The sequence below is a fragment of the Lagopus leucura genome, unplaced genomic scaffold, assembly GCF_019238085.1.
Source record: "Lagopus leucura isolate 7727_CA_CO unplaced genomic scaffold, USGS_WTPT01 Super-Scaffold_100159, whole genome shotgun sequence".
Taxonomy (NCBI): Eukaryota; Metazoa; Chordata; class Aves; order Galliformes; family Phasianidae; genus Lagopus; species Lagopus leucura.
The window spans coordinates 6,907,240-6,978,688 of record NW_024962335.1 but is presented as its reverse complement, the minus strand read 5'-3'; the positions used below and the strand labels follow the sequence as shown (position 1 = coordinate 6,978,688).

At 42.0% G+C, this 71,449-nt stretch overlaps 3 protein-coding genes across 4 annotated transcripts in view; 1 reads left to right on the top strand and 2 right to left on the bottom strand.

The window, feature by feature from the left end:
- Positions 1-639, bottom strand: part of MRPL42 (mitochondrial ribosomal protein L42) — a 7,007-nt gene extending 6,368 nt beyond the window's left edge. Inside the window, exon 1 of the mRNA XM_042889684.1 lies at positions 505-639. The gene's annotated coding sequence lies outside the window, so the exon portion shown is untranslated. The remainder of the gene's footprint in view (positions 1-504) is intronic.
- A 10,683-nt stretch (positions 640-11,322) lies between these two features.
- Positions 11,323-29,984, top strand: UBE2N (ubiquitin conjugating enzyme E2 N). Its single transcript, XM_042890108.1, has 4 exons — positions 11,323-11,437; positions 25,078-25,324; positions 25,500-25,640; positions 26,261-29,984. Exons 1-4 carry the CDS (start codon positions 11,408-11,410, stop codon positions 26,299-26,301), a joined length of 459 nt encoding a protein of 152 aa, XP_042746042.1. The 5' UTR covers positions 11,323-11,407; the 3' UTR covers positions 26,302-29,984.
- A 1,095-nt stretch (positions 29,985-31,079) lies between these two features.
- NUDT4 (nudix hydrolase 4) lies at positions 31,080-53,546 on the bottom strand. Of its 2 annotated transcripts, none has more exons than XM_042889674.1 (5): positions 53,376-53,546; positions 42,049-42,159; positions 35,860-35,904; positions 35,218-35,305; positions 31,080-34,550 (listed from the first exon to the last, which is right to left on the bottom strand). In XM_042889674.1, the coding sequence occupies exons 1-5, from the start codon at positions 53,472-53,474 to the stop codon at positions 34,348-34,350; spliced, it is 546 nt and encodes a 181-aa protein (XP_042745608.1). In that variant the 5' UTR covers positions 53,475-53,546; the 3' UTR covers positions 31,080-34,347. The 2 variants fall into 2 exon arrangements, with proteins under 2 accessions (XP_042745608.1, XP_042745609.1); XM_042889675.1 differs by having other exon boundaries at positions 35,218-35,302.
- Between the last annotated feature and the right edge of the window lie 17,903 nt (positions 53,547-71,449).

The following is a 71,449-nucleotide window of genomic DNA, read 5'->3' as shown; positions in this document are numbered from 1 at the left end:
CTATCAAATAACATCATTGAAACCGTTGTAGTTTCCACAGAAAAAGGTTAGGAAGCATTACGTTCAGTGTGACTCTGAAGTAACCCTTGGAGTTAACAAACTGCCTAGATGCAAAACATAACTGGGGACAGCAAAACGACATGCTCGTTAACAGAAAAATATATATATAAATAAACAAACAAACAAAAAAATCATTCAGCGCTTCAGAACGCCTCCACAGCGTGCGGTCGGCAGCCCCTACCCGCTTCCCACCCGTTTACCCGCCAGGAGTGCCGCTGCCGCAAAGCCCCATGCACCGCTCGTGCCCCGCTCTGGCCGCTACCGGGGAAGAGGCGAGACGCTGCTAGAGGGCCCCGCGCACACAGCCCGAGACAAAGAACGTCTATCTACAGATATAACGTGCTTATCTACAGAAAGTATTAATCTGAAAGAAAATCAGTCCCTAATCCATCACGGCAAACAAGAGTGCCCGTTGTAAAAGCCGACCTGCAGAGCACTACATACCAACGGAACGCCTTCATCCCTCAGTACGCAGCTCCGGCCGCAAAGACAAGCACTGCACCAATACGAACCCCCTTCTCCTTCAGCACTGACAGCAGCGCCCTTCCGCTTCCGGCGCCCCTCTGCTTCCGGTGTCCTTACACTTCCGGTGTGCCCTCCCGCTTCCGGTGTACTTCCTCTTCCGGTGCACGCCCCGCGGCCCGCTGGGAGGTGTAGTCCGGTTGTTCCCTGGTGCTTTCGTGTCTCTGGCTACGGTGTACAAGTTTCACGTAGCAACCAGTGGAAGCCTCCCAGTTTCAGCAGCATCTCGCTATGTCCTGCAGTTGTGGAGCAGGTGGTGACACTGACAGCTTTCCGGAGTCCAGCAGGAGCAGAGCCAAGAGCTGAGCATTCCCACCGATCGGTCCCATTAGCAGTGACAAACGTTCACTTTCAGATGTTTTCCATGTCAGTTTCCCCTCTGCTCAGCTCTTGTGAGGCCCCGTCTGCAGTACTGTGTCCAGGCCTGGGGCCTCCCCTACAGGAAGGACGTGGAGCTCTTGGAGTGGGTCCAGAGGAGGGCACTAAGATGATCAGACGGCTGGAGCATCTCTCCTAAGAGGAAAGGTTGAGGGAACTGGGATTGTTTAGCTTGGAGAAGAGAAGGCTCCAGGGAGACCTCATTGTGGCCTTCCAGTACTTGAAGGGAGTGTATAAACAGGAGGGGGAACGGCTGTTTACGAGAGTGGATAGTGATAGAAGAAGGAGGAATGGTTTTAAACTGAGACAGGGGAGGTTTAGGTTAGATATTAGGAGGAAGTTTTTCACACAGAGGGTGGTGACACACTGGAACAGGTTGCCCAAGGAGGTTGTGGATGCCCCATTCCTGGAGGCATTCAAGGCCAGGCTGGATGTGGCTCTGGGCAGCCTGGTCTGGTGGTTGGCGACCCTGCACATAGCAGGGGGTTGAAACTAGATGATCGTTGTGGTCCTTATCAACCCAGGCCATTCTGTGTTTCTATTATTCTAAAATGGAAATCATCCATTGTGGGCCTTCATGGAGCACTGCAGTCAGTGAGCTGCAGAGGTGGCAGAAGGGTGACTTAGAATCACAGAGGTTGCAGAAGGCCTCTAAGATCATCCAGTCCAACCATCCCCACCATGCCCACTGGCCATGTCCCTCAGTGCCACATCTACGCATTTCTTGAAAGCCTCCAGGGACGTGACTCCACCACCTCCCTGGGCAGCCTGTGCCAATGCAGCACCATACTTTATGTACTACTCAGAGATGCAATCAAGAAGAAAGCTGCATTTCCACTGCAAGGCTCCTGCATGCTCTGCTCATCACTCCCATCAAGCTTCTGTGCACAGCTTCTGTTCTGCACTCAAGCACTGAACAGAAGCAGTGCAGCTCAGTGTATCTCCTGTGCCAACTCGTTGTTCCCACAAGGAAGTCGTTGTGCTGGGATGAGGTCAGCTTTCAGATGAAGAACAATCTTTTGGGCTTAGTACAAGCAAGAGAGTGGTTGCACTGACAGACAAAGAAAACATGTTGAGAATTTTAAGCTCAAGGATGGTGCTGACAAAAATAAATGATTATGAACTGCCTGAAACAAATGTGATCTGGAAATGAAAAGAAATAATTTAAACTGTTTAAGAAATAACTTACGGAAAACCTTGTCTGTAGGTGTAGTGGAGACAAACTGGTTTACTTCAAACTGCATCTTGCCAAGTTTATGACCAGGTTGTGACCAGGGGCGACAACTCAGGATTCTTACTAGGATTTTGCAGGTGGTGCAGCCTGCCCCCACAGTTGGCTAATTCCATCCATCGTTTAGAAGTACATCACTTCTTACAGCAACAAAGCTGTCACTTTCTTGCCACCTTCATCTGACTGGCAGACTGTCCCATTTCAGCAAACATCAACTGGCCAAGTTGATGTTTTTAGCTGGCCAAGTTACCCTTGCCTTTATCCTGAACTGCATCACTGTGATACAGCACCAAGAAAATGCATCCTATGAGGCCCCTCAATGCAGAATATGATTAGGTGTGTGGTTCTGTGTGAAATTCTGACGTAAGCACAGGAGGCCTTGTTCTAGTTTCCTGGAGAATATTCAGTAAAATTAAGTTATCTCTGACTTATCTTGAAGATGTTCATGACTTAGTTGTCATAACTTCTTTAAAAATTTGCTGAATTCAATAATCACAGAATCACAGAATCACAGAATTGTAGGGGTTGGAAGGGACCTCCAGAGATCATCGAGTCCAACCCCCTGCCAAAGCAGGTTCCCTACACCAGGTAGCACAGGTAGGCATCCAGGCAGGTCTTGAACATCTCCAGAGAAGGAGACCCCACCACCTCCCTGGGCAGCCTGTTCCAGTGCTCCGTCACCCTCACTGTAAAGAAGTTCTTGCGCATGTTTGTGCGGAATAATGATGACACCTGAGGTGGCTGACACCTCAGACATTCAGATTCCTTCTCAAAGGATACTGTTCATTCATGCTGCAGATAAAATCCTTCTGTAGGCCAGTCTGAGACTGAAATAAACTCCCTTCACAGTTGGACACCACTGCAAATCTCACTGTTTTTTTTTCCCCCACTGTTAGACTTTTATTAATTATCTCCTCTTTATTGAGTAGTATCTGACTAATAAAAATTGTTAAGACATTCTCAGTAGCTCCTTAGAAATTTACCTTATCCATAAAAAATACTAGGTCTTAGTATTCTCAATATACTTATTTATATTAGTAATCATCATATGTGCTGTCTGCTATCTAACAGATAGCATCATTGCTATCAGTTACATAGTACTAGCACATCTGCAGTCCTGTCACATCACTACAATGGCATATCACTTACAGGGTTAATTAGAAACTGGCAGCAATCTTCTGTGCTTTGTATAAACTCACTGGGAATACTTGGCAGTCCTGTTGAATTTTGATTCACCAAATAGCCTCCAATAGGTTGGAGATTCCCTTATTTTATAACCTCATAGCATAATTAGTTTTAAATAAGAGGCAATCAGTAGGTATTTCTTATTCTGGAAACGTGTCCCTTTAAAAGATCAGTTCTAAAAGGTTGCAGTGGAAGACACTGCAAAATGTTATTTTTATTTTTACAAACTAAACCACGTTCCCTGATAAGTTTCCAGACTATTTTTAGATGGCTTCTGTTAAAAGATTTTAGGAGACAGTATATGAGGTCTGCCCCCTCTCTGACACTTCATGTTCTGAGAGTTTATTCTTGGAAGCATGTTCTGACAGATTACAGCTTTCTGGTAGCAAGACAGGAATTGCTTAAGGACACTCAGAAGCATGACTACACACTTCTCAAGTATGTCTGGAGATGGGGCTATTAATAACTGCCAACTGCCTTGCTTGCTTCAGCATATTGTGAATAACAAAATTGCTCACTCCATATTGGCTAAACAGAAAGTAGGTTTTTTTGTCCATTAACTACAGAGATACTGAGAAGGCACTAATGGTAATTCCATGAGCCGCGGATCTCTGGGCCTCTGTGTTTCTGAAAACCTGGAAAGTGTAGTTTCTAAGTTGCTCTCTTGCTGAAGATAAAGCATCACCTGATCTCACCCAAGCAGTCACTTATGAATTTCTGATTGAACAACTGACTTACAGTTATGTAACAAATGGGATGTGGTAATGAGGGCAGGAACGTGCCTGTTGGCTTTGCCAACAAATTCATAAATCAAAGCTGGTATCTGGATTTTTGTGGGGTTGTTGTTGTTGAAGCTGTATTTTCCCTCTCTCCCCCATCATCTTATGAGAAACAGAAAATTAGGCATTGGCTATTCTAGCTCTCTTGCATACTTATTCCTGAACATGCATATGACACATTTAGGAAATTGTTTCTTAGTAAATTAATTCAGGCGCCTTATTAGCAAAAATGAATACAGTAAGTATTTTTTTTTTTTTTTTTTTCTCTCCATAGAAATCAATGCTTCAGAGTCCTCCAGGAATGAGCATTTGGTTTGCATGGGCTTGTTGTATTGCAAGGTGGCAGACAAGCCTTACTCCTGAAATAAAGCGTCTTAGTCTTTGTGAGGTTATTCTCCAAATTTAGAGCACAGCAGTTGAGTGGAGGTGTTAATTCTCAAATCTTCTCAAGTTGCACTGTAGCCATGGGTGTTTCTATATTTTAAGTCATTCTGTAAACACACAGAATAAACTCCAACACTCATGTCAATAGACTATTTCATTCGTTAGTAAATTCCACGCCATCCTATCACTTGTTCATTGGGTTACCATTAAAGATTCAAGCTGCATCTTAATTGCCTGTAAGGTCCTATACAACCTAAATAATTTGTGCTGATGTTGATTATTGATTTTCAAGTAGGTAACATTATGCCTATATTCAAGCAGTTACTTAAATAAATAATAACAATCAAAAGCATTTCCTACAGTTTTGGCTTCTACTTACAGCATCCCATTCTGATGTCTTATGCAGGTAAAGCATCCAAGTGGTGGCTCTTCTTGGTACGGTTTCAGCCAGTGGTGCCTGTTAGAATCATTCTGAATTTGCTCCATGACTGCTCTGACTACTGCTAAGTGCAAAACTGTACTTCTTTACCTCAGTTTCCCCATTTGTGTGTAAGAACAACAATAGTTCTTTTGAAGTACCCTGGGCTTTACGGATAAACATTTCCAATGTAAAATCTAGATGTTACTGTGGGAATCCAATCAGTGCATATATATCTTTTTCCTAAGTATCCAGTTGAACAGACGCTGCAAGATGTAATAAAAATATCAAAATGTTCTTATGTAAAATAAAGAATCCAGGTTTTGAAAGTTTTGTAATTGCAGTAAGACCTATTATAAGATTGCAAAGAGAGTAGGAGGAGGAAGTAAGATTAATCAGCCACAGGCTTGGATGGTCTAGATCCACCCAGTGAGTAACTAGATGACAGCAAAAGCTGTCACAGGAAGATGGTAAGCAGCTGTGTTGCCTTGTCCTGGGACTATTAATTGTATGTATGACTGCAATCCTTTGCTAACGTTTTCTATCTGCAGTAACACCCCAGTTACACTTATTTAACCTTATTGTTAAATAAGGCGGTTGCTTAATTTTGTTCTCAGAACTGCTATAATCCTAGAGGTGGTGTGACATGACTGTTATGGATCTGTGCACGAAAAATATGCTTCCCATCCTGGTTTTCATATAGGTGCAGTGGGACATGAGAGGCTAAGTCAACAGAATGGGTCACTGCTGCTGGAAGGTTTAATCTTACATTCACCACATCTTACTCTGTTTACTATTGTTTCTCTTGTGCCAGCTTAGATTTCCCAGTGAGCTGGTCAGAAGGGTAAACAAACCAAGAAAAACCCCTTGCTCCTCCCATTTCCTAAGCAGATAAGCAGCTATGGAAAGGGAGGGAGGTTCAGAAATAGATGGCAGAATGCAGGCAAAGGAAGTAGGAGTTTGGTGTTGCCTGCAGCTTCTCAAAAATGGTAAGAGACCAATGGTGGATTTGGTGTCTCTAACGAACACTAACAGTGAAAACTTTACTCTTATTCCTGTCGTGTACCCTTGGTTGTCTCTGGTGTGTGCTAGATCCTACTGTAAGCCAAATCAATTCACCCTTCCAAAAGAAAGCTGGAATACATGGCTGTGTTTCTGCCAAATTAGTGAACAGAATCTGTAAGAAGACTGTAGAATCTGGCAGGCCATAGAAGTGAACTGCAGGGGAAAAGCTGTGGATGAAAAAAGGGTAGGAGGAGTGAGGTGGGAAGAGGAAATAAGATCTCCTTTTGACAAGCTGACTCAGCTCTGTGATGTCATTTGAGCCCAAAGCACAGTTTCACCCAATTCAGCCAACTACAGGCTGTTACCTTCTCATACCCTGAGGTGTTCCTGCCCCCTTTCTTGTGCCAGATCTACACAGATGCATGACTGCAAGTCATGTAAGCCCACTGATCACCCAGGAACTATTCACGAGCCCTCTGCGAGATCAGTGAGTTGAAGGAGCAGCAGCTTGTGGCAGAGGAAGGAGAGCAAGATTCTTCTCATCAGCAATGCAAATGCAAAGTAGTGTAACTCTGACAGGAAACAACACCCTAAATAACCACTGTTAAGGCAGGCCTTGGTAGAGTTGTGGTGTAGGAATGAACTCTGATTTGAATGGGGACCAGAGATGACAACAGTCTTAACAAACACTGCACTTGAATTTGCTTTGAAATGCCTGCGTTTATAGCCCTTGATAAAAGCTGATCAACAGCAACAGTAGCTAGGCAAGATTGCTTTTCAAGAGTGAACCTTCAGCTTCAAGCAGCCTGAATTCTGCAGCAAGGTAGCAGAAGCAGCACTGTTTCCTGCGGGCAGGTGAACGGGGAACTGAGGGCACTCCAGTGTGACCCCTCCAGTGGGAGGCAGTCCTACTGCTCCCAAAGCAGGTGAGCAGGGCAGTCTGGTTACCACAGCAGGCCCTATCAGTCATCCAGGGTTGATCTGTCCTGGCCTGAGGTCACTCCAGGAAATCCACCATCAGCTCAGGAGCAGGGGACAGGTCGGCAAGCTAGGGTGTAGCTCAGGAAGGGACTCAGTGTCCTGGTCCCCAGAGGATGAGGGTGGAGGCCCCAGCTGAAACCCCAACACAGCAATTAAGGCTTACTTGTGCACCCGGGGCCTTGACAGTAAGCTGTGGAGTGAAAATACCATTTACCCAAAGTCTTCACTGATCTAAGGGCAGTACAGTCATCACATTCTACCTATGTGGGGTTTATTTCAAGGATATTAGGAAAGCAAACAGTTAGCAATTGCTAAGAGATTATCAGACAGAACTCCAGGCAATGGTTCTAATGAAAAGTTTCAATCTAATTTAAACAAAAGTATAAATCTAAATGTCTGCCTAACACATAACTTCTTTATCTTTCAATCTACCAAAAGAAAAAATGCCAGGCTGAGACAGGGAAGGCAACTGTCTAAATGAAGATGCATGACTTCATTAACTATACTATTTGGGGTGAAAACAGAACTTTTGTTTTCCCTTGAACAAACTTTGATTTAACAAAAAAGAAAAAAAAAAAACCAACAAAAAAGGATTACTGAAACACTTTGCAGGTTTTTGACAAATTACATGTGTAGTGTTATGGAAACCTAGCTTTCCAGATCTACTTTTCCTTCTCTGTTTCTTCTCCCTGCTCCCCCTCGCATGCCCTTTAGAAACTTGTACATTTGTCCAGGTTGTTTTAATGATATTGCTATATAGTACTTTGAAAAAGGAATCTCTGAGCCATATTGCTCAAAATAAGAAGAGAATAAGAAAAATAAACACATTTTAGTGGCAACCTTGAACTGGGAGTAGGAGTCCTAAAGAACTATTTGACCAATGGAAATGGAAAGCAGGACCATACTGGGCCAGTTCACCAGTGGCTCTTCTCAAAAAAGCCTTACAAGAGATACGCCAAAGTGAGGGTGAGCACACACTGCTATGTAGGCTGTAGTCTAGAACTCAGCTACAGTGGCACTAATTTCAGAATGCAAAATTCTAAAGTATTTTCCTTCCAGAGTGGATGCTGGAAGGTCATTGGGGGTGGGACAGCACCCAGAAATTGCCAGAACACCCATAGGGTGGGGCTAGCTGAGAAGACAGAGCTCCCTTGGCACTTAATTGTCTTGTTCCAGGTCTGATTCAGAGGATTAAGTTGCATTCTTTGGGAATTTTAGAATGCATAAAAGAACATTTTTCTCTATAGCTTCTACTGGAAGACATCCCTTGTACAGATGCAGTTCAAGGAAGCAAACTATAAAGCTAAGATCCTAGAGTAGCCAGCATGAATGGCTTTCCCAGCACTCATATGGATGCTTAGGGATCTCAGCAGTCGTCCTTCTAAGAGGTAGCACGATTTAGAGGAACGACCTAAATCTCTGTAGGTTGAGAACAGAAAACAATGTTTTTGTTCACCGCCCCTTGTGGAACAAGTGGACTACAAAAGCCTCTTCCCAGAAGAAGCCAGAAAGGGAGGCACTGTGAAAAATGCAGTTTTCACAGGATGTAGCAAGCCACTTGCTGAGCAATAAAAACAATTAAAATTTAACAGCTTGCCATACTGACTTGCTGCAACCCTAGACAGAAGAAGGATTCTGTCTAGAACACTTGTAAGAACACTAAACACAGCATTCATCAGCACTGAGTCAATCACACACTGCTGTTGTGCATCTAGCACATATGGGGCAAGGTTCACAGAGCAGAAGTTCCAGTGCTTTCAAGAAATTGTGGCCTCTTAATCACAATGAGCCTACAACATTCTTGGCTCATAGTTTCCTTCACTTAGATCAGTCCTTCAATGGTCAGGATTTCAGAAGAAGGGTAAAGAAAAACAAATAAACAAAGGAGAAGGCAGAAACAAGGAAAAAGAAGTAAGCAGTGCATAAAAGGAGAATTTTGTTATAATTACTTAGAAGATAGGGACCACTGAAAATAATTCTTTGATACTAGTTAATGCAGAAGTCATGGAGTCTTCCTCTCACTACCAACACTTCTCTATCTTTCATCTGTTTTTGTTTGTTTGTTTGTTTTTGTTTTTTGGTTAAAATTCATAAGGAATTGATGTCTTTAACCCCTCCTGCTACATCTTGACATTTGTTTGATGCTGGCAAATGCTTACAGGGGTTACTGGCAGAGGACAGAAGAGTGATATGGGACCATTTGCTCCCTTAGCTATCTATCATATCATGTGAAATTTACACAACATGGAAAGAAGAACGTTACAAACAACAGAAACCTATGCATTCTGCATACTTGCTAATTCAGAATGAAGACTCCTAGTTATTACTGGGTATCATAGCAACATGATTACAAATACGTGCAGTTATTCATGAAGCTGCAAGATTATATGAATACTAATGCTCTCTTTTCACTAACCTGTCCTTGGTTTTCTCTCCTGACTCCCTAAGCAAAGTTTGCTAAATCCCATTCATCAAAAGCAAATAAATGCTCTAACCCATTTTCTGGAGGTTTTCAAGAAAAGGGTAGATGTCATACTGAGTGACGTGGGTTAGAGGGCATGATGGAGATGGATTGATGATTAGATGATCTTAGTTGTCTTTTGCAATCTTAGTGATTTTATGATTCTATGCCGCTCAGTGGTAAGCATTTAGTTATATACAGATCAGCCATACATAGCATTCACCACCTAATTGCGTTAATTCATTTACACCAAAACCATTGTTCCCCCAAGTGACAAAACAAACAAACGAGCAAACAAACAAAAATCAAAACCAACATCAGTAAGGTACTGTGTATACAAAAGCATATAGTTGGTCCCGTTTAGCATTAACAAGTTGTAATAATGAAGTAAAAAGGAAAATCCATGATTACAGAATAGGTGTAGGTCTAACTAGTATGACCAGGTTTTGCTGAAGGACCACATCTAAGCACAGTGATTTCACAAGCTCAATAATGAATGCAAATGAACTCATCCTTCACCGAGGCAAGATGAGGGAATGTTATCGATGAACCCTTTATGATCCAATTCTGCAAATGTTGTTTGATGCATTTTTCTTGCCACATGTCAATACACTGATTTAATCGACTTCCACAGAAAGTTACATCCATAATGTTAGGAGAACAATTTAGTGCTTAAAGGGCCAAACGTATACGAGAATGCACAGAGATGGTGCTTTTCATGAATTTATATGAAAAGTTTGGAATTGCTGGTGTATTCAATAGCTAAGGAGATCAAGTAGTGTAGAACAATTATATGCCTTTTAGTAGCCTTCTCAAGAGATGGAGAAGGAAAATTTGGTAAGTTTTTGGGAAGTACTGTGTGGAGGCTGAGGGGAGGCCTGATGGAGCTGCAGCTCCTCACAAGGAGCAGAGGGGCAGCGCTGAGCTCTGCTCTATGGGTACCCGAGTGACAGGGCCCGAGGAACGGTGTGGAGCCATGTCAGGGTAGGGTCCAGTTGGGGGTTAGGAAGTTCTTCAAGAGTGCGGTGGGCACTGGCACAAGAACATTTGGACTGTATTTTCAGGCACAGGGCTTGAATTTTGGGTGGTCTTGTGTGGAGCCAGCAGTTGATAATCCTTGTGTGTCCCTTTTGACTCAGAATATTCTGTTTCCTTGATGATAAGGAGGGAGACATACCACTTCTGACATGCCTTCATGTTATTGTAGCCACCATGTGTTGACATGAATTTTTATATTTTAGGACACAAAACAAGCTTGTAGAATTTATGACAGGAGCGTGTCAGCAATTACACAGTCCAGATTTACCAGTTTCAGAACTTTCCATTCTACCAGTGTACAAAAATGGTGCAGCTGACCTAAAAGTCCTGTTTCTGAATCGGGAGGAAGCACTTGATGGGGAATTGCTCATGCAGGGTCTTGCTCCTGGCAGTGCTCTGGCAAACTGCTTCATCTTTCTGTGCTTTCATTTCCAATCTGTGCAGCAACAGTGCCGATGCAGAGGGCTGGATGCTACTGTCGCTACGTAGCTGCAGCAGGGAGCCATAGGATGCGGCAGAGATAACGATATCTATGTAAACGAGCTCATCATCTACAACATTTCTCTTCCTGCCAAGAAGGCAGAGAACCGACCGACGAGACTTTAGCGGCACAAAGGTGAGATGTGCCGAGACGTCTCACTGACCGTTCGCCAACACACGTCGTACCATCGTGGTGTGTCAGACACGTTGATGAAACCAGAGCTCTGACAGCGCAGAGCGCTGCCCTCACGCCGGTATTCGGGCAGGCCTCGCCCCCGCACGCAGCGGTCGCGCACGGCGGCAACTCGGCGCGCTGCCGCCCAGCAGCGGGAGGAGCGCGGAGGCCGGAGGGGCGGGCGCGGCCTACATTGCCCGACGTACCGCGCCGAGGGCGGCACCACCGGAAGCGCGGAGCGGGCGACTTCCGGTTGTGCGCGAGCCCCGAGCGGAGGCGAGCCCGCGATCCTGCACCCCGACGAGACAAGATGGCCGGGCTGCCCCGCAGGATCATCAAGGTACCGACGCGCCGCGCCCCGCGGGGACGGGGTTGCGCCGGCCCGCGCCCGGTTCTCGCGGCGGGCAGGGCCGGGCCGGCGCCGCTTCCGGTGCGCGGGACGCGGGGCCTCGCGGGGCAGGGCCGCTCCCGGGCCTCCCTCATCCCTCGGCTGGCGCGGAGCCGCCGCCGGGCACGGCCGCCGGGGGGTTGAATGAGAGCGGGGCGCTGGGCCGGGCCCGGCCTTTCCCGCCGCTCCCTCCTTGGGCCGGCGGCCCGTGCGGGCGAAGGGGAAGCGACCGGGGCCTCCCGGTGGGCCGTGGGCGGCCGGCGAGAGCGAGGCCGCTCCCGTCGCGGTCCCCGCCCGGGCGGCGTCCCGCGGCCATTCCCGTTTCGGGGCTCGGGCCGCGCCGGGCGCAGCCCCCTTCCACCGTGCTGCCGGCTCCTCGCAGGAACGGCCTGCTGGGCCCGCTGGAAAGACACGCGGTGTCCTGCCTGTGCGGGCTGCGCCAGTCCGAGGCTGCTACGTGCGCCCCGAGCTGCCGGCTCGCGTGGCCTCGGTGTGCCGATGCTGGCGGCTCCGCGATGCGCTTCGAGTTCTGTCTGCCAAGCTCTGCTTTTGGCTTCGAGTGCTTCCAGCTACACCTCGGAGGGAATTGAAGCCAGGCTCGAACGCGTGGAGTCACTCGGCACAGGCGCAGGGAGCTGTGTTGCAATGCAGTTCGTCTTGGTGATGGTTTGGTCCTGTAGCTGGTGTGGATGCTTCCTGGGGTGGCATCCTCTCTTCTGCTCAGTTTGCAGTGATATGACTTGCAATCTCACAATCTCAAATCCATGGTCACTGACTGCTTTTGTGAAAGTTACTAAACGATATTCATAAGGTTCATTGGTAGTTATGTGGTAGCACTTGTTTCGTTTCCACCTGAGTGCATGTCACTATTTCTGATAATGCTGCGAAGCTCCTCTTGGTTGAGCATACAGAGTTGGCAACCATTGTAAACACAAAACCACAGAATGTTAAATAGTTGATTCAAAAAATAAATCTGGATTTTTTTTTTTTTTGTAAGTCAGTACGTATCTATAACAGGTGATAGAGGAGATGGGGTGAAAATTCAGGATTAGCGTTTTTTTTTTGTGTATGAAAACAGCTGAACTATGATTGATGCTCTGAAATACAGGCAGTCAAAATAATGTGTAAATCTTACAGAAGTGAGTTTGCTCACCCTGTTGCCTTGGTGCAAAACATACAGTAGTGAATATATTTCAGGTCTGAGGAAATCTCATGATGTAGCAGAACTGGTATTTGTTGCAGAGATGTGGTGAGAGCTCAGTTGTGAAACTGATGTCCGTGTTAGATTTTGCTGTAGATTTTCTCAGTTCTCCTGAGAGCAGCCAAGAAGTGCACCCACTTATAAGCTAGTACATAAATTTCCTTCTTAGCACCCTTGTTTTTCTTTCTTAGCTTCTTTTAGGGAAAACATATAGCAGTTCACATAGCTTATTTCCAAGGTAGGGGATGGTATGAGAATGTTTTTTCTTGTCTCTGGGGATAGATAGATGGATACCCCAACTAGAGTCCTAGAAGCTCTAGATTTTCTCCAGAGGAGTTTTGCTTGGAATATTTCAGAGTGCTGTCTGTTACAGGGTGGTTTATATTGTGGGTTGTCTACTTTCAGGTATGCACTGTGGGCTGTCTACAGACAGTTTAGAGCATTTGAGTTCTTGAACTGGTTGCACCGAATGACCGTTTCTGTAGCTCCTGTGCTGTGCGTGCATCAGGTCATCAGCAGTATGTATGGTCTAAGACTTGAATTTGACTAGTATTACAATCTTGAATGTGGAAGGTAGTATTTGAAAGTATCCCAGCTGCAGAGTTGCAGATGCAGGAGTGAGTGCTTCAGTCTTCAGGAGTCTTGAACGAGGGTTGTTTTGATGCTTGCTATTCAACTGATCTTAATGTTGGAGTTAAGTATCCTATTGCTGCTTCCCTTAATTGGAGGGGAGTAAGTGAACTCTCTTGCTAGTGAGAATTTGAAAGATGAGGAAATAGAAGAGAGAAAGATACATCGGATGACAGAAAAGAGCTGTAGAAGGATGAAATAATTCTAGTAACAAGGCTCAAATTTGATAAATAAGTGTTTTAGGCTGCTGCCTGGAGAAGACCTTTTCCCTTTGATCCACGTGTGGCCTTTGTGTGGTCATCTGAGGGAAGCACAGCAATAGTTGTTCGGGTATAGCAGCATACGGTGCATACGCCGTAATGAAATACAGAATCTAGCTAAGGGCTCAAAATGCAGTTGGCGTTCCTCATCTTGATGGACTGCTGGCAGATGGCCTGGCTCTCAGGTTGACTAGCAGCCTGTGCTCTCCAGCTTGCTTCTTAGCTCTGTGCAAACTGTCATCCAGCCCAGCACGAGAGCTCTGACTTTCCTTGTCTCAGCAGAGAGCTCTATTTGTATTTTCAGTGCTTCTCCACACTCATTTAAAAGGTGTCAGTATAGATGTTGCAAAGCATTTTTTACAGGAGATAAAGGATTACTCCTGGCTCACCGTCCTCAGATTACTTCGAAGGACAGGCTTTAAGCAAGTGGGGTGAATGATCTGTAAGCTCAGGATATGACTCGCTTTAGAAGTATGGCTTATGGTGTTAGCACATCACAGATGTTGAGTAGGAAATGTTATAGCTGTGAATCCTTAAATCAAATGTATAATTGGAATTGGAGACATTTTTATCTCTGAATAGAGAGAAGGTGTTTTTATTCAGTAGCCTAACACCAGTGGTCCTCTGAGAGGCACTTTGTCAAGAAAATCTCTCAATGTAAGAAAATAAGAAGGCAGTATGGTGCACTTGCATAGATTTGTGGTTTTGATACTGTGAACTCTTTTGCTACTGCACATATTTAAAAAGAGAATCTTCACAATGTACACAGTAAACCCAGAGACTTTTATTTTCAAACGTTTGTTAAACCAATTATTTCCTGTGTTGCAAAGTCACGTAGCTCCAGGAGAGTAGGGAGTTGAATTGTATCTTTTTTTTTTTTCCTTTCCTTTGGCTGACATTCAAAACCACCTCATTGCTGTGTCAAATGCAGTGAATGTATCTGAATCGGGTAGGCAATGTTGCCTTGTGTCATCCTTTAGAGTTTGGTTTTTTTTTTTCAGTTTTCATTGCTGCAGTGATCTCATCATTCATGGTTTGGTGTCCAGGTCTGTGTGTCAACTGTGTGACTCGTTGTTAATGGCACTTTTGTTATAATTGCTGCAGCTGCTCATCTCGTGAAACAAAACATCTGAAGCAGTGTATGAGATTCTTCAAACTTTTTGTGAATGAATTTATCAGTGTGAAGATATTAAGGCTCTGATTTCTGTAGTCGTTTGTACAGTCTTTTCTATTAAAGGCTTTTTCTAGTATTTTTGGCTTTCTTTGAATGATGGTGAGGTGTAGAAGCTTTTGGTTTTGGTCAGTGCAGTTCCTTGGCGTCGGTCAAAGGAACTGCATGTTTGGACTTTGTAATGTGGTGTTGTCCCATGTGTGCTGTTTGAATCTTGTGGATAGCTTCAGATTTGACAGAAGAACCAAAATTTCTGATTTTCTGTTATTTTTTGTGTGTGTGTGTGTGTGTGTGTGTGTGTTTGCTTTTTTTGCCCCTCCCCAAAAATGTGGAAATATGGTGAATTTCAGTGCTTTGTGACCTTCTTAGTTCCATCTTGTCAGTCCTCGAGTATAACCTGTGTTGGCTGTGGCCAGCAATACCATGGGTGTAGGGGCAGTGCTGGAAGCCCTGAGTTTGGCAGGATGGGTGGATTTTGTGGAGTTGATGGAAGGAGGTTGAGGAGACTCTGGCACAGAGGGTAAGAAGCCTGTAGAATTAGACCAAGGAGCCAGTCTTGGAAGAAAGGCATGCAGTCTTAATGAAAGATCTTAGAGGACACTGATGGCTTTCCATGGCCTCTTGCAGTAGACACCAGAATATAGAATTGGAGAAAGAAGAGCAAAATAGTCCAATAAGAGGCAAACGTTTTGTTTGGAGTACCTTCTTATGTAATACTTGTGCACCACTGAAATCTGAACTTTCTTAATATCAATGTATGACTTTGCACACAGTTGTTTTATATGCACTTGTCTGGTAGTGAAAGCCAGGAGAAACATCACCAATATATTTTTGTTGTTATATGTGACTGGGAGGGTTAGTAATGACAGTGAGTGGTAAATCTTGCTGCAAATGGCATTTAGACAAGAGCTCTACATTAATTATTTGCTTTAATCACGCTTTGATAGTTGACTCTACAGTAGGTATTAACACAAGGCTCTAATGCAAACATGCTCCCTAATGTAACTGCAGGAATGGTTTATGCTGTTAGCTTACTGAATTTAGTCATGCCTCACTTTTTATGGTGCATCTCCAGCTCTAATAAAGCTTGATCTGTGCTAGTACATAGATTATCCTCTAGGAATTTGCATAACATCTCAGCTTCACAGCTTCAAAATCCTGTAATCTGCTATGGAAAATCTGAGAATGTGGTCATTCGCAGGGCAGAGCGATGCTGCCTTAAAAACGCCCTCTTCATGTTGCTGCTGTTTGGTAACAAAGTCATCCTCCAAGTCTGTTTTCCTCTGTAAAAGCACTGTTACCTGGAGCGCGCTCGTCTTCATCTTGCTGTCAGTACTCTGCTGTTGTTGGAATTTATAGTGTGGTGATGGGAGCTGGAGAGCTTGGAGTGCACAGGGGAGAACTGTGATGGATGCAGAATTCACTGTGCCCGTTCAGCAGAGCTCCAGATTGCTGGGTGTTTGTTCACAGATTGAAGTACTGTTGAATAGTTTCTACATCACCTGTACTGCTGATACGCTCTACAGGAGGTGCATTTGGCATGCTGATATGCTGAATGTTGTTCTGCTTTGGTTCTTTGGATTGGTGCAGTCAGGTTGATGAGGTGTAGAAAGCTGCAGGCAGGAGGACTGCTGGAAGCCATTAATTAGCCCAGTAAGGATCCCAGGAAACAGGGGCATGCAGAATGCTCACACTCAGGGATTATATGGCAAGGAATCGAGGAATTGATGAGGCTGGCTACTGGAAACCACAAGTACAGCCTTCTGCTTATGATGTTTGACCTCTGTGTTAAAATTTAATGGACTTTATCGGTAATTCTTTTTTTCCCTCAAAGAAGATAGTATTTTGTGAAGACTTTCTCCAGTGTAGTCATTTTACAGTGATAAAGTTTTAATCCAAGCATTTTGAGATCTCACTGGCAAGACAACGTTTGCTTGAGTAACGTTTATTTTCAGTAATGCTGATTCTAGTCAGATATTTTCTTTGTTGCAGCTAATGAAATGATAGGATCTGTGTCCTGGAAGAATCTGTGCTGGGATGTGGTATGCCATTATAGAAAGTTACTGGATGAAGTCTTTGTGGTTTTCTGATGCTGCTTTATCCATATATGAAGAAAAAGGTCTTGAATGTGCTTCAGTTTCTCCTACCGCCTTCCTCTCAGAAATCAAAGCAAAAACACGCTTGCAGTTTACCTTCTTGTGTCTTGACGTATCAGTACTGAAAGTGTGATCTTCTTCCTTATCCCGACCTGACAGATGATGAAAGAATTGCCATTCACCAAGTAATTACAACTTGTCTGTGTGCCAGTATGCTGCTGAGTTCAGTCCTATGCAGCTAAAAAAGTTAGTTTCATTTCATATTAAAAAAAAAAAATAATCCAAACTGCTCACAGTAGTTGGAACATATTGGTGCTGGTAGTTGGTGAGGATTTTCTATGATCAGAATAAAAATATGAAACAAACATATACTGTATGTGCTCCAAATCAACATGCTGAAGGTGTAGTTATAGTTCTACAGTTTCTGTAGATTACTGGCACCAGGTGGAGAAGTTGCCCCCTAGTTAAGTTGGATGAACCAGAGTTTGTCAAGGTGGCTAGCCACTGGTTCATGCTGGCCAGCCTTACTGCGTAAACTGTTACAGCCTGGGCTGTGCTGGCACAGAGGACTTTATGCTACTACAGTGAGCTTGGTCTGAGGGACTGGTTTGGCTCAGAACTCTGCAGTGAAGGTTATTTCTTAAGCCAGATCAGTTGTGATCTCACTTATTGTTGGACATTGTGGACACGATGAATGGGGTGCGTGGAACTGTACAAATTAGCACTGCTACTGAGAAGCTGCAGTTTCCCTCGTGGACAAACCCTTGTATGTTGTGAGGTGGGCATGCAGTTGTAGACATGAGTTGAGTTGATCAAGGACTAGAAGTCAGGCTGAAATAGTGGGGAGGTGGGCAGTTTGACTGCATTCTGAAGTCAGCATTTGGAGCTGATGAAAAATGAGATGAAGGATTTGCACTGATTTCTAGTAATTAGAGCGAGACATAGGTCTAAATTTGAGAGGAGGAAAAACACACAAAACAAACTTGGCTTTTTGATATTCAATTTTCATTTGCTTTAGAAACCTTTCTGTGGAACTTGACAGCAAAGGTGCAGTCTTCTGTGAAGCAAATACTGAAAATGACTGATCAGCAATCGTTTGAACTGAAAGTTATATTTTCTTCATCATGTTGTCTTCTACATGATGTCTACCTGTTACGTGTAGTGCCCTCCAACTGCTATCTCAGCTGTACCAGAAATGCAGCTAGTGGTTTTTTTTCCCTTTTTTTTTTTTCCACAGAATCACCAGGGTTGGAAAAGACCCACAGGATCACCCAGTCCAACCATCCACCCATCACCAATAGTTCTCACTAAATCATGTCCCTCATCACAAGGTCCAAACATTCCTTGAACACCTCCAGGGTTGGTGACTCCACCACCTCCCTGGGCAGCCCATTCCACTGCCTGACCACTCTTTCAGAGAAGTAGTATTTCCTAATGGCCAGCCTAAATCTCCCCTGGCACAGCTTGAAGCCATTCCCTCTAGTTCTATCTTTCTATCTTTCTTTTTTTTTTTTTTTTTTCCTTGAAGAACTCAAATCCTACAGACGAGGCTGCAAGTTAAAATTCTGTCTCATATCCTCTCTAAAAATGCTTTTGGATGTCGAGGTTTAAGCAGGTTGCAGATCAGTAGTTGCTCTGTGACTTGTGTTGGATGTCTGCTGTGCTCTCCAGAGCTGCATGGGGATGTCTCTTCCTCCTCTGACCTTGGCATTTGCGGTGGTTTTGCTCATGCTTTTTTTCCCTTGCCCTTGCTGTTATCTTTATGTGGTGTTTTTTGTTTCCTAAATTGTCTTTCCCAGAGGGGCCCCCACCTTGGATGCAGGGCTGTTGGAACTTGGAGGAACCAGCCATGTCTGGCATGGGGCAGACCTGGCCTCACCTTGTGGGGGCTAAATACAAATTCTGTGTCCCAGAGAAGGGGAGGAGGCTGATATGCTTCTGTTTCATTCTGTGTGCCTCTCTTGTTTATCAGTAACTTTCTTTGAAGCTAGTTTGGGGTTGTTCATGCAGTATTGCATGCCATTGGTCCTGCTGTACATGGCCAGTACTATGGAGGAAGTTTGTCAGCTATCTGGAGATTTTTGCTGGTAGAGGGCATATGGAGAGGCAGTCCATTAAGAGATGAGTGTAATGTCTGTACTTCATGCTGGTGGGAGATTTATCTGCAGCCCCTAGTGCCAGCTGCTTGCTGGGGATTGCTGTCTTCTGCTAGAGGGCAGCAGAGTTTGTGTTGCCTAAAATTGGGGCTTAGAAATGTAGTTGAGAGAGCCCAGCTAAAATTTCCGGGATTGAGTTAGGCATGCTGGCAGGATTTCCTCCTGGGTGGGTTGGAGTGATGGCTGCCTCTGGCAAGGGGACAGCATTGGGCACTGGGAGTGAAAGGGGGCTGTGACAGGTGGCCTTTTGCTGTGACAGATAGTGATCCATCCCTGCTCTCTGATCTGATGAAGCCATTTTGGCTAGTTGAACTTACAGCTAAAGGTGGATATGAGCTAAAATACTTCACTGTCTGAAGCAGATGAGGGCTCTTTTAGCTTCCCTTGGCCTGAAAAGTTTTTAGGGATGAAACCTCCATTGTAGCTGCTGATGGTAGAGGTAAATTGCCTCACTGCTTTTGAGAGAGTTGTGTAGCAGTGATGACAGAGAGCTGATGACAGTATAGGAAAGAATAATTAATCTGAGACTTGGTGTCAGGGTGTGATATTATAGCATTGTAAAAGCTTGAGTGTTTAATAACTTTACTAATTACAGTGCTTTTTTTCTTTGGCTAAGAGAGGCCTTGTTAATGCTTTCAGTTCTGAAGTTTCAGTGTAACTTTATCACAGCTATGCTGAATCTGAGAGCTTAACCATAGGTGCCAGCATAAAGCTGCTGGCCCTAAGGATTCTTTTTCTGTAGCAATCTCTGGTAGCGCAGTTGCTAGATAACTGTTTATAACAAGTAAGAAGATGCAGAGTCTTCATCCATCTATGAAGCCTTAAATACCAAATACTTTAATTTAGCAATTCACCATCTGTTACTGAAATTAGCAGTCCTGGTAGTTAAGGCTCTTCCTTTGGAATGAGGAGGAAGCCTCTGCGCTTCCTTTTTAGGCTGCTTGCAGAGGGTGATCTGTTACGCTCGCATCTTGCTGTGATGCTTGCCACAGCCTGAGCCCATAAAACAGCCCTTCTGTCAGAGCGGCTCTGTTCTCCCAGCACTCTGACAGCATGTTTGCCCTCTCCTTTTTGTCGGCACAGCTGTTTGCATGGGCATGTGGTGGGCTGGATCAAGGACTGTTTCACTGTGAGGTCAAAAGATCAGCACGCAGGCAGAAGTGCTGGTGCTGAAGTGGAAGGCCCCGCAGCCTTTCTTCCTTCCTTCCCCTCCTGGCCTCTCACTTATCAACTGGTTCAGGCTCTTCAAAGCGTTGGGATTTCTCAAAATTCCCTTTGTTCTAATGCACTTTATGGATTTCACAGTTGATATTAGAGGACTGTGTAGAGGAAGAACTGTGGTAGATTGTGTCCAATGTGCATTCCTTCAGTTATAACTGCTGAAGTTGCAGCTTCAAGACTAGAGTGTTTAGCTTGTGTGCTTGTTTTGGTTGGTGAGGTGAGCTGTGTAGCAGTAATAGTGGATGTGAAATAAGAAGAAGGAAAGCAAATTTGGCTGAAAGCACAGGGTTTGGATTTCTTCATAGTATCATAGAATCGTTCAGGCTGGAAAAGACCTTAAAGGTCATCGAGTCCAACCATGGCCTAACCACTCTGTCCTAACTCTGACAACCCTCTGCTAAATCTCATCCCTGAGCACCACATCCCAATGGATTTCAAATACATCCAGGGATGGTGACTCAACCAGCTCCCTGGGGAGCCCGTTCCAGTGCTTAACCATCCTTTATGTAAAGAAGTTTTTCCTGATAACCAGCCTAAACTTACCCTGGAGCAGCTTGAGGCCATTTCCCCTCCTCCTGTCACCAGTGAGAAGAGACCAACCCTGCTGTCATTGAGCTAGTTTGCTTGGCAAGTCAGCACAAACATTTTTTTTTTTTTTTTTTTTTTTTTTTTTTTACATTCTAGAAGTCTTCATACAACAGCCTTAAAGATTACAAAGAAAGTTTAAAAATTGTGTAATCCCATGCAGTCATTTCTTCCTTCATTGCTGGTATGGTCTTTATCAGACAAGTGGAGCTTTAAAGGTTTCAATTCAACTGCAGTGGCTGTGCTTTGTAATGAGTATTTTTTTCCCAAATGCCTGCATATGTGAACCTTCTGGTTATAATTATTTTCCAGTGTGCCATTGTTTGATATTGCCATAGTGTTGATAGCAAGTAAGGCTTCTGAAGTCTATTACAGTAGCTTTTGTTTTATGGAGTGGTGGAACATATTCTGTAGTAGTTGCTGTTTTGACTGAGGTGTTGGCAACTTGAGGCTTTTATAAAGACTATTGGAAGACTAGAACTGATTAAAATAAAGGTATATTTCTAGTGGACTCCTTCTTTATATTGCTGTGTCCACGTATCTCCACATGCTCTAACAATTGATTTTTCATGCCTGTCTGTATGGAAGCATCCTCTCTTGTTCATTTTGCTTCCCTAAAGAAGATCTCTATCATACACGCAGAGCAAGAAGAAGTATCCTGGTGACTGTGTTTCAATATTTATTTTTTCTTCCTCTGAAAGCAGCATAATAAAGCCAAGTGCTCAAAGACTGAAACACACCCCACTGGTGATTGATATTTTGCTTGTGAGACTTCTCTGCCTCGGCAGCCTGAACCATCCTTGCTCCCACCTCCTCTGCTGACCTCCTCTAAACATCACAGACTTTGTCCTAGGCTGCCTTGGCCTCACAGGTTGCCATATTAACAGCTTGAAGGTTTTTCCCCCACAGGTAAAATTCATCTTCAGTGAAATGTCCTCATAAAAGAGTAGCTACAGAGAATGTCAGCTGTGCCATATGTCCCTTCTGTATCATCTGTCACTCTACTTCAGGCCACCTGTATTACTAAGAAAAGCTTTGGCTCATCAAAAAACATTCAATGCTTCTGTATTTCTTGTAACCACTTAATTAAAAACAAGAAAGGAAACAGTAGAGAGGTGGAACAAATTCTGAATGATAGCAGTGTGTTTCGGTGTTTTTTTTTTATTCCTTGAAGTATTGGCTGGCATGTATCTTCATTTGCTATCTAATCATTTTCATTAATTCATGAAAGCTGTGAAATTAGCTTGAAATTGAGGAAAAGTGAAGTCAAATGAGAAGGAAAAGAGTTCTCATTTTCTAAACTTGACGTGTGACAAATAGAAATAAAGTGCCTGTGGATGCAAAGGATGTAGCTCACTAAATGCTTAGAGCTCAAAGTATGTCCTGAAGTGTTTCCTGTGAAACTCAGTTCAGTATGATAGAGTAGAGCTAGTAAGAAACACCATGAAGTGTTTTTTTCTGGTACAGGTTAGATTGAAATTAGTATTCCTGTGCAGACAAAATTAATTACTGTGTAGTAAAGTGAAGTATTGCGTATGCTTGAGCTTCTTGAGTCATCTAATTAAATCTAGCAAGTTAAATTTAATTGGAAGGGATTTTCTTTGGTATCTTTTTCACTGGATAACTGTCCTCTGGGGAAGGTAATAGATAATTAGATTCACATACGAAAGGAAATTAAACGCTTCCTTTTTGTAGATTGAGTGCACATCTACAGACTTCTTTTGTAGGTGCCTGTATTGGAGGGGATGGGAAGGGGGAACGGGTGCAACATATTTTTAAAAATTCTTACAGCAGGCTCAGCGTCGTGAGCTGGTGCTGTGTTGTCCTGTGTACCAACAGCTGCTCGTCTCAAATGGAGCTTATTGCTCTGAGCCTCACAACAGGTGGAATGGATTTCAGGATCAGTGTGTCTTTAGCTGGCTGGCTGACTTTGTAGTGTGGAAGCTGAGTTTCCGATTCTGCCTTGGTACTTACTGGCCTACGTATGTTTAAGCATCTTGATATGCTGTGGCCTTAAAACACAACTTCTTGATTCGTTTTCCCTTTCCTACTCCTTTTCATAGAATCACAGAATGGTTTGGGTTGGAAGGGACCATTAAGATCATGTAGTTCCGACCCTCCTGCTATTGACAGGGGCACCTCCCACTAGACCAGGGTTTTCTATCATGCTGAACTTGCTCAATGCCCCCTCCAGCCTGGCCTTGAATGCTTCCAGGGAGGGAGGGCGCATCCACAGCCACGCTGGGTGACTGTTCCAGTGTCTCATCATCCTTGCACTCCATAGACGTGTAGGTGTCCTGCCCGGGTTCTGAGGAGCCTGAGAAGCAATGCAACCGTATGTAACATTATATGCTCTTTTTGGCTCTCATCTCTTTTGTTATTTTATAGCAGGATAAGTGTCTGTATAACATAGGGCATAAAGGTCTATGTGAACATGATGACATTCCAGCAGTGATAAAGCCCTCAATGTGATGATGCTGTACCTTATCAATAGAATGATTTTTCTTGTGTGTAGGCTCGCCCATTGTTTACTGACAAATGGCTTTAGTGGCAGTATGTGCAGCTCCCAGCCTGACACTGCTCCCTTGGATGCACTGGCAGGTGAAAATGCTGATGCTGCTGCCATGGAACTGCTGATTCTGGACTGTTTTAAGCCAGGATTGGCTCTGTGGTATGGGTACAGTCAGCACACCGGCATGGCTAGGGAGGCAGTGTTTGGGTCAGCGGGACAGAGCTGGGGCTGGGAACGGTACAGAAATCCTGAATGTGTTGCAAATTCATTTGTATCCTTTGAAATATATTTGCATGAGTGAGCGTAGGAAGCTTAGAGCAGATTGGATGTCCTTACGGTGTGGCATATAAATGGCACTGGCAGCTAACACCTGTGCAGATAAGTCTGACAAGAAGTTGGGCCACATCAATTTATTGTGGTGTGTTTATGAAGATAACATCAATATTATGAGCTGTAGGAACTTGATGCATTTGATATGAATGGTTGGTTTGGAATGTTAATTACTATGGCTTCAGTGCTTCAAATGTTTCATTCACTTGCTAAAGTGAGATGTTAACTGCATCAAGGCAGTCACTTCAACGCTGTGTGAGTTATTTTAATGAAGTGCATGTATTGTAACAGCCCGCTTATATTTGAAGAACTTTAAGCCATGTGCAACTATTGTGTTTATATTACTGCTATTGTAGACACACAGAGTAAATATGCCATAAAACTAGGGTAATAAATTAATATAACACCCACAGGTTACCACTTGCTGCAGTAGAAATAAAAATTCTCTTTGTGTAAGTCAACACGGGAAGGTGGTGATAAAATTAACTGCAAGCAGTGAAAACAAGCAGGACGAAAAGCAGGAAATTAGGCTAAAATTACCTGAGGAAATGAGGCTTCTGCAGAACTCCTTGTCCCTGCCTAATATCCTTTTTCTAGTGTCAGCCTCTTCTTTTTTTGGGAGTGGAATGGTGCCTACGAGACTTGCGAAGGCCAGCAGTAGAGGAGAGAGAAGTCTGCATGGAGCTCTAGTGGGATGGTGGCCAGAATGGGCAGCTCCTCAGTGTAGCCACCTCATGGTGCCTGGGGCAGGGTTACTGCTGGAGGAAGAGCAACAAATCTGAGTAGAAAAAGCAGGCTTCCCTAATTCTAATGTGTACAGAACAACTTGCTACTCTAAACAGAAGGAGACAAGCTTGAAGTGTACTTATTATGTAAGCTGGATGTGCTTGAGCAAAGGCTATTCACACATACAGATGTTTTATATATTTATACATACAGCAACATCTTTAACTGGGGCTGAGTAGTACTTTCAGTTCTTCAGAGTTGATTCTGATTCCAGGACAGACATTCGTTTCAAAACCAGTGCCCCATGTTAGAGTAAGTCTTCAATGCTTTCTGTGAGTGATCAGTTGTTTCGTTTTTCACTTGTGGACTTCTGTGCTTAAGGTAGAATGGGAAATGCTGATGTTATTACTGTGATACTCTTTAGATTGCTTCTGTTTATACTGAATCAGAAGTAAAGCTATCCCTTACTTTACTTTACTAAATCTCTTAATTGTTAGCCATTACCTTGTGCTGTGGAGGCACATGTTATTATCATAGCAGCTGAGAGATTTGGAAGGAGATCCATACCAGGTCACCACATGGTGTTCTTTGATACTCGTTTGGTATCGTAGTTTCAGTGGGCGTAATCAATTAAAATAGTTTGTGCAGAGCTGCTTATGTTAAACAGTTTGTATTTATTACATTGCCTCTTCTTCTCCTTCCAGGAAACCCAGCGCTTGCTGGCAGAGCCAGTCCCTGGGATAAAAGCAGAACCAGATGAAAGCAACGCACGTTATTTTCACGTGGTCATTGCAGGTCCACAGGATTCCCCCTTTGAGGGTGGGACATTTAAACTTGAACTATTCCTTCCAGAAGAATATCCAATGGCAGCTCCTAAAGTACGTTTCATGACCAAAATTTATCACCCTAATGTAGACAAGCTGGGAAGAATATGTTTAGATATTTTGAAAGGTAAGTGCAACCTTGTTTTCTTATTATCTTACCACATACAGAAGCTTGGAGATTCTCTCTGAAAGAGATTTCTTTATAAGGATATCTTATTTATCCTTTAATCTGGGAGTGGGAAACTTGTTATTTCAGTAGACTGTGAATGTGGTATTTCATGCTTTCATAAATGTCTCTTTAGATAAATGGTCCCCAGCTTTGCAGATTCGTACAGTTCTGCTATCAATCCAGGCTTTGTTAAGTGCTCCCAATCCAGATGATCCACTAGCAAATGATGTAGCTGAGCAGTGGAAGACCAATGAAGCCCAAGCCATAGAAACAGGTGATGTATCTGATGCTTTTCTTCTAGTTTTAGGAAATATGATGAGCTGATGGCTAATTGGTTGGGGAATTGAAATCCCGGCCTCCTATTTTGTGCCTGCAACTTGCAGAAGTAATTACTGCATGCAGTTGTTGTCCAGGTTTCCTGCATATGCCTGCAGTGGTCTACTCAAGTGTGTAAATGCAACCTGCTAGAAAGAAAACTTAGTGGTTTTCTCTTGAGCTTTTACATTCCTAAATCGCAGGGATGTCCAGTGTGGAGACGTGGTAAAATAGAAATGTGCACTTGTGTTTTACCTGTGATGCTTAAGAATGGGTTATTTAGTTTCAGAAGGTATTTCTTCCATAGCTGCTTTTGTTTCAGGTATGGAAAGAATTATTGCATTGTGTCACTTCTGGCCTCACTGTGATTGGGCTGCTTCATCAGATCTCTGTTTTTGTGTATTACGTATTGTGTATTATAGGAGGTCAAAATTGTGCTTGTTTCACAACTGATACATTTTGTGTCTTTGCAGCAGTGTAAAAGTAATGTTTAAAAAACAAAATAACTTGAATAAAGCTTGAGAAATACTTTTTTTTTTTTTTCTTTTTCTTAAATGTGTTGTTTTTTTTCCTTTACAGCCAGAGCATGGACTAGGCTATATGCCATGAATAATATTTAAATGCGCTTTGAACATCAAGTGTGCATCACTTCTCCTGTTCTGCCAAGACCTCTTCCTTTTTTGTTTGCATTTAATGGACACAGTCTTAGAAACATTACAGAATAAAAGCCCAGACATCTTCAGTCTTTTGGTGATTAAATGCACATTAGCAAATCTGTGTCTTGTCCTAATTCACTATTGTAACGCATGAGCAGAGGCTAGAAGTATCATCTGGATTGTTGTGAAACTGTTTAAAAGCAGCAGCACATCTCTGCTTTTAATCCCATCATGGTTTAAGCATAAGCACTGTGAATGAAGGTAGGCAGGGTTAGCTGCGGGGCTTTTCGTTTTAATTTTGTGGGCTCCTCCTCCCTTTTTATGGTGATGCTAATTGCATTGATAAAAGCAGCTAACCAGTTATACTTTAGAATATACCCTCTAGCCCAGTCTAACTTAGATGCTGTAGATGGACAAGCTTCATTGTTTGAACAAAAAAATGGGAACATTAAACATCCATCACCTTCACTAATAATATTGTGATTCTGCTGTCAAGTGTAGAAAAATCCCTCAGAGAAAAAGCTTGTGACCATTTTGTATGGCTTGTCTGGAAAATCTCCTGTAAATCTTATGTTTTAGTAAAATATTTTTTGTTATTCTACTTTGCCTTTGTACAGTTTATTTTGCTGTGTTTTCATTTCTCTAATGTGACAATCGTATTTAAAAAGAAAAAACAAACAAACATGGAAACCAGAATTGACAATTTGTCTGCTAGTCTGACAGATTAAAAGAGTAAAGAGGTGGAATTCACAGGATGTTTTGCTTCTGTACGCTGACTTTTTTCATTAGCTTGTGTTATGTGGGTGACCTTACCTGTCCAATTTAATACAAAGTTACATTTGGAGTGACTGGAGGCGAGAGGGAAAAAAAATCTGTTACAATTATAATCATCATTTGGATAATGCGTTGATATGCATTGTCACGGAGATGGAGTGTAATCAAGTAGGAGGCTGAGAGCAAAGGTAGCAGTAATTGTGAGTATCTGCATAACTTGTCTTTGATTATCATCAGTTGTTACACTTTTCTAACTCAAATTCCTGTCCTCTGTAAACGTGAGACCTACAATGCACAGAAACAGTTGCAGCTAGCTTATATGTCAACGGGTTTGCTAACCAGGTCTAGCTAGCACCTCTTGCCACTGGTTTTATCTACTGGCCTTATGCCTTATTAAGCTGTTTGCTTAAACAACCAGTCTGCGTCAATAGTAGCAATGCTTCTGACTTGGAGGGAAGGGAATTTCGGTGCGATGCTTCCTTCTTGTCCTTGTGTTTGATGCGTGTGTCGTGTCTGGGAATCCAGCAGCTTTTCTGGGAACCCATCTTATTACTTCCTATAACTTCTTGTGTCTCTATTCTCTTCCCATGTTAGCTGCAACCTCCCAAATACAGTTGTAAAAGCTTTTGGTGAGGCTGACCTGAAGTTTATGAGTGACAAGTAGCTGTGGTTGCAGTGGGGAGTGCTGTTGTGCAATTTGGATTATGATCATATAGGCTACTGGTGTTCTCCCTCCTCTTTTTACCTCTTACTCTAGTATCAGCTGAAATCTCTATAGAATGTGGTCTATTTACTGTGCTCCTAAGGGAGATTAAGAGTATCTATTAAAACTGCTTTTTTTCCAGACAGAATGCTTTCAGTGATTGGTAACTGGTCTTCTCCCTTGGAGTACTCCAAGCGTGATTGAAGCTTGGCTCAGAATTCAACTTCATGATACGAAACAAACAAAACCCCTTAAAAGTAGTTTCTGTGTTGAACACGAGCCAAAGTTGCATTCAGGGCTTGTAACAGGTTGCTCTTAGAATGGAAGTGCTGCTGACCCTACCTTCATGTTACAAATGAGCATGTGCTTGGCTTCGGCTGCTGTGTGTCCCCTATATGCTATTAACACGGGCAGCTTTTGTGGCAGGCAGCTGAGAATGCGTGAGCTGTGTGTGCAGTAGGCTCTGCATTACCTTCACCTACCTCTTAAAGCTTGATATGGGCACTCCCCACTGGATAAGGCTTGCCTCAGCTCTCTGATGTAAGGAAGCACAGAGCTGCCGGGCGGTCAGAGCCCTGAGCATCCCCTGTGAATGTGGCTTTCTCCTCCTTTGGCAGAGAAGCAGGTTCTGAAGTGGTGTTTCACAGCATGTGGCTTAAAACTAGGTGGGCTGAATCCAGGGCATTGGGCAGACGGTTGGTGCTTGTAAGTGCATGGCTTAAACCTGGCTGGAGCTGGCTGTTGAGATGAGAATGTAATTAAAGCTGTGAGTAAGTTCTTGATGGAATATTGTTAATATATAAATAGAAATCCTCTGCCCCCATTTGTTAGTAACCAAATTAAGTGCATTATAGTCCAGTTTGAATACACAGTAGCTGGTATGTGTCTGGGTTATTTATTTTTTTCTCTCTTTTACTGTTATTTTTAGTATCTCAACAAATTGGAGAATTACAGCAGTCCATACTGTCAGTTTGAATTTGTGAGTCAGTAGTAGTGGTGTATCTAATGGTATAAAAGGACAAGCCAGATACTGTATTTCAAAACTGTTTTGGATATTCTCAAGTGATGGTTGTGATGAAAGGAAACTTTAAACAGGCTTCCTAAAAACCGAAATTCCTGTTTGTTGTGGGATCTATTCAGGTATGTTTTAATCCTTCAAAATTTGGCATTTTATGTATGCGTGTATATATATATATGTAATATAAACCTGATTTAAGAGCTGTGTATAAAGTCAACCTGGAAATTTTATTCTATGTTGTGTTGAGGAATGTGAGTTTTAGACTAAATTAGAATCGTAGAATCGCAGAATGGTTTGAGTTGGAAGGGACCCTTGGAGGTCGTCTAGCCCAACTCCCTGCAACAAACAGGGATTCTCTGAAGCCAGGTAGATGGGGCTTTGTCTTTTTCCCCTCAGCTTAGCAGGTGTGTATATTTACAGGCATTATCTGAACTTGAGGTTACTTCTGTCACGTGTACCTTTACAGCTGGTTAGCAAATGCTGCTCTCTCTTAGGGAGTGTTCGTTCTAGCTCCATTTCTAGTGGCCATTGGGTAAACTTACAGCAAATGTACAATAAGTGGGCTTCCTCTGCCATTACTGGTGCTATGTGTCGTGTCCTGGAATCCTCAGTGAGAGCACTGACATTGCATCTGGTCAGTTTCTGGATAGCGACTGCTTCTGTTGAGCCTGGATTATCAAATGGACTCTAAAACCATGCATACAGAACACGGCTGTGGCAATTTCCTTTAGCTCAAGAGGGAAAGGAGGCTTTGGGAGGCTTTTGTCTTTGCATAAACGTTCGGTGGTTGTCTCAACATTTGGCCGCGTGCTTTCATGGGTATGAAGTGTTTCATCACTGGGATCTGGCGTTTGTGCGGTAGCTGACTTTAGTTTAAAACCGGTGAAATGTTGCTTCTGTAGCTTTCGAGAAAGTGTATTTCCAACATGGAGAATATTGTGAAACATCTTACTGGGTTAGTAACATACGGAATTGTGACATCTCAATTTATGTACATTCTGTGGGGTTTTTTTTTCCTTTTGTTTCTTTTTTGGTTTTGTTTTCTTTTTTTGAGGGTTACATTTAAAGTAAAATGTCTGGTAGGTTTTGTCAATAACATGTCTTGACTGTAATGTAATATGACACTGAAATAAAAGGAAGAGTGATTATTCATTACATAGACACTGAGCTTCATTTAACTGCAGCAGGCTGCCACCGCTGTGCAGTGCAACTTAACAGTACTCATCATCTCTTAAAATAAGGAAACCTTAACTTCTCTCATCAGTCACTTGTAATTGATTGTGTTTTTTTCTCATTTCTATGGGGAGGAAAGCTGTGGTGCACAAGCTCAGAGCTTTGCCTGCCTCTATCTGCCTTTTTTAGCCCAAGACTTTTACTGTAACACTGCACAATTTGGATACTACAGTGCAGTATAATTGGCAGGTCTATTAAGTGTTGCTAAGCCATGTTACAGCACTAGCATAGCTCATAATTACGTCTGCTGTAAGGGAGTTCATTGCCACGTATCAGCACCTTTCCTGTCAAAGCCTGCAGGAACAGCATGGGGCATATATCTGATGGCAGTGGAAACAGCTTGAACGCTCCCCCTAGGATGAAGGGTGGCTGTAGTCTTACATTCCATGCAGTAAAGGCAGGTTCATCTTAAAGAACACGATACAGTGAACTGACCCTAGTAGTACTTTTCAGTTGTTTGGTAATTTGCTGTGTTCAAAGATGAGTTTTGCTCAGGGCAGACCCAGAATGCGGGCACAGAATCTTCAGAATTCAGATGAATGGCAGCTAAAAAGACCTTGGTAGGAAGCCTTTGTAGCTGTAGCAGAGGCCAGGCTACAGTGAGAGGGATGAGGTGCTATCTGTGCTTCGTAATACCGTCCACTAGAATGAACCATAACAGATACTTAGGGAAAGTTAATGGGAACCAGTGCTGACACTGAAAGCAGGGCAGTTGAGCATGGGCGATCAGGTAGAGAGCAGCTGACCATGTACCAGTCTCAGTAGCCTCTGCTCCTCCTCAACTAGCTGCAAAGGGCAGAAGAATACCTAGTGTCTTGTTTGAGACAGGGCTCAGCTCTGCCCCCCTCCATGCCACAGGCAGGGACATGGCAGCTGTTGCTGCACTTCCAAGTTGTGTTGTTTCAAAGCATGAAAAAAAAAATGAGCCCCCCATTATGTGCATTTGAAAGGAGATGCAAGACTCTTGCACAGAGAGTGCGGATGCAGCATTTGAGATTGAATGACCACATCATCCACAGGACTAATTTAGATTTTATTTTGGTATTTCTCAAATATAAAAAGTCAAAATTCTTACATCAATCTTTAAAGAAAATCCATGCAAGCAGGTCAAAATGTTTACAACTTATTTTGCACCCCCCCCCCCCCAGTTTTCACTTCACAAACCATGGTGGTAAGTAAACCAAGAGTTTGCCTTCTCTTGTTTTTTGTTTTTTTACAGCACATTGTTAGCAGACTACTGACAGGTCAACGCAGGGTGCAGTAAGCACCAAAATAAGATATTCCACTTCAGCAGCCTCTGTGCAGTCCTTCACTATTTCTTCTGTGTGCTTTTAAACTTTAAGGCAATTTCTCTTTGCTACCACTGTAATGACAGAACTTAATGCAGGAAGCAGTGGCATGAACTCAGCTTTCTGACAGTAGCAGCTGACACACTTCTCTCTCCTCAGCAGAACCAAATCTGGGTACGTCTTACAGAATTCATGGCATGAGGGCAGTCCCACGTCCATTCCCTATACAGCAGATTTGGACCATCTAAATAGAGATGTGCAGAAAATAAGAAGGCTTTACATTTTAATGGATAGGTACTAGAAAAACACCTGTAGCTTTCCAACTGATTTTTAAACAGACCCTTTCTGTTAAGCTTAGGGTCACATTTCATTACAGCTGAAGCCAGACCACTGCTCCTTTACTAAAATGGTTTTCTTTCAGCACAACTGAAGTGCTTTCAATTTACCTGCAGTCAGGTTTGTCCAATTCACAGAACATTCATCTCTGAGAGGAAGTCAAACTAAGCATCACAGCGTTTCCTTCTGAAGGCTGCACAGAGACTGAAGAGGTTTATACAATGAATGCTGCTTCAAAATCCATCCGGCATTGCTGAACAGCTCAAATGTGTGTGACCAAAAAAAAAAACCAAAATATTTATAGGCAATCAACTCTGAGTTTGTTAGTAACAGCAATACTGTACATTTTTACATTATTATCAAATACATAATTCGAGAGTTACAAAATAAGATCATGCATTACCACTAAATCTCATACAAGCTTGGATTGGTTTCATTCCAAGAACTGGAAACTGAGACAGAAGCAGTCTTAGAAATAAGGACTTGAACTCTGGATTCTTGTTTTAGCTCTCACATCTTCTATAGAATCTTGTTACAAGAAAGCCTGTACAAGTTTGCTCAATTTAAAGTATTCAAATGACTACTGAACAAAAAAAGTGAGCAAAAGGTAAGTGCCCAAAAAGCTGAATCTGTCACTCTTTTGAAGGTAACTGCAGAGCCAGAGGTACTTTCACACAACAGGGGGGCGCAGCTTTAACACACACTGAACGTACTAGAAAATGCTCAATTCCACCCTTTGCTATTTAGCTTTTGAAACCACCAAGTTCAGCCCTTCACCTTGTAACTGAAGGCAAGGATCAGCTGTCTGCAGTACCTTCTATGCTAAGACACCTAACAGTTGTGCTCTTTCCCATTCTGGAAGTGATCTGGAATAGGACATACAGGGATGGACAGCCCGACCCAACATTTCACAAGTCTTCAGCTTTGTGGCTCACACCTCTTGTCAGTAGTATTTATGCCTCTTCAAAGAGAGCAGCATTAAGAGATCAGAACATCTGTCTCCCTAGTTCCACTGCATTTACATATGGCACAAGGTTGGTTTTCTAAGAAGTAACTTGTGGCAACATTTTTTTTTTCCTAAAAAAGTGTAACAGCACAAAAAAGTTTAATTTATAGCAGCATTTTACACAATTTGTGTTAAAAAAGTAGAAGTTAACCATTTGTGTATTGAGTAACAAAAGGTTTAAATTACATTTATTTTCCATTTTACACTCACTATTTACTATTTGGACTATTTACAAAGGTTCAAATGCTGTGTAGAGAATGAGCTATACCCAGAATAAACTTCACACGTGAGGTAATGCTTTACCTCAGCCTCTGCTCTGACTGGCGGAGAGGACAGTTGGGTTTAGATCCTAGAAGAAATTCAGAATTAAGGTGTTCATATGAACTGGATTGTGTTCCTGTAAAAGAAAGCCACGTACACACATACACAGAAAGAGTAATCCTATGGTTGAAACATATTAAGACCTACAGTGGGTTTAGGTTTCATCTTGGCTGAAGAAGAGGAGAAAACAACAAAGCAGAGGGGAGTTTTGAGCGGTACCTCATTTATTCCAGGTGAGTTTCACCACGAGGCCAGCTGTTTATTACAAGATGCTAGAGCAACTGATGTTAAAACAGTGAAACTCAAGTACTAAAGAGCTAACTTTAATACAGGGCTTTCAGCATGCCTTCTGAATAAGACAGAGGAATATTATTCCTCCACCAGCATATCAACCTACCTGTCTCCAAGGCCCAAGAAGTACCACAACCAACTCCCACTGGGCACAACACTTGAGCACGTGCTTGCTAATGAACACTGCTTTACCTTAAAGTCCCATTTTCCTCCAAGCATTTTTAAATAACAGACTGCATGAACACGATATAAGATGCTTGTCACTGGAGGTTAGCAGGCTTTGGATCCTGCCATTATAATTGCACTATGAACAAAATGTGCACCAAAATGCTGAAAGGAAAAAAAAAAAAAAAAAAAAAAGGATGAGGGAGGGAACTACAACAACCTTCACATACATTTTCTGATGGTTGACCGAGTAACACAAGTATAGCAAATGGGTTTGGTAATTGCAAAACAGAAGTTACTGTCCCTGCTCTAGTCCTACATTACGTGAAGGTTGCATAGGACAAGACAACCTTTTGGATGCCTGAGGCAAACAGTGCTTAGTGTTGGTATCCTTAGCTCTCAACAGCTCAACACGGGTCAGTGTGCTTCACTGTCACATATCTGCCTTCACCTCCCCAAACAGTGCAGTCTTCAGTTCTTAGCACTTCACCTGCAGATACCCAATAAGAGTTTAGTATAAGACAAGCTGCTCACGCTTTTCTCTAAGCAAGTACTCTTGCAGAACTACTGACAAGTCTTAAATAAGCCGAACACCACTTAGATGCATACTTTATTTTAGCAGATATGGAAATTTATATACTCAAGTTTCCTCTCTTAAAAAATGGCCTACTAAGGCATCTTAAAAAAATCCATATATGGCTTTGGTTTGCTGAAATACTATTTTACATTGTTAAAAAGGAAAAATCATTCAAATAAACTCGACATGATGACACTTTCACATATTTCACTTAGAACTGACAGTTATACGGGTGCCTGCGTGTAATCAAAGATGTCTCCCCTTGCGATGGCGTGAATAAAAAGGTAATCCAAACGTTTATCTCACAGTAGAGGGCAACCCAGAAGTCTGTGCAGAAGTGACATACAGGGAGTTATTATCTGGGAGAGGGGGAACCACAGAGTTTCCATTCGTAGGGGAGCAGCTCAGTTTCAGTTTTTCCAAGTACTCTGCGTGAACAGGCTTGTGGCACTGAAGGACCTTGATTGCGTCTTCTACTTTAAACCATTCTCTTTTCCTTCCTGAAGGAGTACAGTACACAGAGAAAAAGTTAGATGTTTAACAGCACCGTCGGTTGCTATCTGATCAATCACATCCCAGTTACTTCGGGAAGTTCAAGTCATCAGACAGCACACTAAGAAGACATGAAGAGAATGGATGAGCACGAGAGATTCACTTAAGCCAGCTGAAGCAGTTCATAATAAAGCAGATAGTGGGCAGGAGCTCACAGGACTGTTCATGTAGGCCTTACAGGAAGGGGTTGGTATTTAAGTGACTCAATACTGCCCTCTTACACTGTCAACCCTGGCAGTGCTCTGAAGAGCAGTGGATGGTTCCTGGGCTGAGCAGGAATGGAGCAGCACTGCCTTCATGATCCCTGCACACTTTGACCTTGAGTAGCAGCAAAACCACCCCCATATCGATCCTCTGAAGTAACAATCAGTGTTGCTCTACAGGGAAGCTGGCACGCAATATATCTGCTCTACCTAAACAAACTGAGCACAGTTTTCAAGATACAGCTGTGTGCCACTCAGTGACATAGAGATGTTGTGAGTATATGGATGTTAACATCACTTAAAGCACCATCACCTGAAAAAGGGCAAAGCATCAAAGAATCGTTTCAGAAAGTGAAATTATTTGCTAACTACAACATTTTAAGTGGAGCATATGAGGAGAGAATGCACTTACCTATATTTACAGAATCCTCCCAGTCTTCCAGTATTTCTGTGACAGTAAGAACATAAACGTACGTCCTATGCTTCCGATCCTGGTTCTGCTTGAATGTTAGAAGCAGAGGTTTTAATTCACAGCAAAAAAAAAAAAAAAAAAAAAAAAGTTGTCCACATCACAGACATTCCACAACTGTAACATTCAAAGTTACTTACCCTAGGAAATACTTGCCAGCAAAACTGGCTCTTATTCTCACTGATAACAGTACGTACTCACGTATGGGAACCTGGCATTTGTTCTACTGGACTTAAAAAGATAGGCAGGTTTGAAGACTGTCAGTGCATGCAGTTTCACTTCCACTTTCTAGAAAGGCTCTAAGCCTCTCCTTACTCAAGCCTGCACACATCATGTGGCAGTTAAAGAACAACATCAGTCTCCTGTGTCTTCCAGCAGCAATTAAAGCTGCACTGCTACATTACAGACAAGTACAACAAGTCTGACTCTGTCATGTGGAAGTTGCTTTCTGCAGGTTATCAACTCAAAAAAAAAAAAACAAAAAAAAAACCCACACAAACCAACAAACCCAACACCAACAAAAAACAAATAGTGGAACCAAGCCCAAACAAAAGCTGTCTTTGCAAATTGAAAGAAATAGCTCACCTCAAATATCCCGAGCAGTCTGCCTAGCTTTCCCTTTACGCCAGCCTACAAAACAGGCAGGAAAAGAAGCATTAACATGTGCTTTATAGTTTAAAAAGTCAAAATACTGTAACAATCAGGATAAATGATTTACTCTTTCTTATTAGGATTATTTAAGCAATTATGTAACATAGGTTTTAATTACAGTGCTGCATCTACAACCAATGATGAAAAAATAAGCATGAAAGTAAACAGGCCAAGAGAAAAATTCAAGTATACAGGTCAATCTAGAGACAGAATCATTAGAACTCCATTACTATTTCTTATAGAAACTGAGGACTCCAAGTCCTCATACTTCAGCGATGAACTGAAGTACAGGTAACCACGTGGCTCTTAGAGCACAATCGATTTTCACTCATTTTCACAGGAAATGGTTTGGGGCATGTAACCTTTAACCTTACAACCAAATTTATATTCCCCAAACTCCACAGCATTACTAACTTCTACTTTCAGTATTGTTCCAAGACCTTAAATAAGCCCTTTGGGCAGTTTTTTTTTTGTGTAGTGAAGGCAGTCATTATATCCCTGTGATGCTCCAGGCTTGGTTTCCACAGAAGTAATACACAATGCTTCCTCCAAGCCGTTATTTATGATCATCCACTCATACCAAACAAATCCGAGCGCGTTCCTCTGAGACATGAACATGCACAGCCTACTGGTAGATAAAGCCATATGTAGATGTTGCCTCCTTGTGTAACTGATATTATATAACACTGGGCTTCTTAGTGCTAAGATGACATTTTCTAGCCTTCAGTCTTGGTTTCCAGCTTTAACCAAAGTTACCAATGCCTTTATGTAAAAGGGCCATATGGATCTTATTTACATTCTGGTGTGCAGCTCTGACAGGCAACTGGGCAGGCTTCAGCACTAAGCCTAATCAGCATCTCACAAGTGAATGCTCTGTGTCTTTCTTTTTAAAGGAAGCAGATGGCTAATGTTATTTATTAGGTAGTTTTGATTAAAGTCTGCTCTCTGCCTCTGCATCTCAGTCTTCTGCACATCTAGAGCAAGAACTAGACCTGAAGTTAGTGCACAGTTGTATACAACCTTAGAGCTTTCTTCACATGTTGTTCAATTTCTCCCCATTTCTTAGTACCCCAGATTCAGTCTGAATTTGCCATCTATTTCACTACAGCCACGTGGAATCTGCTTGATTTTAACAGCTTCTCTGTTCTGCCTCCACTCAAATCAGTGGTTTAAACAGATACTCGAGTAATTCGGAATGAAACAATGAAAGCTTTTGTGCAACCAGACGTCACCAGATGTGATTTCTCTCCCCAGTTCCAAATCACTCTCTAGGCAAAGAGATGTGCTTCCAAAATGGGGCATCATTTCTGCAGACAGGAGCAGCTTTCAAAACTTTTACTTCTAAAGTATAGGCAGTGGCTGAAGTCTTGTGGTTTTCCTCTAAAAGTAAGATACTCTCACCTCAGCTGAAAACAGCAGCCATTATTTAAGAAGTGCCATTAAGTGAAGACTACTTGAAAACTCAAGCGCTTTCCTTAACCAAAACATTTTCTCCAGGTTCTTAACATGGTACCTTCAAAATCTGTCAGAACTGAGACCTAGAGGAACTAGAAAAGGTCCAGCTTTTTCCTGCAATGTCCAATAAAGTTCTCACATTGCAAATTTTGAGCTCATAACCCATTGCAATAATAAGTTTTAGGGCGTAAACAATTTTGTCTTTCTTCTTTGGCCATTATGAGCCCAGAGCAGTTAAAACACAGCTGTTTAATAATCCAACAAAATCCAACAGCTGAGTGAGACGCTCAACTTTAAGAGAAAACCTTAAGGTGTATTTCTTTTAGCTGACAAGCTGTTGTCAGTCCATGAGCACTACACAGTAACTTCTCACATCTGAACTTTAGACATGCTGTAATGCTAGTCTAAGTGCAGCCACAGGGAAGAATACAAACTACTTCATCCCATAACCCTCCCGGCCTGGAGGACTCATTGTTGGCCGATCCCAATCTTGCACTGCATCAGAGGTGCAATCAGGCTTGCCTTGTATTTCCTGTAGATGGAGCAAGAGTCCTGCTGGAACTTTCAAACTAACATAGAAAGCTGCTTAAAATCCACATCATTTAAGAGTCATTTCAACTGTGGGATCTGTTGGATGGTACTTGGATGGCCACAGTGTAAGGCTATTCCTGCTCTTTCTTGCACACTTTTAGAACTTAAAAGGGTTTCATTGTACCACTGTACAATCTCATTTAAGAGGGTTTTTTTGGTTTTATTTTTAAATAAATCAACATAGTATTAGCTACTAGCTGGAGCAGATCCTTTTGTTTCTTGTGAGAGGTCTTAGATAACATTACTGGCACTTCTATGGTCACTGCACATTATCCAGAATCAGCCTCCTCTTCGCAGAGAGCTGTATTTCCACAGATCAGGGGGGAAACTGGATGTATTTTGGCTGACACCTCAATACACTAACCAGAAACAGAGCAAGAGTCTTTCTTTTTTGTGTGTGACAGAAGAAAAGGCAGTGGGAGGGTACTCCTTCCTTTTGAGAGGCCAGCTGACCATCTCATCCCCTTCAGTGTCAGATTTCCCTTTGAACACTGCATGTGCAAGCCCTTCCCATTTCCAGCCATCACGCCACCCGATTAAAGACTGAGCTCCAACTTGAGCAACAAAGCAGCTCTGCATTTAAGCAAGGTGTAGTACCCTTATGGGACTGCTTGGCACTGTAACTTCATATTGATATTCTATTTCAGGTTTGTAAAAGTTTGTATCTAAAGAATTGACAAGTGACTAACTACTGTAACCCACAAAATGACAGTTCCATTTATACCATGTAACCACAATACTGGATCAGAAAGAAAGAATAATTCATACTAAAATTTATTTACTGGAGGAAAAAAAAAAAGCAACATCAGCATGAACAGAACTCAAAGACAAAAACAAACCCAACAGGAACGACTCAGTCTCACTATGGAAGAACTGCAGGGCACGTAGCTTTGACTGCATTTGTCCTTTGGGTCTTAAAAACAAAGAGTTTTTAAATACACCACTTTTTGTGGGAAACCAAGGGATATACAGAGCCAGTGGGGCAAACACGCTGTGAGCTGTGAACACACTGCTCCCACCACTAAGAATGATCCTTACAACACCTGCTATCAGTGTCTCTTTTAATAAATTAATGGATGCTGACAGTTAGTTTGTGCATGACCCAATACCAAAGGAACACGGTTCAAAGGAGTGCCACAGTGTGCCTGCTTTGAAGTTTATTCATTCACAAAACTCTTAACAGTTCACTTCACTGCACTGTAACCAGCTTGCCAGGTGACATTGACCTCAGTGTAAAAATAGAAAGGACATGCATCTCTAAAATGGTTAATGTGAATTTCCATGGCTCAAGTAAAAACCCTGAAAAACCACAGTGTTCATTAAGAACACTGTTCACTTTACCTTGCAGTCTTACAGCAGCACACAAGATTCAGCCTGTAGCTTAATTGTATTTTGGTTTGGGTCATGAACTTTTAGTGTTCATTATCAAATGGCCATCCAGCATGTGAAGGGAGCCTACAAAAAAAAACTGGGAAGGACTCGTTATGAGGGTATGTAGTCTTTAAACTGGAAGAGAGTAGACTTAGGCCAGATATTAGGAAGAAATTCTTTACTGTGACAGGTGGTGAGACACTGGAACAGGTTGCCCACAGATGCTGTGGATGCCCCTTTCCTGAAGCATTCAAGGCCAGGCTGGATGGGGCTTTGAGCAACCTGATCTGATAGGAGGCGTTCCTACCTATAGCAAGGGGTTGGAACTAGAGATCTTAACGGTCCTTCCAACCCAAATCATTCAATGATTCTACAAAATGCTGAAAATTCTCAAGCTGTTCAACAAGCATCTCCAAATAATTTTTGCTCACTGAAGCCACTGGCTTATGAAAAACCTTGATGTACTTAAAAGCACAGCAAAGAGCCAAATATGGCTAGCAGGTCATGCCTTACTCTGGAATAACATTAAAAAAAGTGTAGCCACTGTCATAAGAATGAATAAAAGCTCATTTGCCTGTGAGCAAGATGCCCACAGCAGCACCTCTCAGGAGCTTTAGCTTCAGAAAGTTACTTTTGTGGTGTATAAACACAGATGATACTGTCCTTTTTTCAGTCACTTATAACACACAGCTTTTCTATCATGAAGGGTCCTGCTGAGCATTTTGACTGCAGGAGTATTTCAGATGAGGATAAGTCAAATTTTATCAGGAACAATTTTTTTTTTAAATTCACATCTGGATCTGTACGTTGCAGATGTGCTCAGCATTCTACACACAGTATCCTGGTTTTTTTTCCCCCTGTGGATTTGCCTAGCAGATTGGAACTTCATTTTTATATGGCTCTCTATCCATTCCACTTTTTCTACTAGGACAAGAATACACAGTGAAGAACCCACAGAACAATCATTTAAGAGTGATACAATTCCTGACCAGGACCACCACCACGGAATCATAAGATTGGAAAAGATCTCTGTGATCACCCAGCCCAACCATCAGCCCATCCCCACTGTGCCCACTGACCACGTCCCCTCAGTGCCACATCCACACAGTTCTTGAACACCTCCAGGGACGGTGACTCCACCACCTCCCTGGGCAGCCTGTGCCAGCGCCCAACCGCTACTTCTGAGAAGAAATTCTTCCCAATATCCAACCTGAACCTCCTCTGGTGCAACTTGAGGCCATACCCTCTTGTCCTGTCAGTTATCTGGGAAAAGAGGACAACCCCCACCACAACCTCCTTTCAAGCTGTTGTACCGAGTGATGTATAGGAAAGTCTTTCTTTGCTCTGACAAAGAAGGGGCAAGGACAAAACTCTGCAATGGAGGGATCACTTCATAGAACAGAGACAGCATTTTTTTTTTTTTTTAAACTATTTGCTCCATTTTTTTTTTCCCCTGCTGATCTGAAAGCAATTCCAGAAGGACACGAGATCAGGAGTAGTCAGATTTTTACTCTCTGTATGAAGCAGCCACAAAGTTTTCCATGTCTGGGCACTGTGTGCAGCCTGACTGGGCCTCAGCCATATTTCACCCCTACTCCTTTGCTATCCCAGCCTCACTCTCCTAAACTTTGCACCTCTTTTGAGGCAGCACTGCAGAAATTTGTGAGCAAGGCCACGACCTGGAGTACTCCTCAAAAATATTCTCAGAGCAGAAGTACGCGTAGCAGAAAACTAAGTATCAGCCTCTGTGTCACAACTCACCACTACACTACTTTGCTATGGCATTAACCTGACAGCTCTATGCCTAGCACTGTCTGCACACAGAAGCCTAAATGCTGGTACTTCTGGTCATGCCCCCAGACAACTTCTATGAGATAGTAAGATACCACGATTTTCCCTAGAGGCTCCTCTACTGCCTCTCCTGCAGAGGAGCCTGGATCTTTGCCCCCCTTCAAGTGGGGCTTGACTGCTTTGAAGCAGCCTCCTTCACTTTTATAAATACAGGAGCGCTTGTTTGAATTCATCTTGGGCAGCTCAAAACTGGCCCCTACAACAAAACTGAATACAGCAAGAAAATCTGGAATAATCTTCAATCAACAAGGCTTATTTATGTTTAAATCCTGCTGCATGAGGGTTGCTAAGAGAACTGAATACCAAATTAGTCTGTTCCCCGCATAAGATGGGAAAAGAGTCAACAAATTAGAGCAAATAGAATTCACCAAAAGACACCAAAAGGCAAGGAAATTTCAGGCAAACTACATTTACATCAAGTTCCCATGCCTCCACAACAAAGCTAAGAGTCTTAAGGGTACGCAAGCTAAAGCACCAGGTAGCACAGCTACTCAGAAAAAGAGAAAAGCACTGAAAAAACGCGTTATGCACGTTGACAATTAGCAACAACATTAATGTGCTGTCATACTGGGATTACAAAGCTGTTCAACATTGGATATTCTGTACTTCATTCCCTTTCTAGCACATACCAGCTCTCTGTAAAACCTTGTACTTCCTGTACAATGCAACAGGTTGCCCAGAGAGACTGCACAAACCCCTCTCCTCAGAGATATCTAAGAGCCATCTGGACATGATCCTGGACAACAGGCTCTAGGTGGCTCTGCTTGAGCAAGGATTGGAGGTGACCTCCGGAGATCCTTTTTCTTTCCTACCTCAGCCATTTTGCAATGAAGTAGTTGGAATTTTTTTTGTTACCTCTTCATACACTTCTCTGACAGCTGCTCCTCCAGGTTCCTCTTCTGGTTCCATTCCTCCCCCTGGAACAATCCACTGATCTGGGTATCGGCTACTGCTTACTAACAGCACCTACAAATAATGCAAAGGACTGTTAAATATAGCTTTTAACTCAGGAATCTTGGTACCATCTACTTTTTCCGTAGCACACTTATTGACTTGGGCATATGGATTATAGACTTCAAAAATGAAACATAAGTAGTAACCAGGAGTTTGTAAGAAGCACTTAAAACCACAATAAAAAACATTAACATCAACTTTTTTGATACAAAGTCAAGACACAGTTGTTTCATAGACACGCTTTCTTCAGATGCTTGGATACAGTATGGAAGGTACATAATACAATGTGCATAAGAATGAAGACGTACAGCAAAACATCTAAATACCAACCCCTAAGATCACTAAACAAGGGGTAAAAATTAAGAGATCATCATATATAAGTTAATTCATATGAAATGGGATATTTTGGCTAAAGAATTGGCCTTCTCAAAATATCTACAATTTTTAGCCTTAAACAAGCTTATTTTCATTAACCAAAGTGTGATATTAGCACGGTAAGCTTTCAATATTGCATAACTAAATTAAAGAGCACTTCATTGGCTCTTATTCAATTTCTAACACTTCTCTAAGAGGAAAAACTGGAACATACTGAATTCTAAATGACTCCTAAGTTTGTTAGCAGATTCTAAGTGACATTAAAATGTATATTTGTGTGCCACCTGGTTGCACCATTGATACATACCAATTTACTAACCACTGCTCAGAGTTGACAGCATGCTCAGGTATCTGCACAACATACTAAGGGTGAGGATGCTTTGCTTCTAGATTAATCTACAGCAGAGAAATACAAAAGTGATATCTTGATTCAAGACTACACAAAAATGAATAGCACTGCTTCTAAGACATACTCCATCATCATCACTGTACCTAGATGAACACTGCACGTTCCAGGCAACACTTTGGCACCACACTGAAGTTATAGGACAAGTGTTCAAGGATCAATACTTGGGACCAGACCAATACTTGGGTCTTGAAAACCTGTGACAAGATTTGCAACAAGAACCTTAGTTGAAATGTTTACCTGTTGCCTGCTGGCAAATGACTCAAAGGACAGCTCTGCCCCCACTAACTGCCTCTGCATTCACCTCCTGTTCAATTCATTAAGAGGAACAACAATTCTGTCACAAGTGCAACAGTAATATGTATGACAGCTATACTGTGTCCCTTCAGCACTCAAGAAATACAGTGTAGGTTCACCTACAAAAACTGGACAGCGTAATTATGACCATCTTTGCAAACATAACATAGGTACACATTGAAGCATACCTAGGTAAGCCCTGTGACAAATATCTGCTGACTGTAATATTAATTGCAAGAGCTGTTCAGCTCTTAAGGATTCCTCTACTGTACCAGTTCCTTTCATTTCTTTCTATGCTAAATCAGGAACACAACAGAGACCATCATTTAGTACAAAAGTCATTCTTAATACCTGATTTATATGCTTGGATTTTCAGTCAACTCAAATATTTTACCTGTTTACCTTATCTAGTAACAATCAGCGAAAGGAACATTGATCTCGATCTTTATCAGGTCTTTGTTGACTAGTATCCTTTGATACTAACAGGTACACAGCTCTGTTGCCTGTAGCTGTAAGCAGGTTCTTAAACACATAGGTGGAACGTTTATATCACTACAAAGAGGATGGTGACATTGCTTAAAGCTCAACTGTAAATGTTGAGTTTGTATACATCTATGGGATGCATACAAGCACTACATGTTATTTTCTGCTCATCAAACTCGCGCTCACTGCAGTCATGTGAAAGCTAGCAACAGTGATGAACAAAAGGATGATTATCTCATATTAAATCATTCCCAGCTTAATAGAATGGTTTTAATCAGCACTCGTTTAGTTTAAGCTAGACATAAAATTCTTAATTACTATTAAGGGATAAATCGGGTTGCTTATCCTGGCAGCACGGCATAAAGCCAGGAATGTTTTATGCCTTTATATGTAGTTGTTGACTACTGCTAACCCAATCAATAGTCTGTGGGCTGGGTTTGTATACCTATTCACTTTGAATTACCCTTTTAAAAAGCAGAAGCAAATGCATCTAGCATGTAATAACGTTAAATACACCACTCTACTTGACAGGCTTCAGAGCTGTACATATACTCAGAAGTGCAACTGCCTAAGAGTACATTTTGGCAAATTCCCAACTCCCTACTAACCTTTCCACCATTGCTTCTGTGCTTCCTGTTGTTCCCACTGCTTTTATGATCTTAATCTAAGGGACCACACTGAATTACATCCCTGAGACTTTCAAACACACAACTTCTCCTTCCCACCAGAAACACCCACCCTGGGGGATGCTAGCAACAACATACTCTGTGGTAGTGAGTTTCTACACAGTGAGAGTTGCTTACTACCAATTTTAAGATTGAATGGTAAGGCTAAAAAGCACTCCATACCTCCTGCACTTACTAGCCTAGTTGGTTTTTGATTCCATATAGGGTTTAATTTTCAGGTATTTCAACCTCTAAGTGGTCAAAGACAGATTCCGCAGTACTGGAAGGACTACACAGATCACTTAACGAATGCACCAGAAAGCTCTGGCTGCTTCAAAATGCACTCACTTGGCAGAAAAGGTGCAAGACTGGCAGCAAATAACCATCAATTAATTTTCCTTCAATGTAAGAGGTGCAAAACAGGGGAACAGATCCAGGTCACCTGAACATCCTGCCTCTTGAGTAGGATAATCTTCAGGCAGACAGCAATACTCTGCTGAAAGTAAGGACTGCACAATCTAACACACCCTTATTTTTTCCTAGCCTGTGAACACCAAATTTTACCTTGTATGTAATACCAAGCAGTTCCTATGCAGAGAAATCTGCGTCCTGTATCTCTGAATACAAAGGAAGGCTCCTGTATCTCAAAGGATCGAGATTACTTTTTATCATATTACTTGCCAGCGATCACAGCCTCTCTCATGTCTCTCAAAGCTTTATTAGACAATTGTTTCTTTTCTTTAAAAGAGCAATGGCATCTGATCTGCTTGCCTGGTTATACCATTAGGGTTACCTTATACCAAAGACTAAGGTAAAACTATTGTTTTTTATCTGCCAAGTCAGGCAGCAGAGCTGCAAAATTCAACGAAGAGAAGAAAAATGAAGGATTCTTCCACTAGGTCTTACTAACTTAAGTTTTTACCTTGTTTTCAAGTCCAGGAATAGCAATGACCTTTGCGCATAGCAAGGAAGAGAAACTGCTTGCCAGCCTACTTGTAATAAGCAGCTATCAGTATGCTTAACCAAGAGATGGTTAACCAAAAAACCAAAGGTAACTACAGAGCATGTGGCATCATGGGACTTGCCCACTATAAATGTTAAACTTCCAGATAAACAATTGAAAGTTTCCAGAAGATGACAAAGTTTTGGCCTGCTTAATGTCCTCAAGTCTGAAGAAACATGTGGAAGAGCCATATATATTCCATAAGATTAAAACAGCCAACTGCCCAGAGTAATACAGATGACAACCCCAAGCTATTTCTCCCTACATTTTTACTAAGTACCATGGCTTTGTGTCTTCTTTGACTGTGGAGCATTATAACTTTCAGAAGTAATTGGATTAAAAATAGCTAACAGTAAAAACAATGAACCAAGGGTGAGGCTGAAGGTTTCTAGACATAACAAGCAAGCTATCACAGCTGGATTCCTTGACTTCAAAGCATGATTTCCGATGACTTGAAGTGATGGAAGAGGAAGTGGCAGAAGATAGTATAAACAGACCAGAAGATGCACATTTTTTGGATTTATTTGTTGCAAGAAAGAACAAACAAGAAACATACTTGCAGATGAAAAGGTTCCAGAGCAGTTGCCATGTCTTTGTGGGCTCTCTCCTTCCAGTCTAACCACATCCGTTCTTCTCTTTCTCACTGCACAACCCATTTTCTCCCATTACTCACACCAAACCTGTATGTCCAACTTGTATTTCAATTGCCTGACAGGAACAGCTATGCTAGCCCCTTATTCATTCTATATGCAATAGAACTGACAGTTTAAAAGGAACAACTTTCAGGAGGGAAAAAACGAGTCAATCCCTTGACTCCAAACACACACTGAGCATGTGCAGCACCAGCCCAAAGCACACAGCTTGGGCACACAGCCACAACCCATGGATAGCATGGATAAGGTAAGGATAAGGCAGACACATAGAAAAGGAACACAGATCATGAAGCTGAGTACACATGAAAAACTGCAGAGGTTTTAAATTGATCAAGTACAGGGAAAAACTGGAAGGACAAGAGGTACCTCTCAGGTACATAACAATTTCAAAATGCTCTTAGAGGAAAGAGAGTAGGTTATGTTCTCAGAACTGCTGGAAATATATTTCTGAAGGAAAAGTTTCCAATTCTATTGTAAGAAAACATCAGGACTCACTTTGTTAGAAATTAACATAATCTAACCTAGCATATGCATCATGGAAAAGTCCAGGCTACGGGGCCATTCTGCCAGCTACAATTACTTGGAAGAGTCAAAGGTGACTGAAGCCAAATACAGCCATAAGGGTCAGCCAAACCCTATCATCTATTTAAATGTGGCCATCACCAGATGCTCAGGGCAGAAACAAACAGGAAATATTTGACTATTTTCCCCCAGAAACCTGACCTCCACTTGTTTTTTCACTCAAGAGCTTCCTCAGAAGTATGAGGGAACGAATTGGAGTGCTCCAACACAAGAATGTTACTGAGAAGCAAGGAAAAGCATCTCTTACATATGCTATCGAACATTAAAATAGACACTTGTATCATACTTACAGGATTCTCCCTGCACGTAGGAAGTACACATTTCAAGTTAGAGAGCACATTTCAACCTGGTATTGTAGTTGGAGACTTCCTTCATCTGATACTTTTTAATTATTTGAAGAATCCTTTCCTCGTTTCAGTAGCTCTGAAATACTTTCTCAGTTCTTCTGAGGCTATGGTATCCTTATGGTAGGCTGCCATAGTATCCTTACCCCAGAATATCTCACTCTGGACTCCAGAAAGTTGAAAAAAATGCAGCGGACCTTTGCAACCTGCTACAGCAATGCCATGCAGATAGCATTTAGTAAGTGATATACTTTTGCCTTCCTGACAACATTCTCCATAGACTGCCTGCTTGTAATTCTCATCTTTACTGCAATCATTCCCCAAATTATTACATAGTAGTGGAAAAAACACTTGTCAGACTTTGTTCTTCCCCCTTTCCCTGGGGCACTGAGTTCAGGAAGCTGACGGCTATGCAACCATACACAGGTCAACACAAACTGGAGCAGGAACATGCATCTCCAGCTACCCCATTTCAGATCAACTGAAATTCAAATACCTCTAATGAATTACTTTCCATAAAACTGAAAAGCAATGTGCTCAATTATGTCTGGTTTAAAAAGATTTAGTTGAAATGAATAAAGTGGCAGAGAAGCAAAGAAATGGCATAATAACTAGCAGTGTATTTACCTAAGGGATGGGGAACTTGAGCATAACATCTTGAAAGCAACCTAGAAAACTGTGTTTTGCCCATACAACGTTGAAGTCTGAAATGACACTCCTAACTTTACGCATGGATCACTGATCAAAGCACTGACGCGATATTAAGGTATCAGTCAGTGCAACTTCCCTGGCACTCAAAAGATGAACAATGAATAAATAATATATGCATACATTTTACAATACTTCAAAGTTATTTCTGTAAGTGATGTTTGAGATCTTACAATTTTAAGATATATGGCAATAGGGAGATCAGCCTTTTTCAGGAAAGGTTTTGCCTTAACTCACAATTCAAATTCCATTATTCCACAAATTATCCTTTACATGAAATTCACATATTTAAGCAACTTCTTGTTATGCTGAATCAGAAGTCCCTTCCTCCAACTATTTCAAGTACTTTGTTCTGTTCTTAGCCTAAAGTGCTCATATCAGGCACGGCAGCCCTGTGCCACTGCAGCACTTCAGCAGTTACACATTTCCTCACATCAACAAGCACTGGTGTCACCTGTAACTCTGCATCTCCTCCTGAGCTTTACTATGTTTCTGCAAAGCACATCTGACAGGACTTAGGTACCATAAAAGGGGTATATCTTGCACCCAGCTGAGTAACAAGGAAATACTCCTGGCCACAGAAAGCCCTGCAAACAATCCAGGAAACCACCCCAAAACACCTATGGAAGTTAATTTCGCTTCTCAGGCTCAGTCAGCTCCCAAACCCTTTTACAGACAGCCTTCCCCTCTTCTACTGTCAATGCAAACTAAGGAAGACAACATGTCACCTGGAAGTGGTAGAATAGCCAGACTTCATCTTGCTGCCCACTGCTTTGTAACTTGAAACTCTGGCCTAATCTGGAGCAGCTGAACTCAGCTTTCCTGGTTACTCAGCAACATAATCCATCTGACCAAGGGATCAGCTTCCAAGCAATTTTCAAGAAGCAGGAGCTCCAAGCCTTTGAGAACCCACTCAGCTGTAGGTTAAGACATGACAAGGTTACTTCTCAACATGCACCAGTTAGCTTTCAGCCTCTGTCATATTTAAGATACTTTGAACTGCCCCTCCCATACAAATACAAAACCATACATCTTTGAGACAAAATTGATTTCAAAATATTTAATTCACAGGAGCAGTTCCAGTGAAGTGCTTTAGCACTAGATCAGGTTGTAGCGTTCCATGAAGTCAGTGCGTGGCCAAGGCCAACATCTTTTTTTCAAGCTGGAATACATGGAGAATGTCACTCCTCATTAAAATAAACTTTGAAAGCATTCTACAATGAGACAAAAAATACATATCATCATTTGTGTCATCAAACTCAAATCTATAAAAAATACTGAAAATATTGCTGAAAATCCCATCAAGAGATGTATGTGTATATAACATCTTTACGGACACACACATAGGTATGCATTAAGTTTCTGAAGATGTCTGCCACTCTATTATTTTGTAGAGAATGGCACCATTGAAATTTGCACACCACAGAACTAACCAAGTTTAGCCAGCAGTGTAAATCCTCAAAGTAAACATTGGATGCTGCAAATAAGCTAAAGAAGATAGTTTCTTGAGTGTCTAAACAACTGTTATTAATTCAGAAATTCAACTTTTAAACATGGCAACACAAACTAGGCTTTGTTCCACTTGTGTCTGGCAGGTACAGCTTTGTTTCCTTCTTCCCTCAACCCATCCACTCGTTAAGCACATTCATTCTGGTGCGGGCAAGTTGCAGTTCAACAGGATGGATGGATCCCAATGTTAAGGCAAAGGGGATGTACACTATGGTTTCAGAAAACTGAAGAGCACTGCACTATAGTTTTAAACACTTGAAGAGTACTATTTAAGTGACAAGACAGCTATCATGAGGACCAAGGCAAATTCAATGCCAGTTTCTTAAATCTTGATGTTCTACAGCCAAAGAAATAAAAGTCTATGAATTGGACCAATAAGGTTATACAATATCAGAACCCAAGTGTTTTCAAATGAAGTTGCAAGGCAATAATTAATAAGTACATCCCCTGACACAGTACAAAAGTAAATCTACATTTCCTGTATGTGACAATACTGTCTCAGAAGTGCAAGGAAACCATTCCCATCTATTTTCATCTCTTATACAATAATGACCAGCAAAACAAGAAAATTGAGAACGGGCCTTTTGTCTTCAATTTTTGCTAACAATACATATGAAGCTACTTTTTAGATCTGACACTAATAACTGCCAGCTGATCACTGAATTAGAGATTTCAGTATTATATTTAATTATGTAAATCACTGCTTGCAGATGCCAAAAATAATTAGAACACACTCAAGTTTTACATTCAAAGTATTTAAAAATAAATGCTCGTTTATTTGTATAACATGCAGTTGATAGAATAAAAATTAACTCATTCTGGTTCTTTAAGTGATTAGGAAAAATACATTTATTACTTGCCATCCTGGTCTCGTTCTCCACTCTAAGAGATGAGTATTTCCTCACCTATCCTCTAGCCCAACCCTAAGCCAGCAGCAGCACTTTGTGCAAAGCCAGCATTCAACAAAGAGGCAATTCCAACTTGGGAAGTCACCAGCCCTTGTGGCACTGCAAGAGACTCTCCTGCTGCTCATCCTGAAGGCACCATCCATATCGTCCATATCACAGACAAACTGCCAGCCCATCCCAGCCCGCTGAATACCAATCAGCCTTAAGCATACACCTACCAGCTTTTTGCTGCGCGAAGATGCCATGCACAGCCCCCACATTTCTCACCTTCAAAGTCTTCTTTCATTTTTCATGGGGTTTCTCCTGCTTCATTTCCAGCATTTTTTTTTTAATTCAAATTGCACAGTGCCTTCAATTACTGTTTCATTTTGATTACAAATGGCAGAAGGACTCAGCGCCTAATCTGATATCCAGCTATCCTGCTCAGCCCAAATGATGGCACTGAAGTAACCAAAACAGGCTTCACTTTAAAGACAGCAGTCTAAGAGACGGTCTTTTAAAACACTTCAAGATCTCCAAAGCAACTGACAACATTTCTTGGCTATTTAGGTTTCCAGGGTGGGTTTTTTTTTTTTTTTTTTTTTTAAAACAAGCAATATCACAGCATGATGTTTACAAAAATCTAAGATAAGCTGGCTATGCCAGCAAACTGACACACGCACAGGGTCCTTTGAAAGATGATGCAAGAATGGAGGATTTTTGCAGTGGTGCAGCTATTTGGACACACATCAGCTACCCTGCAAGCATATACTTCATTCTGCAATGCCAGCTCTACAGACAAAGCAGCAGCATTTGATAGGTTACAGCCCCATTTCCACCCCGTAACACCAAATACAAGTGGCTTTTCTCAAACCTGGCAGCAAGGACTGTTGGTAGCTCTAACAGACAGCGCTGCAGCAGACGCTCAGTGACTGCTCCCAGCTGTGTGCAAGGTTCACCAGACTCACCCTCACCTCACAGCTACCCTAGAGCTCACCTATGTTTTGAATGAAGAAAGAGGAAAGTAATGCATTTCCCCTTCAATTTATTTGTATGTTTATCATTCTTTGTTACCAGACTTTTTTCAACTATTATGTTCCTTTGTTACCCGTAACACTCAGCTGTATTCAGTAAGACTACAAAGACAGCACAAGGTCAGAATAGATAAGGAACACATCAAAAAGCCATGAGCAGACTTAGCAGCAAGACTGATGACATATATTGTTTTATGTAGTAGATGCCTTCATTGAGGACAACCATGAAAAATCTATTACTGAAAATTTCAAGCCTGCTACTTTAAGCCTCCATGAATCAGCAAAGTGCCCCTGTTGATAATCTGAAGTTACACAATTAAAATCGCAATTGGTTAAGAAGAATCTGTTGTGAATCCAGTATGCAGGAATAACTTTTGCTCCAGCAGAAATATAACAAGTAGAAACAACCTGAGTATTTGATATCACTTCTAATCAAGTACACAAAAGTTCTGCAGTCATGATAAAGACAGGATCTATCATATTTTTTTCTGTGGTATGGAGACAGGTATTAGTAGCCATCTGCACAACGCAGTGGGATTCCATTCAAAACAACCCTGTTGCCTACATTCAAGAAATAGTGGTATCAAACTAAAGTAGATGAAAAAAATGGAATAATGGAAAAAAAAGGTGTTAGAAGAGGTGGTTCTAAGACTTCAAAGTCCATCAAAACATTGTTAGGGAACAGCTGCTGTCTACTGAAGAACCAAATCATAGTACTAGAAAGGAGAAATAAAAGTAGGTGAAGAACAGACATAACTGGACATGAAGCAGCCATATACAGAGTCAAGGCAAAAATGAAGGATAATTCTTCGGTTTGTATGAGGAGACAGCAGCAGATCCCAGGTACCACTGCCTTTGTGGCTCCTCTGGAGCAGAAGCTCCCCTACCTGGAGTGGCCTGGAGACTCAGGTCAGGTGAAAACTGATAGCACCATTTCCAGAGAATGGAAAAGGAAGCACAGAAGATGTAGCATTTCAAGCAGACCTACACTGAAGTGTATTTAGAGAACAGTATTCAGGAACATCACAAGCACATCTCACTCATCCAGCTGAGGCACACAGCTGGTGATACAAACAGCAGCCACAATACACTGAGGCACAGGCTCCGCAGCGAGGTGGTAGAACTGGCGCTCGGGAAACATCTGACCCAGGTCAGCACATGACCTCTGCTTTTCAGGAAGCAACACATCACAAGACAACGCTGTTACCACACGTTTGATGTACGCCCTGAACCCACCTTACCCCATCCTGCAACACATCTGCTTGGCAGTGCCAAGCCCAGCCTGCAACAGCTGTACAGGTGCTCCACCCGCAGCACCTCTGTGCTCAGCACTGCCATTCTTACGCAGCACAGCAGGAGTTGGCAAGATCTCTGCCGAGCACTCTTCTCTATTAGAACACCCAGCAGAGCCCGCTCAGCTCGCTCCTGAGGCTGCACCGACAGCACTCACGGGATAACACGAAGCACAGCGCCACTCGGGTTGATTCCCGGAGGCACCGCTCAGCGCTGGGAGATGCGGCCTCTCTCCGCCGGGCGCTGAGGGCCCCGCAACACACGTGCCTCACTGACAGGAGACACGGGGCGAGCGCTCCTCCCAGCCCACGGGGAAAGGAGAACAAACGCAAGCCATAACCGGCGTATTTCATGGCATTAAAAAAGAAAAGAACGAAAGCCAGGACAGGGTGTGCTTCCAGACAGTACGGAGACGCATTGTGCAACGCATCCATCAGCGAAGTTCGCAGATAACGGCCGGTGCCGTTGACCTTGGCTGGGATATAGGGCAGGGCTGTTGCCACCTCCCGATTCTGCCGCAACACCGCACCGCGCTGCCTCCGACGACCGAAAAATAATGATTAAAACCCGCAGAAGCCGACCGCGAGGCGGGACAGCGTTAAGCTCACCCCCCCCCCCCCCCCCCCCCCAGAGGGGGGGGCGCGCCCCCCCCCCCGCGCCCCCCCACGGTCGGGCGCCATGCCCGCAGCCCGCGGTCCCGTCCCGCATCGGGCCGCCATTACGCGGGGCGCCGCCCGGGGCCCGGCGCGCACAAAGGAGGCGCCGCCGCCCCGCGCACGTGGGCCCGCGCCCCACAGCCCCAAGATGGTGGGCGAGAGCCGCGCCCGCCCCGCGCCGACACCGCCACCGCCTCCTCCGGGCGCGGGGACGGCCGTTCGTGGCGGTGACCCCGCGCCGAGACAAAGAGCCGCGGAGCCCCGCCCGGCTCACACTGCCCCGCTCTGCCCGGGTCTCGGCTCCCGCCCCCCTGCCCCACGTGCCGGGCTCACCTCGTCCTCCCGCTCGCTGCGGAAGCAGAGGCACGCCGCCCGTTTCTTGTAGCCCTCCCGGTCGTATGTCCGCGTCTGGTTCGGCTTAAATTTCATCATAGAGGCGGTGACCCGCCGGCAGCCCCCGGCCGCCACGGCTCCTCTCCGACCGCCCCGGGACGCCGCTCTCCGCCGCCGAGGGCCCCGCTAGGCGCCGGGGCGGGAGAAAGGCCGGCCCTCGGCCGCCCGTCACAGCCGCGCCGCACCGCTGCGACCGCCCCAGCGGCCGCGCCGCGCCATGGAGGCCCCGCTCCGCTCGCTCCGGCCCGGCCGAGAGCCGCCGCCCCGCGCCCGAGCGCCGCGGCGGCCGCCCCTGCGCCCACTATTTAACTGGAACGCACATTCCTGCGCCCGCGCGCGCCGCGCCGAACCGCGCAGGCGCAGCGAGGGGAGGGAGTGTGGAGGGGGGGCGGTTCGCGGCGGCGGGCGGGGCGCAGGGGCGGGAGGGAAGGTAGGGGGTCGGTCACGGCGGCCTGCTTAGTCACCCGCGGGGACTGAGGGGAGCGGCGGCGGCCCCGGAGTGGGCGGGGCCAGGGCGAGCCCTGCGCGCCGCGGGCTGGCTGGCTGCGAAGCGGCGGGGTGAGGGGTTCTCCGGTCGGAGCCCCGCTGGGATGTGGGGCTGCCGGGAGGGAGCGGCTCCGCCTCCTCGCATTGAGGTTGTGCTGTATTGGCCCTGCGGGGCGCACCTGCGGGCCGGGACGGCAGGCTTCGTGCATGCGACTGTGTGTATGTATATGTGAAGATAGCGCTTCAGGAGCTGAGGTAGACAGAAGGCCCAGCTTTTTGATCTGCTGCCCGCATGCCTTCTTTACGATCTAGTCTTAGAATCATTAGGACTGGGAAAAGCCACTAATCTTTTTGTCAGCCATCCCCACCGTGCCCGCTGACCGTGTCCCTCAGCGCCGCATCCACGAGTTCATCGGACACCTCCAGGAACAGCTGCCTCCACCCTCTCTCTGCGCAGCCTGTGTCAGTGCAGCTAAACTCTCAGAAATTTTTCCGGATATCCCACCCGCACCTCCACTGAGGCCCTGCTGCTTTCGCTGTGACCATGGGAACCTGCAAAAACCCAGCCCAAAAGCAGAGCGGGGAGAGGAACCTTCCTGCAGTGCCCTGGTGGCGCTGGGTGCAGGCAGCTCTCAGAACTCTCAGCTGCACTGACAGGTGGAAGGCAGCGATTGCTGCTGCTTATGTCAGTCACCCAACCGAGCTGCTCCATGAGTATCTTCCTTAACCTCAATCTTACTTGACATTCAGAATATGCAGAAAAACCTTAGCGCTTGCAGATTGGACCTAAGCCTCAATCCTACCTGCTTTGTTGCCCCAGAATCCAAATGCTTTTTCATCTTAAGGTTTGTTATTTTACGCTCTTTCTGACCTGTGACAGGTGGGACCTGTGTCCATTTTGAGGCATGACTGTACCTCACCACTGCAGTCCCTTCTGGTTGTCATCAACACTTGGATCTTCAGAGCTTAAACTGAATGTGACGGTGCTATGCAATGTCACAGTTGAAAACCATGGAATATAAAGGTGGGAAAACAAAGTTATATTGAATTATTCTATAAGTTATAAGCTGTAAAGTCAAGTGCCCAAAGGTTAAGAAACAACAAATTTAATTTGCTTTTTACACATTATTTTACTTGTATAGATATATTTTATTCTAAAAAGCACCTAGCAATTAGCCTGGAAGGTTAGAGGTTTTCTTTGCCTTCTCATTCAGAGCAGATCCAGGTCTCATGTGTCAGCAGTCACACCTCAGGCCATGTATAGTCTTAGTAATGATTTAATGGTTCTCTAATCAGAATTGTTTATATATTTTTGCAAGGGAAGGACCGATACCCCATTAGTATTGCAAATTAGTAGTTCAAAGGTTACAGGGTTGAAACAGAAACCTCCAAGAACATTAAGGAAAAGACAAAAAGCACGTATGTAATGCTTACATTTGTAGACTTGTCTGTAATGCAGAAAACAGGGTGTGGTACAGTGCAATTAAATTAATGCTGCAGTTAGTCTTTGTGCCACTGTTTCTTAGATTTAACCTTGCCACCTACATCCACATAAATGGCAGAGATATGTATTCACGTAAGTCAGTAAAAATCACATCATTAAAAACACATTTGTCTGCTCTTTATTGTAGACCATTGTAACAAAACTCATCTTAATTTGGGGTGTTCTCTGAGCTGTTGTTTGAGGCTTACCTTTTTTACCTTTTACAACAAACAGGTTTTCAGTCCCTTGTGTGGCTCTTCTTGAGTTACTTTTTTTTTTTTTAAATTTAATATAAATCTGAGAGTCTTTCCCTGCCAGCACAGTTGGAGGAAGGTCAAAAGTAGAATTTATGCATAACGAGAACAGTGTCCAAAGATCAGATGAGCTGAGGCCAGGTTTTCTGCTTTTGTACAGCTTACTTCCCCACCCCCCAAAAACAAACAAAGTGTTGACTGCCAAATCAGAGCACAACATACAAGTCCTCCTTCTGTTGTGAAATGCCGTGGTTCTTCATCATGTATCACAGAGGTAGGAATCAAAGAGAGCTCTGCACAAAGGGCTGGTTAATACAAGATGTCATCTGGCTGCAGTTACCTCTTCTCATCTGTGTATCTTCAAATACAGCGACAGTTCCAGTGTTCCATAATTTTTGGGGGGCTCTCTTTGTTTTTCTAGAAGCACTGACTTCTGCCTAGGTATGATTAGGCTTTTGTTTTACATAGTGGATAAAACCAAGCAAACAAACAAAGAAAAACAACAATACAAAAAAACCCACAACCCTTTGTGAGTAAAAGCAAAGGGAATACATGACTTGAGACTTGAAGTGGTAGGGCATTCTGGTGATGGGGTCTCAGAGGATTGCTTAATGAGTTGCTTTTTTTTTCCCCCCCCCCCTTCATTCTTTTAAAAGGGTTAATTGGGCCCGGGAAATAAATGCCTGAAGTGGTATCTTTTTGGGTTTGTACGATTCCAAAAAAATTAATAGACCTTGATTTTGGAATCTGCAAATGGTGTGAGTCCTCACATTTTTTTGATGTTTTTTAAAGTATTCGGTCTTCTTGTAAGGAAGTCTGTTTAGACACAGGAGACAGCAACAACTATCTGTGAAACAGTTAAACCATCAGTAAATAATTAACATTTACAATGCTGTCACATATTCATATTAGCAGGAGCTCTGTAATAATGCATGGCCTCATACTTAGTTAACGTGCTGTATGAACACTAGGTATCACATTACAGTTATATGGGATGTTACCTAGAGGAACTGCTACAGTGGTGTACCAAAGGTCAGTTTTATTTAGAGATGGCTTCTTATTTATTTATTTTTTCTTTTAAACGTGAAGGGTGTCTCTGGAATTTACAGACCATAATGCTGGGTGTGAAATAACTAATGTTACCTTGAGAACAAGCACAAGCCAAAGCTGAGAAAAAAAACCTTTTTGTGTTCAGACAGAAGTAACTCCCCATTTAGCTGGAGTTACATGTGGAGTGAAGTATGCATAAATGCAAGGGAACAATTTTCTTTTCCTTGAGAAGAAAGAAACAGGTTTAAAAATTTACAGAGTAATTAGATTTTCCAGTTCCCTTGACCTACATTTATCTCCCAGATTAGAAACTGCACTGTTCAATAACTATGTTCTAGCAAGTTTTATGTAACTCTTTTTCCCCACTCTCTTTTATTATGGTTAATAAAGTTGAAGTATTTGCTTTGATAGAACTTTCAGTCCTTTACTTAACATTTAGTCAAAAGAGAAATATATACTTTTTTTTCCCCCTCACCTCTGCAAATAGCACATCAAATTAATGATATTAAGGAAACTAGTGCCCTTGGTTACCATTTCAGATGATCACTTGTTCTGTTGGAGTTATAGCATCTATTTGGTGTACAATTGTTAAGCCAGCACAAAAAACCTGAAGTTCAGGACTGAAAAGTTTATTTAGAGGGTGCCCCTCCAGTGCTGCATTGTGTGGCTTTTTAGAACAGTAAATCCTCATTCAGCAGCACTCTAGCCCAGTGAAAGGATGCCTGCTGCTCTGGGTCCAGGCATCACATCAGTGGAAATTAACAATAACTGCAGCTTTGAGTCTGGCACGGTTACTCTAACAGCCAGACAGATTAGCACCTTTCTGACACCTAGAATAAAATCAGATGTGTATTTGAATATATATAAGGGTTTGGTATAGTATTCACTGCATTAGTTCTCATTTGTGGTGATTCACCTTTAAAGATACAAAGAAGGGAACATTCTTCTGAGCTTTTGTGCCACTCTGTGGTTAGCTATAAGGGAGTGCCAAGATACTTCCTGTAAACAGAAAATATCATCTTTCTAATGATCTAGCTGTTAGGAAGATGCTAGCATTGATCTTAAAACATCTTTGAATGGTAAAAAGCTTGCCCAATCAGATACACGCCTCTTCTAGTAAGTGTTGAGCACAGAGAACTAACTTTCAAATACAAAACACATTTCTAAATCATGCTTCTGCAAAAAGCAGCTTTTAGGCCTCACAGTATGTTTTTCCTTAGAGAGAAGTCTTCTCTTAAATCTGTTTGGAAATGAACCTCAAAGATAATAAAGCATATACTCACTACAGTTAGGATTGCATTCCCTATTCACAGGAGTCTCCTCTTTTCAGGTGAATCTACAGCAGTAACATCACTACAGCTATCAATAAACACCTTCTTTGGTTTGCTCTAGTTGAGCAATTTAGCATAGATTATATCTGTTAACTTAGCTTTATAAGTTCATCATTTATGAAAAAGATTAGCATTGCTTTGATGCCTAGTAGGAGTAAACACCCCCCTCCCCAAGACAGGTGTTTTCATTAAATACTTACCAAAGGGATTGATCAATTAAATACAGCTGTGTTTAATTGAAGGTACCTACCTAAGCATGCTCATTTTTATATATTAAGAGCCCTGAATGTATTTGTGTGCATTTTATGGGTTCAGGAAAAATGAACTGTGGTTGGTCTAAATTTGCTTAAAGTTAAGCTGCTTTTAGTAAAACAGAAGGTGGAGTATTTTGCAGAACTATGAAGTATATTTTGTACTTATATGAGGAAGCCTGATTGACAATACCCTGCTAAAAGTACCTGAAGTGGACTTTTTTTTTTTAACTGTTGTAAATATGTATATTTATCTTTAATAGGGGCACCCTGAAATCCCAAAGTTTCTGCAAAACTTCATGAAATATGGAAGTATGAGTTAAAGTCATTGTTGTGATTTCCTGAGACTGTTAGACTGTAAACTCAAGTTAAAGCTTCTGTCTGTGCGTAGTTGCTACTACGATGTCCTTACGTTTAATAGTGTGTTTGTAAACATTGTTCCTATGCAAATGCATTTTACAATTGGTTCCTCAGTGTTTTCTTCTCTTTGTTATTGATTTATTGCTGTGATGATCTTGTTATTCCCATTTTGAGTTCAATCTGGTAGTAGACTATTTTCGTTCTGAGCAGTTGTGAGTTGTGCAGTTGTGAGGACTCTCTGAACTACTGGATTTATTCTGTAGTAAAATTGCGCCCTAGAGTGATTGTAGTGGAATCTTGCCTTATCTGAAGATACTTAGTCTGTGCCAGACATCAGCTGCTCCAGAGCCTGGATTTAGGATACAGAAGTCAGGCTGTGAATTGGGTTGCTGAGAGATGGTCACAAGTTCCATTTGGTTAGATCTACTGTGAAGTGTCACCTTCAGCAGTGGGATGAGTTAAAGAGTTGGTAGTAGGATTGCCTCAGAATCATGTAGTTCCTTCTGATTCAGCCTGTATGTTGGAGACCAGGTTTATTACAAAATAGCATATTCTATTGTTAGCAGCTGCGTCAAAATGGATGGATAGACCTCTGTATAGGGAATCTTCCTAATCTAACAGGAATCTCCTTGGCTAGACTTGCTACTGAGAGCAGGTTATTTATTTATTATGTTTACTTAGGTATGTTTGTGTAGCCTAGATACTGACTGTTTGAGTCTACTTTTGATATGGCACTCTAGTAAATCCAGAGTAGTTTCTAGTATGATAATGCACATCTTTTTCTGTCTGTAAAAGATAAAAGTAGCCATTTGTGGCAGAAAAAAATACTGGAGGCTTGGCTAAACTATGTCGTATGAGGAGTGTTCTAAACAGGAGGGAAGCTGTTTTGTGTAGTTATGAGTTTAAGACATCACTGAGGTGAATCCACTGACACTTAGTATTGAGATAGGCTTGTATATTGTGTAACAGAATTTTTGTTGTACAATAATTCCCTCTTTTCTTTATTTTCCCCCATCTTGCTGCCTGTATCTGGCTGCACCACAGAAATGCAGTGGTCTCTAAGGACAATGCTGTCATTATTTAACAGGGAATGCTATCTCCTTGTGAGAAGTAAACAGTGATTAAATTTTATTTTTGTATATCTAGGTGAATTTGAAAGGTAAATATTAGTAGTAGAGCATACTAATTTCTCAGATGGTTGAATGATGCTTTGAGTGCTTTTATGTTGCAGGCTCCAACAAAGCTGTTGGAAAAAGTGATTAATGCAAAGATGTGGTGGTAGTGAAATCAATAAAAAACCTGAGTGTCACTCTCTGCTGTTTTCATCTTAAAGATCATTCTAGAATGTTGACTTTTGACCCTGATGTGTTTGGCGAGACTTAACCTTTCTCTTATGAAGCAGCCTTTCAAAAAGTTCTGGTCTACAGGTCGCTGTGGGTGGAGAAGGATTGTAATAAACACTCCACCAAGTTTTTTTAATCATTGTTAGTCATTATCGTAAAGATGATAATGATTGTTTATTTTATGGGCTTACTGAAGACATTCAGACTTTCAAGCTAATTGTCTAGTACATAAGCTGTGCATAGAGGCTCTGCTGGGATCAAAGCAGAGACACGCTTTCCTTTTGCGTGTCGAAAATTATGCAAGTCTTGTTTGTGGGTAATCAGAAGACTTGCATGTGAACTCGTATGTTGATGGCAAGAGGAGCCTTTATGGTGGCTTTAGATTTTAGCCTAGCGATTTCCATATGGTTGGAGTTCTTGATGCTCAGCTTCTGTGCAGATGGAGTATATTTTCCCTGTATGGTTACCATAAATGGACATTGATTCAGAGGATGGTGTCTAACAAAAATTTACTGGAGCTAGTTAGGTGTAAGGAAACTTTTTATTGAGGATTGTAAATGACCAATGAAAAACACTTTCTGACTTCTGCAAATCCAGTCACGCTTTTACTCCTCTTGTGGGCATGGTGTGACTACACCTATTTTGACAGACTGTATCTGGGGAACTTTTCAGGTCCTCTGAGACAGATTTTGTACTTGAGGAAGATCATCAGACTGGATGGAATGTTAGAGTATTGAGACCCAGTGAAGCTCCTAATCAGTATGATTTGGAATGCTTGTGGGACAGCGCTCTGAATGAGTTGCTATTCTTTATGGTGTAGTCCATATCTATTATTTATACTGCTTGTTTTGAGAGGTGTCTGTAGAAAGGTGTTTATTTTTTTTCTTCCCCTCCTATGACTAGTGTGAGTGGAATCCAGTACATGAATGCAAAGACATATACAGTCTTTGGAGTGCATTTACTAGTGCAGAAACTTTCATGATAGAAATTTAAAATGTCTCTATAAAGTTTTAGGAACATAAGTGGAAAAAAAACTATGACTATAGAGAGTAAAACCAAGCTTTCCTCCCACAGGTAATAAGTTGGGCGTTAGTTATTGCATTATTACAACTGCTACTCATTTCCGATAGAGGCTGAATAAACGGTTATTGGACTATGTCCTGGGAGACAACAAATGTGGGCAATTCCAGCTCAAAGCCTAGGGGTGTTTGATTCTGAAATACAACTCCTTATTGAGAGGTGTTAACTGCTTCATTTCTTTCTGTTTAGTGGGATTCTGGTTCTACTATTTTTATGATGACAACTGTGAAAATGTTGATGGGAGTGGCGTTGACTGTCAGTGTGCTCTAAATTAATACCTTTTGCATTGTTGCTGCTTGTGGAGCTGAATCACAGTAAGAGTTGGTTTGTTGTGTTGTTTTACTGAAGTTTGCCATTTTCTGAGTTTGGGAACAAGCCCAATAATTTCAGATTCCTTCATAGAGGGGGAGAAAAATCCATTATGGTGATTAAGTCTTTGGGGATAGGAAAGTTTTATTGATTTAGGATCTGATCTCTGTGATTCATTGTTTATTGCACCTCCCTTCTGCCTTAGCAGTGAGAACTTAAGGAGAGATTTAGGATTTAATGGATTAAACATGCACATGTAGATATTTCTAATACTAGCAGGAATATATAAAAAAAGGCCTACTCAGGCAGCATTTCACTACAGGTTTCATCATTTGAGTTTTAATAGAAAGGAAGCTGAAGGTGAATCAAGTTTAGATGGTTGGAAGGCAGAAGCTTCATAATTCAATTCCTGATTATCAAAATGCTTGAAGATCAGTTGTATTTGAAGCTGTAAATTTGTCACTATTCAAAGTAGTGACATGCCTTTTGAAATCATCTATTACAGTAGAGGTGCTTGTGGTTTGAACCAGATTTTGCAATGGAATAGTCAGTTTGCAGTTGGCTACTTGTTTTCCCCTGACAATAAGAACAACATGGTTGACATGAATGCAGGTAATTTCTAGAGATGCATCAGAATCCAGTAAGAAAAAAACAAACAACCCCCACACCTCAAAACAAACAGAAAAAACTGTGAACTCTTCTCCTTGATTTTCTGATTTTTCTCCGATTGTCCCAATGACATCTGAATCTCAAAAAGATTGAAAAAAAGGTGTTATCCACTTTACATCAGTTTTTTTTTTAATTTAGTTGTATTTGTTCCTGGGCTACTGCCAGGTGGACTTTTAACAAATGTACAATTGTAGAATTGGGACTGTGCTTTTTTAAGAGTACTGTGAATGTGGTATGTAAGCATTGCCTCAACACTAGAGAACGTAGAACTGTTTCATTCCAGAGCACTGTAAAATTGCAAACTAACTGTATTATGTGAACTCCAATTGTACATTTTTCCTGTTCAACAACAGTGGAACCATCCCATTTAACTATGAAGTAATGTCTGCCACTCCATTTGTCCTCAAATCAACTCAACGTACAGGCCTCTTATATAATAAAAAGGAATGAGCACAGAGAATGAATGTGTTGTTCCTGTACTGTACGTTATGTATTTCAAAGAAAGGTAAGTTATTTCATCAATTTGTCTGTTAAAGTGATTTTGATTCACACAGAAACTGCTTGAACTTGCCTCTGTCTCATTTCTAAGAGTAAATCTGCACTCGTGTTAGGGACCATATACTTCTATTGATGAAACAAGAATATTGCTTTCTTTGCAGATACACGAAGTGATCTTACATGTATGACAATTTAGCATTTGCTACTTTACGAGCTATAACTTGATGCATGGTATGTTTCCTCATTGTACTTCCGAGCAAATAGACTTAAAATACTGAGTGCAGTTTCAAATGTGAAGTGATAGAAACGTGCTTTCAGGTATTCTATTTTGAGTAATGTTTTGTTAAATATTTGGGAGAAAAGTAGGCAAAAATACATTCATGGCCCTGCAGCTGGAGTCCAGCATAAGCCAACAAGAAAAGTAGGATTTCAATGTGCATGAAGATAACTCACTAAGCTGTGAGCAAAATTTGCATCGTGATCAGCAGTCTTTTCCTACAGTGCTACCAGTGTTCTGCAAGCTAAATTTGCAGTATGTTTTCTAAGATGTGGGAGGAAAGGCTGACCTCTCTTTAACTGCTTTTCTTTTCAGATGAGCAAGGAAATAGTCTTCTAAATTTATTTCACCTGAAGAGACAAGCTGGATGGAAATCCAGCCATTTAGATTTTATTTCACTGAGAGAACACTATGGAGCCCCATTTGAATGTGAACATAAAGTGAACTCAGACAGGATGTTCTTTCTTATCTGTCTTTCCAGCTGAACCACTGGGTAATTCTGCTTCATAGACCACTCAGTAATGCACACTTCTACTTCACCTTTTCTTTTTGCTGTCACAAACTTGCTGATTAATGCATTGAATTTCCATGCTGCTAAGTAAATTACATGTTCATGCATACATGTTTAACAGAAGTTTGTAATTCTGGCCTTGAGAATAATACATTTATCCTTTTAAACGTTGAACGGTGCTAGAGGAAGAATATGTGATATAGTGAATGTGGGGAAAAGAATATGCCAAGAAACTGCTCATGTAAGGGAATATGTGGACTTGGCTAGGGCACGTAAATTATATTCCCTGGGCTGTGCCAGGAAGCAATTGAGTCTTTCTGAAGGTACAGAAGGGCTGGGAGAGATAGTGAGCATTGGGCATTGGAGTAGTTAGCCCTTGTGTGAATGAATCTTCACTGTGTAAGAGCATGAAAGCATGCCAGAAATTGAGAAGGAGCAGCATGTAGCTGGATTGCCCTACAGAATGCTAACAAGATCTTTTTTCTGTTGTTTGCAGTTCATTCTAATCTTGCTGAAGGATCAGAATCAAAGCAAAAGTGCAGTGAAAAAAAGGTCTGCTGAGAGAGATGGTTAATTGCCAAAAAGCTAGAATGAGATACAACAGCTGGATAGGAAAGAGTAGGGGAGAACAGAGGAAATGCATAACAAGCTCTGCGAGCAAGAAATGGCTCTTGGGGTGTTGGCAGTTGTTTGTGGCCTGATCTCTGTCTAAGCTCAGAACTTAGAAGGACAAAAAACGTGTAATGAATTTGGAGTGGGTTAAAACACAGATACAATAAGCGCACATTCATTGTGACTTGCATTTAGAAGTGTCTTCATCTCTCAATTTCCTTTCTGGTTTTGCTTGCTTCTTTTTATAGTGCTCAAGGCTATGCTGGCAGTAAGGAAGTTACAACTGTTCCTAACAGAAAATTATCCCTGTTTTGCTATGTGGAAGGGCTGGACTGTTCAAAGACTACTGAAACTTCTGTCCTAGCTGATTAGAGTCCAGTAGTCAACAGTAACAAAAAAAAGCTATGAATTGCTCTAGGGTTATTAGGCATTGGAATAGGCTGCCCAGGGAGGTGATGGTATCCTATTTCTGGAGATATTTAGAGTTGAGGTCTAGTGATGGGATACAGTAGATCTGCCTGATGTTTGGACTTGATGATCTTGAGATGTGTGTTTTGGAAAGACTACTTAGTATAGTTAATATGGGTATCTCATAAAAGTTAATCTAAGCTTTCTATTCTCAAATTTCTCATATTTTCTATAGTATGTCTTGCTTTGTGGATGTAGGTGAAGAAATCTAGAATTACTAAAAACAAGCTTAAAATGATATCGGTGTAAAAATAAATAGTATCCGAAGTTTAAAAAGAATATCCCTATATAGGCAGACTGCTCTAGAATTTCTTGCGTCAGAGCTTTTATAACCTCCTCTTGAAAGTTTTTTTTTTTGACAAGCATTTGTGGAAACAATAGAAGAGGAGGTTCACTGGCATATCTGGTAGGGCTTAAATTAAATTTCTGTAAATTTAATGGCAATATTACATAGAGGTGAGCTACAAATTGGCTGAAGTAATAAGGTAGACACTTATTTACCATGATAATGATTCTTCTGGTGAGGAAAATTTTCAAACATTTCTCACGCAGTACGCCAAGATGTACTGGCTTATGTAAATCCTATTGTTCTATATTACAGTAAAACTATCAATTTTTAACTTGTTTTGATTAAAAAACAAAACAAAATTTAACTTTTTTTAAAAGGAAGTTCCCTGTCAGTTGTTCCAGCATCAGAAACATCTAAAATTTCCTACTGCTGTGCAAGGAAGGACTAGAAATATTTGTAAGGCAGCACTCTTTAAAGCTGTTGCTCCTGGCCAGTCTGCTAGAACAAACTGATTTGAGAAGAGTAGGTAGGCAGTGAGCTCTAGGCTAATCTGAAGGCGAGGAGAATTGGAATTGTGGAAAGAACTTCTGAAGGCTATAATAACAAGAGTGGCTGATTATTGTTTTTTTTTTTCTTTTTTTTTTTTTTTTTTTCCCAGCAACAGGTAATAAAAGTAATATTTCCTTTGTCTGTCTGGATGAAGATTTTAGTCTTTGCATCAGTGAAAGTTTATTTGTTGCTGCTGCCAGCTATCTTTTTGAGAACTTTGTAGCCTTTGGTATTTGGGATATTTCCTCTTTAACAAAGAGCCAACATTTTGTTCTCACTGATGACTGAATAGGAGAACACCTTTGAAAATGTGCTTAACTTTTAAAAAATGTTATATGCTCTGGGGCTTTTATTCCACAAAAGTCATTGGTAGAGTTGGAACAACAAAATAAAAATCTACTCAGAATTAAAACAAGTTAATTCTGCATGTTGTACACGAATAAACTCAAAATCACATTGTCTTCAGGAAGAAAATGAAGCATCCAATTATTTAGGTCACATTTTTATCACCGGGTAGGATAAAAAAAAAAAAAAACACTCCACTGTTTATTAGTGAGGAAGGAATATTTGCTTACCTGCAGGCTGGACATGTCAGCTAATGCATCTCATACCTGTATTTAGTATGAGGCTTCTATAGAAAATGAATAAATATTTTCTGTGGTGTTTTATCAGAACATTGTTGTGATCTGCTCTGATTTATTTGCAGTATTTTAAATTGCTGTAAGTCAATGGCAAGGCCTGCAGATATGGGTGTTTGTGCATTCAGGAACTTTTGTTCTAAAAACATCACTTCAGAAGCACAGTGCAGCAGCTTAAAATAACCTACCCCATATCAAAGCATGCGATTCAAGTGCAACTCCTACAGTTGCTCCCTATTTATTTATTTTTCAATAATCAGCTTGCAGGGTGATGCTGTGATTTAACCCTGCTGGCACTGCACAGCTGCTTACTCATGTTCCTCAGGTGGGCTGGGGGAGAGAATCAGAAAGGGAAAAGTGCGGGAACTCATGGACTGAGATAAAGATAGCTTACTAGGTAGAGCAAAAGCTGCATGTATGAACACAGCAAAACGAGGAATTAATTTGCTGCTTCCCGTTGCCAGGAAAGTGTTCAGCCATTTGCAGAAGAGCAGGATTCATTGTGAGTAGTAGTGGTTTCTTGGGAAGACAAATGCTACCACTCTGAACATCCCCACACAACCTTCCTCCGTTCCTCCAGCTTTTATTGCTGAGCACGATGACATGTAGTATGGAAATGTCTCTTTGGTGGGTTGGGGTCAGCTGTCCTGGTTCTGTCCCTTCCCAGCTGCTTGGCATCCCCAACCCCAGTCTGGCAGGGCAGCATGAGGAGCAGGAAAGTCCTTGGCTCTGTGCATGCGCTGCTTAGTAGCAATGAAAAAAATGGTGTATTATCACCACTACCTTAATAAAAAATCCAAAACACCACTATATGAGCCTCTGTGAAGATAGTTAATTCTATCCCAGACAAAACCGTGGCAGGTGGAAACCTGGAGAGTGGAAAATGTGTGAGAGTGGAAGATTTCGCTGATGTTTTCTAGTTACCAGATGTAGGCTATTTTAGATACAGAGTCAAAATGCCAAAATAAAGTATGAAACATTACAGTCCTGCCTCAGAGCACTGGATGACATTTTAAATCCTACATTTTTGAGTCCTTGTTGTAGAAAGAAAGAACTTTTGTGATTCTTTGCCCTTGGGAATGGGGAAGTCCAACCAGTAGCTGTGTCTTATTTATACAAAAGAACATAAATTGTCAGTCAGCTGTCACTGCTGAAGGGCTTTGATGACAGTGTGGAATGCAAAAATAAGTGGTATCTATGATTGTTTGTCCATAAACCATTTACAAGTTTAAGGGCTGAAAGTATTATAACTACTGTTTATCATTTTGCACATTTCTTCCTGTTATGGAAACAGATAATTTCTATTCCAAATCAGAGTTTTTTTTTAAGCTGAAACCTGTTTTTGGACTGTATTTCTGCTCGTATACTGTAGAACAAGAGTCAGCATGTGGTGACATTCTCCAATTTCTTTGACCTTCATGATTTTTAGCACAGCCTTTTTATCTCAAAGAGTGTCAGATCTTCATAATGCCAGTGAGCGTATCCTGTTAGGCAAAAGGAAAAGAAAAAAGCCCAGATGGTACTCAATGTAATTGATGTATCTTTAAGCTCTTTTTACTCTTCAAGTAACTTGAGCAGCATGCCAGGTTTCAGAGCAAGATGTGGTAGGTTTATATTTTGGTAATAGCTGCCATATACTATTTGTCTGTTCCCTCAATCATATCCTTTCATAAAGGGGGCTGAACACTAACAGACCGTAACTCTGAAGAGAGTGCCACCTTAAATACAGTCCTGCAGCTTTCGTTGTATTATTACAAACTGATGAAAATGAACTGTTTGACAGCCACAGTAACTATACCTAAGCATATCCTAATAACTTTTGCATATAAAATAGATGTTAAGCATAAGACAAATCCAATTTTCAAAGATGTCTAAAGCAGAGAGAGAGAACTAGGAATTCTCTTAATATTTGGCTATGCTGTCAGAGTTTCTGAAAGAGTTACAATAATGTATTGGTAACCAACCAGTGCTGTCACACATTATTGGAGTCCAGACATAGTGATATACCTTTTGATGTATCTTTTTCTGCTGGTTCTGTGTTTATTTCCTTGCAAAAAAGAAAGGAACCATGCCTAAGATGCACATGTATTATTTTTTTCTCCTGGAAATGTATTGAGGCAGTAGCAGCATAGTACAAAAGACAGCAAAGCCTGGACTGAGAAATGCATTTAGAAGCCTGATTCTCACTGAAACCAATAGGAATTGAGTGCCCATGTGTGTTTGAAAATCTGGTTCTCACTTCTGTTGGGGCTGCTTAACAATGTTTTTGGGAACCACGGATGGATTGAGTCCTACTTCCATTCTCACGCTGGTCCTCCCCATTGTTTGAATAGCACTAGTCAGCCCTCAGACCACCAGCAGCGATGAGTTTGGCGACAGCATGTTCTTTGTGATAGTCAAGTTGAGCTTTCCATTGACAGTAGCCAAGAGCAAAGACCCCTTGCTTTGTGTGCCATCTTTTCATGTTTTAATTCTTACACCAGCCACAGATGTCTCAGTGCATGATGTATGATGTTTCTCATTTTTTACTTTAAAAGATAGTCCTTTCTGCAATCCATAGCATGCATTTCTTGTTAAGAAAAGGAAAGATTCTGTGGCTTGGAGAGTTGTTTGCTTCTTGTTTTGTTTTTTGTTTTTTGTTTTTCTTTTTTCTTTTTCTCCTTTTGCATGCAGTTGTGCCTTTTGTGTGCTTCTCTCTTATTTAAAAACAACAAAACAAAAACAAAACAAAAAAAAGCTTTAATCTTGTATTTGTGCAGTAGTATATTTTGTAGAAATGTCATGAGATATTTTTGTGTTCTTTCCCTTCTCCTTTTTAATGAACTGTAGCAAAGGTACTCATCCATTTTTATACACTGATTTTCCAAAAAACATTACAGCACTGTGATCTTGCTTGCAAAGGAGTCTAGTGCTATTATGGCATTTTTTATTAGCCTTGTAGTGGAGATGGAATCCTGGCTGATCTTGGTCTAATTATTTAAGCTTAGTGGAAAAATGCCTTAGCCTTGATATAGTTGGAGGTTTTGTAATGTAAAAATTCCCAATGGTTTTACTCCAGAAGTACTGGGAAGCAAAGTTGTTGCGAATGGGATGACTCTAGGATTCCCTCTGTAATATGTGTCCCATCTTCTGTGTGCACTTAGTTTACATGTGCAAACCGTGTTCACTAGTGTCATGCAGTGTGCAAGCATAGCTATCAGTATCTTCTAAGCTGCAGTCAGCCTTGAAGGATTTTTTTTTTTTTTTTTAACTGTTCTGGCCATACAAGAGGTTCTGCAGATGGAAAATGTAGCTCAAGCTCCCATGCTTTGTCTTTTGTCCCAAGGGGGAAACTGAAGATAGGATTTGCTTATCGGCAGGAAAACATGACCCTTGAGAACAACTTGACTACACTTAAAACAAATGTTATACCAGTGTGAATGTATAAAGGATGATACAGAGGTAGTAGGTCTTCCAGTAATGTAGTTGTGCAGGGAATGCATCCTCGGGATAAGTTGATATGAAAGTGGCTCTGCTATTTGTTGAATCATAGAGAATGGCTTGGGTTGGAAAGAACTTCAGAGATCATCTAGTTCTCACTCCCTGTTGTGGGCAGGGTTGCCAACCATTAAATCGGATGCTAGATCAGGCTGCCTGAGGCTCCATCCAATCCAGCCTTGGACACCTCCAGGTTTGGGGCATCCACAGCCTCTTTGGCCAGCCTGTGCCTTGCCACCCTCTGAGTAAAGGATTTTCCCTAGATGTTTAATTTAAGTCTCCCCTCTTTTAGTTTGAAACTGTTCTCCCTTGTCCTATCACTATCTACAAGTGCTATAAGTTGATTTTCTACTGTTGATAAGCTCCCTTTAAGTATGGAAGACTGCAGTGATGTCTCCCAGAGCCTTATTTTCTCCAGGCTGAACAAGCCTAACTCCCATAGCCTTCTTCATAGGAGAGGTTCTCCATCCCTCTGAGCATCTTTGTGGCCCTCATCTGGACCCTTTTCAACAGCTCCACATCTTTTTTGAGCTGAGGGCCCCAGACCTGGATGTGTTTTTAAGTGAGTGTGTATGTGTTGTACTTGATGTTTTAATCTGTTCTTTGGTTTGGTACCTGTGTTATGAGACTGTCTGATGGGTTGATCAGGAGTTGTGCAGCAAGCATGATAGCCTGTGAAACTTACATAGTTGTAGGCATGAACTGGGCCCTAGAAATTCTCAGCTTACCCAGGAGATTGGCAAGCAGAGTAGCTTGCCAATCTCTTGGCTCTCAGCTAACTTCACTGGTAAAAGTTTAAGCACCGATGACTTCTTGGGTGCCTGAGCTTTGAAAGCAAATTTATATTTATAAATACAAATATTACTCAGACCACAGCCAGTTGGTACAAGGTAACAAGTTACTGTGCCTCAATATGTCTGTGTACTCTGTGCTCTTAATACGTGGCAGGCACAAGTAATTTGAGTGAGCGTACTCAACAGTGAAGGAGCTGAGCTGCTGTCAATCACGTTGCATTTTCTGTTAACCCACAGAGCCAATTTCTGTAGGTCTGCTGAGTTGCGATGCTTTCTAGCTTCTAGCAAGTTATTTGAACCTTTGAGCCTCCAGACATCTAGGTATCTTTGGATGTGGTACTAGTTATGTAGAAACAACTTATCTAAAGGTTCCTTAATCTGCTAGTTGATCAAGGAAGACACTTAAGCCTCCATTTGAATGAGAGGGGAGCAGCTGGCAGGGCATTTTTCCACACTGCTTTGGAACTTGCACTTCTCCCAACACCAAAATAGTTCTAGGACATGCTGCTGTGTCCCACTTGTTTTTCTTAGCAGTAAGGGGTTGGAGGATTCTGGTGGAAGACTGTAAATATATATTTTCAGCTGTTGGGCTATGTTTATTATCAAGTAAAAGGGAGCTACTTCTTTAGTATACCTTTAACTGACATGCTAAAAATATAATCTAAAGGGTAAGCATTCATTTTTTACAGTGACTGAATCCTTATGGAGTACTAATGAAAAATCATACGTGAGGAAGGAAGCAAAGCTGTTTTGCTGAGAACTAGAAAAATATGGCAGTATATATGCATGAGGATACTGAGGATAAGATTTGCTAATGGTGGCAAGTTTTCAGTGAATGGATAATTACCCTGTACCCTGTAATTTTAGTTACAGTATGTCTACCTAAAATTGGATTATCATTTGCTTCCTTCCCATGAATATGTGAGATAACTCTAAGTAGAAAAATATTTGAGGCATCGGGTATAAATGTGGTTAGAAGAGAAATATGGAGATTATTAATTCAACTTACTTCAGTTCTGTTGACTAATACTTTCAAAGAAAAGAATGTCACCTCCCAGACTGCTTTCCATAATGTATTCTCTCCAAGAAATGGAAGATTGTAGGAGTAATAGTAACAGGACTTCTAAAATAGGCCTTCACATAATGGTTCTAGTGGCATGAGAAATGTTAGAGGAGAAACAAAATCTTGCCTTAAACAATGTTATTGCAATAAGGCAAAAAGAGCATAAGAAAGCCAGTAGATTGCTCAAGATAAGAGAGTAAGTTCTCCTGCCTTGTTTTCTGA

What these genes read in the sequence shown, in the direction of transcription:
- UBE2N (XM_042890108.1), top strand. Translation starts at nt 11,408, where the DNA reads ATGGCCGGGCTGCCCCGCAGGATCATCAAG. An exon ending in ATGTTTAGATATTTTGAAAG is followed by an intron (nt 25,325 to 25,499) that starts GTAAGTGCAACC and finishes ATGTCTCTTTAG; the next exon opens with ATAAATGGTCCCCAGCTTTG. An exon ending in AGCCCAAGCCATAGAAACAG is followed by an intron (nt 25,641 to 26,260) that starts GTGATGTATCTG and finishes TTTCCTTTACAG; the next exon opens with CCAGAGCATGGACTAGGCTA.
- NUDT4 (XM_042889674.1), bottom strand. Translation starts at nt 53,474, where the DNA reads ATGATGAAATTTAAGCCGAACCAGACGCGGACATACGACCGGGAGGGC. An exon ending in GACTGCTCGGGATATTTGAG is followed by an intron (nt 35,306 to 35,859) that starts GTGAGCTATTTC and finishes CTAACATTCAAG; the next exon opens with CAGAACCAGGATCGGAAGCA. An exon ending in GGAGGATTCTGTAAATATAG is followed by an intron (nt 34,551 to 35,217) that starts GTAAGTGCATTC and finishes GTACTCCTTCAG; the next exon opens with GAAGGAAAAGAGAATGGTTT.